The sequence below is a fragment of the Phacochoerus africanus genome, chromosome 14 (assembly GCF_016906955.1).
Source record: "Phacochoerus africanus isolate WHEZ1 chromosome 14, ROS_Pafr_v1, whole genome shotgun sequence".
NCBI classification, from domain to species: domain Eukaryota; kingdom Metazoa; phylum Chordata; class Mammalia; order Artiodactyla; family Suidae; genus Phacochoerus; species Phacochoerus africanus.
The window spans coordinates 19,382,243-19,443,190 of record NC_062557.1 but is presented as its reverse complement, the minus strand read 5'-3'; the positions used below and the strand labels follow the sequence as shown (position 1 = coordinate 19,443,190).

At 53.8% G+C, this 60,948-nt stretch overlaps 2 protein-coding genes across 10 annotated transcripts; one reads left to right on the top strand and one right to left on the bottom strand.

Moving 5' to 3' along the window:
• The first annotated feature begins 211 nt into the window (after positions 1-211).
• Positions 212-13,171, top strand: CD300LG (CD300 molecule like family member g). Of its 6 annotated transcripts, none has more exons than XM_047758743.1 (7): positions 220-575; positions 2,012-2,338; positions 2,657-3,020; positions 3,884-3,996; positions 6,051-6,103; positions 10,718-10,819; positions 11,325-12,071. In XM_047758743.1, exons 1-7 carry the CDS (start codon positions 266-268, stop codon positions 11,436-11,438), a joined length of 1,383 nt encoding a protein of 460 aa, XP_047614699.1. In that variant the 5' UTR covers positions 220-265; the 3' UTR covers positions 11,439-12,071. The 6 variants fall into 6 exon arrangements, with proteins under 6 accessions (XP_047614700.1, XP_047614705.1, XP_047614704.1 ...); XM_047758745.1 differs by having other exon boundaries at positions 224-575; positions 2,846-3,020; XM_047758747.1 differs by having other exon boundaries at positions 225-575; positions 2,936-3,020.
• Positions 13,172-15,244: 2,073 nt separating this feature from the next.
• MPP2 (MAGUK p55 scaffold protein 2) lies at positions 15,245-45,155 on the bottom strand. Of its 4 annotated transcripts, none has more exons than XM_047758098.1 (13): positions 45,056-45,155; positions 42,449-42,514; positions 36,457-36,575; positions 22,784-22,936; positions 22,522-22,671; positions 21,943-22,170; positions 21,047-21,178; positions 20,831-20,936; positions 20,682-20,750; positions 20,318-20,479; positions 19,443-19,645; positions 18,983-19,111; positions 15,245-17,726 (listed from the first exon to the last, which is right to left on the bottom strand). In XM_047758098.1, the coding sequence occupies exons 2-13, from the start codon at positions 42,477-42,479 to the stop codon at positions 17,550-17,552; spliced, it is 1,659 nt and encodes a 552-aa protein (XP_047614054.1). In that variant the 5' UTR covers positions 42,480-42,514; positions 45,056-45,155; the 3' UTR covers positions 15,245-17,549. The 4 variants fall into 4 exon arrangements, with proteins under 4 accessions (XP_047614054.1, XP_047614055.1, XP_047614056.1 ...); XM_047758099.1 differs by lacking the exon at positions 45,056-45,155 and adding an exon at positions 44,795-44,927; XM_047758100.1 differs by lacking the exon at positions 45,056-45,155 and adding an exon at positions 44,713-44,787.
• Between the last annotated feature and the right edge of the window lie 15,793 nt (positions 45,156-60,948).

The window sequence follows — 60,948 nt, the reverse complement described above, 5'->3', positions numbered from 1 at the left end:
CTGTGTTAATACTGTAATAATTATGTAATTTGTAACTGCGTAAAACCGTAGAGGCAAATCTAATAACACACAATTTTCCAAGTAGTGAGGTGCGTGCACAGCAGTATTTCAAGCGATTGGTGACAACTTAAAGTGCTAATGTGTGATGTTCATTGGTGACAAAGTCACAGCGCTGCGAACACGACACTCATAAGGAAAAGATAGATGTCACTTAAAGGTTAGTGGAAGTCAAGATGTTTCCCACCGAGATTCATGGACTCCCCGAATGGTGCGCACAGACCCTCCGGGGTGCGTGGCCGGGGGCATGGTTAAGACCCCCTGCAAGGGCACGGGTTTGGGAGAAGCGCACGGAGGGAACGGCAGAGGCGCCTTCCGGTCCGGCGCTGGGGCGCAGAAGGGTGACCCGCGCGGCCCCTCCCCTGCCTTCCTCTTCGGCATCCCCCCTCTGGAGGAAGTCGAAGCCCCGCGCAGCGCGGCGGTGGAGAGGAGCTCCCAGCTCCCAGTGTGCGCTCCCGCGCGGCCAGCGCTCACCATGCGGCCGCTCGTCCTGCTGTGGGCCTGCCTCGTGCTCCCAGGTGAGAGGGGGGCGAGGGTGGAGGGATGCGGGGACTCGTTCCCAAGCTGGCCCGTGCGTTGGGTCTGCAGGGACAAAACCTCCGGAACCTACACTTCCTTTCTTTCCCCCCTCCCCACCCCCAGCAGAGCCTTGAGGCTGTGACCCAACCCAACCACCTGATCCTTCCAGGCTTCACCCCACCCTACTTGCCCTCAGTCCTCAGAGGGAGCCTGCACTTGCTGTTTCTGGAACCCAGAGTCAGATCTTCCCCCAGACCTGTGGGGTCTAGACCCTTGGTGGCTGAGTGGCTGTGAAAGCAGCTTTATGTCGCTTTGGGTCTTCTTTTCTTGACTCTGTGCCAAGCCAGGGTGCCCAAAAGACACCCTTTATATGGTTGCCACGTAAAACTCAGCAAAAATTCTTTGAACTTCTGCTATGCCACGCTCAACTACCCCGAAAGGTAAAAAGTTCTTCTGTCGCATCGATTCACAAGTCTGCTTTTTAAAAACAAAAAAAAACAAAAAAACCCTTTATCTTCAACATAAAAACAGGATGCAAGGAGTTCCCTTTGTGGCTCAGTGGTTAATGAACTGACTAGGATCCATGAGGATGCAGGTTTGACCCCTTGGCCTGGCTCAGTGGGGTGGGGAATCCAGCGCGGCAGTGAGCTGTGGTTTAGGCTGGCAGCTTGAAGCTCCGATTCGCCCCCTAGCCTGGGAGTTTCCGTATGCCAATAGTGCAGCCCTAAAAAGAAAAAACAAATGAGGATGCAGTTGCTCAATTGACAGTGTTTGTTTCTTAATATTATATAAAATTATAGTGGATCTTGCCTATAATAGCATCTTAATTCCATGAAATCAGACATGACCAGCATTTACAGGTGAGAAAATTCAGCAGCCCAGAGAGGTCAAGCGATTTCCCCAGGGTCACACAGTTTACTAAGTGGCTGTGCTGGGATTCACACTCCAGGCTGGCTGAATCAAGAGCTTCCCCATCACCAGCCTTCAATACACCAGGTTTAGGGAAACCTGTCCTAAGCTCTCTCCGGGGTAGAGTGGAGTACCAGCTCTTCCCAGGGCTGCCCTCACAAGGGGGTGATTGAGGAAAGCCTTCTGGTTTTGTGTCTTTTTTTTGTCTTTTTGCCTTTTTCTAGGGCTGCTCCCATGGCATATGGAGGTTCCCAGGCTAGGGATCTAATCAGAACTGTAGCCACTGGCCTTCGATGCCACAGCCACAGCAACGCGGGATCCGAGCTGTGTCTTCGACCTATACCACAGCTCACGGCAACGCCGGATCCTTGACCCACTGAGCAAGGACAGGGACCGAACCCGCAACCTCATGGTTCTTTGTCGGATTTGTTAACCACTGCGCCATGATGGGAACTCCAGCCTTCTGGTCTTGACCCTGATACTTGAATCAGGGAATTCCACCCTTCACCCCCTGCCGTGGTTTCAGGTTACGGAACCCTGGTGGGCCCGAAGGAGATCAGTGGATTCGTAGGTGACACCGTGTCCCTGCAGTGCACCTACGGCGAGGCGCTGAAGACGCACAGGAAGTACTGGTGCAGGAAGATCGGGTACCTCATCGCCCGCTGCTCAGGGACTGTTTTCTCAGGAGGATATGGCCAGGACGGCAGGGTGTCCGTCCACGACAGCCCCCGGGAGCTCAGGTTCAAGGTGATCCTGAGGAACCTCACCCTGGAGGACGAGGGGCAATACTTCTGCGGGATCCAAAGGCTGGGCCTCGATGATAGTTTCTCGGTCTCTCTGCACATCTTCCCAGGTAACAAACGTCCCTCATTCCTTGGGGTGCGTTCAGGGTCATGGGGGTGGGGGGAGTACACCTCCCCACGATAGAGGGAGCAGGCTGCATTGCAAAAGGGGGAGCTGAGAGCCAGGCCCAGGTGGCCTGCTTGCTCAAAACGGCTTCTTTGTGGCCTCTGTTTGCTTCCTGGGGGGGGGGGGGGTGTCCTGTAGCAGGGGGTGTTCTGAGAAATTGGTCCTGGGGAGACTAGGGTTCAGGGGTCAAGGGTCAGAGGTCCGGGGATGCTGGGAATCCAGGAGCAGGGAAGGTGCTGAGGCTTTGCTTTTGGACTTGTAGCTTCTCCTGGTCTCCACCTGACCGTCAGCACCGCCAAGCTGGGGAAGACAGGGGCTGAGGCCTCTCCGTCCGCAGGGACCTTCCCGTCCGAGCACCTAGCAACCTCTCCACACGCAGGGACCTCTCCATACGCAGGGATCTCTCCATTTGCAAGGACCACTCCTCACCCAGCAACCTCTCCATACGCAGGGGCCTCTGCATTTGCAAGGAGCACTCCTCACCCAGCAACCTCTCCATACGCAGGGACCACTCCTCACCCAGCAACTTCTCCTCCTGCAGGGATCTCCCGCCCAACCACACAGCTGGACTCCACCTCAGCAAAGGACACCAGCTTGGTCCGCAGAAGCAGCACCGTCAAGTCTGGGTGAGCTCCCAGGGGACCAAGGTCCCCTTTCAGGCCATCCCTCCCTAAAGCATAAGGTGCCTCTGAGCAAACAGTTCCTCTGGGCAGACACAGCCTCTTGTCATGAGCGCAGCCCCTGCACAGAGGGCAGATTCAGCCCCCACCCTAGCCCCTGCCTATGGGGGCCCTTGAGCAGTGAACCGCCTGTGCTACACGGGCCAGTAGCCCTGTTGCCTTGGACATGCAGAGCCACCGAGGTGCAGGCCGTGGCCCCAGTGTCTCAGCTCACTTCCGGCCCGGCTTCAGGGGTAGCCACCCCAGTTCAGCAGCTTTTGCATGTCCACTTTGCCCTGGGCCTTATGCCAAGCATGAAAATGTGAAACCAGGAGTTCCCTGGTGGCTCAGTGGGTTAAGGACCCAGCATTATCACTGCCGTGCCTGAGAACTCCCATCTGAGGGTGAGGCCTCCCAAAAAAGGAAACCAGCCTTGTCACTGCTGTGACCTGGGTCAGTTTCAGTCCCTTGCCTGGGAGCTTCTGCCTGCTGCGGGTGTGGCCAAGAAAGTACAGAAAGTGTGGAACCAAACAATGTGACTTTTTCTTACCCAACTGGAGTGCCAGCCTGGGGGACCGGCTCTTGGTGGGGGAGGGGGTTATGTATAAACTACTGACGGCCAGGTAGCCGCTCGCAGGGTCAGACCCAGCTGAAAGTGTCTCCTGGGGCTAGAGATGGGACTAACGTCCCCTCCATTGAGACCAACCGGATGTTGTGGTCCCCAGTGCCCTCCGACCTCCCTGGGAGAGGCTGGGATTTAGAATAAGGATGCCCAGTGTGCCACCGACATCTGCTGACAGCCTCGGGGGCTCCTTCCATGTCACCCACAGGACATCCATCCCCATGACCCGCATCTTGGCCCCCGTCCTGGTGCTGCTGGCCCTTCTGCTGGCCACAGGCCTGGCCGCCCTCGGCAGCTGGGTGCTGCAGCGGAGGAAGGAAGGTGAGCGTGTGGACGGGAGGGGGTGAGAAGCTCTCAGCCAGGGGGCCTCCCTGGGACCCACAGTCCCCCACCAACCCGGAGAGACCTCATGGGCCTTGGTGTGTGCATCTGAGAAATGGGCGTCAAGAACCCCGCCCCTCCCTTATGAGGGACCCACAGGGCGGTCCACGTTAGGCACAGGCAGTTCAATGGGGGAGCAAGGGGATAGGGGCGCTCACTTGCTCTGGTTATTCTGTCCAAGCTCATCAGCCTCTTCTCTCTCTGTCCATCCCAGTGAAGCCATCTCTGCAGGTTCCTTGTATGAGGACAGACTCTGGGGGAGGCAGGAAGGGTCGTGCTAGGCCGAGCACTTGAACTTGAGCAGGATGTACATTGTGGCCCAGCACCTGCTGCTGGGTCTGTAGAGGTGCTCGGCCCCTTTCAAGGCTTGGCTTCAAATCCCAGCTTTGCCACTTTTTAACTGTGTGACCTTGGGCAAGTCACCTAACTTCCAGAGCCTCAGCTTCCTCAGATGTATGTCCAACAGAAATAGAATACAAGCCACATGTGTGATTGAAAATTCCCTAGGATACTGGAGTTCCCGCTGTGGCTCCGGGGTAACAAGCCCAACTAGTATCCGTGAGGAGGATGTGGGTTCGATCCCTGGCCTCACTCAGTGGGTTAAGGATCTGGTATAGATCCAGCTCAGATCCAGCATTGCTATGTCTGTGGCGATGGATCTGATTCGACCCCTAGCCTAGGAACCTCCATATGCTGCAGGTGCGGCCCTAAAAAGACAAAAGACCAAAAAAAAAAAAAAAAAAGGAATCTCAGTGTAACTGAGAGTAGTCACGTGTCCAGTGCTCAGTGGCCGCGTGTAGTGCCCATGGTGAATGGCACAGATTAAGAGGGTTTAACTGAGATGACGCTAATGGAGCTGCCTTGTGCCAGGCACTGTGGTGTGGCTTATGTTGCTTTTTTTATCTCCTTTAATTCTCTTAATACTGTGGAGTTAGGAACTACTTGCTACAAGTACCCCCATTTTACAGGGCAAGAAACTGAGGCACAGAGTGGTTAAGCGACTTGCCCTATGTTGTACGGCTGGGAAGCAGTAGAGCTGGGAAGTCAGCTTTACAAATTGGCGTCCCTGTGTTGTGGCCATGGGGGTGGATCCTGAGCCTGTCTCTTAGCTCCCCACTGTGTGGCCCCTAGGAAGAAATGTCAGCTTTGCCTGTGTCCCTAGGTCCCCTCAGAGGAATCGGGAGGAGCACACGGGATGGGAACATTCCTGGTCACAACCTCAGAGCCTCCTAGCATCTTGCCTCTCAAGTTGTCGTCCCCAGATATCAGCAGTGACATCCCTACTAGCCTGTGAGGAATGCAGACTCTCAGACTTCCCATTGTGGCTTAGCAGGTTATGAACCTGGCTAGTTTCCACAAGGATGCTGGTTCGATCCCTGGCCTCGCTCAGTGGGTTAAGGATCCGGCGTTGCCATGAGCTATGGTATAGGTTGCAGACGCGGATTGGATCCGGAGTTACTGTGGCTGTGGTGTAGGCCAGTGGATGTAGCTCCGATTCAGCTCCTAGCCTGGGAACTTCCATATGCCACAGGTGCAGCCAAGGAAGGAAGGAAGAAAGAAAGAAAGAAAGAAAGAAAGAAAGAAAGAAAGAAAGAAAGAAAGAAAGAAAGGAAGGAAGGAAGGAAGGAAGGAAGGAAGGAAGGAAGGAAGGAAGGAAGGAAGGAAGGAAGAAATGCATACTCTCAGGCCCTAACCTCAAGCTACTGAATTAGAATCTGCATTGTAATAGAATTTCCCAGGGTCCTGTGTGCAGGGTAAGATTTAAGATGCAACAACCCAGGCGCACACAATCCCTTCCATTGGCAGTTTCTGGCCCACTGAGGGGATTTCCATGTACTAAGCTCCAAAGTCCAGGTCATTGCCAGGTCTCTGCCCAATCCGCCTGCCAGCTTCCTCCAGGAAGGTCGATGCAAGGGGGCCCGTCCACCCCCGTGGCGGCAGCTGCATCTCCTGGCGACTCCTGGCTTCAAGATGCTCCCTCTGGTCTCTTTCAGCTCAACTGACGGCAGAGACAGAGAGGAAGGAGAAGCTCCAGCTCTCCCACTCGGTAAGGAAGGAGGCGGACCCAAGGTCAGACCTCCGTGGGGCTGGAAGTCAGGACTCCCCAGGCGCTGGCTCTTGGGCTCCCTGCCTGGGCTTCCGTGGGGGACCTCAAGGCAGGGCTTGCTTCGAACATCCGGGGAATCCGTGTGAGCCCGAGACCAGCCCTTCAGGCTGCCTTCCTCACCCTGACTTCCCACCGGTGCCAACAGGGCTCTGCTCCAAGCCCAGGGCCCTCTTCCCATCCCCCCATCAGTATCAGAGAACATCCGAGCTGGATCTCCAGGGGGCCTTTGAGGTCATCTCGTCCAGCCTTTCTCTAAGTTGGTGCAAACCCACTTCCAGGACACCTCGGGGTGGCGGCCTCTTAGAAATACACTTTCCTTGACAGGAGTGCCAAACCAAACCTCCACGGGTTGGGGCAGGAAATCGAAGTTTAAACACTGCCACCAGGGAGTTCCCGTGTTGGCGCAGTGGTTAACGAATCCGACTAGGAACCATGAGGTTGCGGGTTCGGTCCCTGCCCTTGCTCAGTGGGTTAAGGATCTGGCGTTGCCGTGAGCTGTTGTGTAGGTTGCAGACGCGGCTCGGATCGCGCGTTGCTGTGGCTCTGGCGTAGGCCAGTGGCTACAGCTACGATTGGACCCCTAGCCTGGGAACCTCCACATGCCGCAGGAGCAGCCCAAAGAAATAGCAAAAAGGCCAAAAAAAAAAAAAACACTGCCACCAGGAATTCCAACAGCACTTCGCAGTATGACAACCGCAGCTACTTGCAGAAGAGAGAATGAGGTCCAGAGAGGGGAAAAGTCTTGCCCAAGTTCACACAGCAGGCGGTGGCCCAAATAAGAGAGCAGGATTCAGGAGTTCCGATTGTGGCTCACCCGGTTAAAAATCTGAAAAAAGAAAAAGGGGAGTTCCCGTCGTGGCGCAGTGGTTAACGAATCCGACTAGGAACCATAAGGTGGCAGGTTCAATCCCTGGCCTTGCTGAGTGGGTTAAGGATCCAGCATTGCCATGAGCTGTAGTGTAGATCGCAGAAGCAGCTCGGATCCCGCATTGCTGTGGCTGTGGTGTAGGCTGGTGGCTACTGCTCTGATTAGACCTCTAGCCTGGGAACCTCTGTGTGCTGCAGGTGCAGCCCTAGAAAAGACAAAAAAAAAAATCTGACATAATGTCTATGAGGATGTGGGCGATCCCTGGCCTCGATCAGTGGGTTAAGAATCCAGCGTTGCCACAAGCTGTATCATAGGTCGCAGATGTGGCTTGGACCTGGTGTTGCTGTGGCTGTGGTATAGGCCGGCAGCTGTAGCTCCAATTTGCTCAGGAACTTCCATATGCCGCAGGTACGGCTGGAAAAAAAAAAAAAGAGAGAGAGAGAGAGAGAAAGGGAGAGAGAGCAGGGTTCAGAGCTCTCAGCTCCCAACTCTCCTGTTTCCAGAACACCCCTCTGTTCTCTCTGAGCTTTCCTTGGCTCTGAGACCAAGGTGGTGTGGCTGTCCTGACGCTCAGGCCGAGGTTGGCGCTCTGGGGACCAGGGGGCATAGAGAATGGGGGTCTCTGTACCCCCCTTCTTGGAGAGAGGAAGCTGCCTTGACGTTACCTGCTGCCGGGCCCTTCCCCACTCCTGGAGAGACCTCCCTTCCTACGCCGGCGCTCCTACGGAGGGGGTCACGGCTCAGGGAAGCAGAAGCCTCACCTGCCTCACCCAACCCCCCTCCCGGCCTCTCCTTCCTCAGCCGTTTACTGAAATGCCTCCATTCTGCTTCCCTTAAACCTTGGAGCAAGGAAGAGGGGCTGCCGTCTTTCCTGGCGCCAGTCAGGACAAAAGTCTCAGGCCCGATCCTCTAGGGAGGGGCCAGGGTGGGATGGGGAGCTGGGCCTCCTCGGCTTCAGCTTCGGAAGCAGCTATTGTTGCCTCAGGAAGCTCAGCCAGGTGGTCGTGACCAAAGAGAGCAAGGGAAAGGTCATGGCCATGGACAGAGGGATGGCCAGGGCCACCGCCAGAGCCCCCCTCCTGGCTTTGCATCCAGAGGCTCATGCCCTGCCCAGCTCCGGAAGCGAGCCTGGGCTCAGAGGGAGCACCTCCGTGCTGCCTGCTCCTGTTTTTTGAGCCACTAGAAGTATAGGCTCTCATATGGCTCTTGTATATTCAACCACCCAGAAAATGCCTGCATGCCTGCTGGAGCAGCCCAGCGTCCACGGCGTGGCCAGAAGGACCCCTGAAGGATGGAGACCCTCCCTGGACAGAGGGTGGTGGTCCTTGGCCCCACCATGTGTGGCTTAGTCTCTGCCCCGTGATGTTCGTTCCTCAAATTCCGCCACCCTTAAGCAGGTGACACTTCCGCAGCTGCTGATGGTCAGTGGTCAGCAGTGGCTGGGTTGGTTTTGTTTTGTTTTTAGGGTGGCATGAGGAAATTAAAATTTAACGGAGGTCCTGTATTTTATTTGCAGCCCCATTAATAGAAGTACCCAGCTTCTCTTCCTCTGTGAGCCTGGGAGTGGGTAGAAAAAGGAAGTATTGTGTATGGAGTGTTATGTATAAGCTGAGTGTATTACAAGAATGATCGCATTTACTTTATTTTACTCTATTTTATTTCCTTTGCTTTTTAGGGCCGCCCTTGCAGCATATGGAGGTTCCCAGGCTAGGGGTCCAATCAGAGCTGCAGCTTCCGGCCTGCACCACAGCCATAGCAATGCGGGATCCTAGCTGCATCTGTGATCTGTGCTGCAGCTTGAGGCAATGCCGGCTCCTTAACCCACTGATGGAGGCCAAGGATCAGGCCCACATCCTCATGGAACTATGTTGGGTTCTTAACCTGCTGAGCCACGACAGGACCGCCTATGGCTGGGTTTTGAGCGAATCACCAAGCTGTCAATAAGGGATTGGTGGGAAATGGACCCGACGACAAGAGTCCTCTGGCCCAGCCCCAGCTCTGCCACATCCTCACCCCAGGCAGGGCTGGGACAGACAGAGGCTGTGAGCGACAGCATTTGTGAAAGCTCCCTCCCCCCCCCTCCTTGACGCCCTCATCCCCCCACCCCCAGTCACATTGTGCTCCAGGAATTCTGTTCTGATTCCTTCCTTGTCCCCATAAGACTGAAGATGTCAGCAGAGATGGCTCAAACCTCCACGTGAGCCCCCATCCCCCACAGCTAAGGTATTGATGGAAGCAGGGGCCCAGTTGGGAGACAGGGAATACTGCAGAAAAGTGTCTGGGGAGTTCCCTTGGTGGCTCAACGGTTAACGAACCCAACTAGGATCCGTGAGGACATGGGTTCGATCCCTGGCCTCACTCAGTGGGTTAAGGAGCTGGTGTTGCCGTGAGCTGTGGTGTAGGTCGCAGATGTGGCTTGGATCCTGCATTGCTGTGGCTCTGGCTTTAGTCCAGCGACTACAGTTCTTATTAGACCTCTAGCCTGGGAACCTCCATATGCCTCGGGTACGGTCCTAAAATAGCAAAAAAAAGAAAAGCGTGTGGGTCGCCCTGCCACAGTGGCAGCCTCGTGCAGGGAAAGATCGTGGGTCTGAAGCTTACTAATCATGACTACAAGGCGCAGCTCAGGTTCTCACCAGCTGTGTGACGTCTGGCAAGTTAGGTCACCTCTCTGAGCCTCGATTTCCCCATCTCGAAGGACTGCAGTGAGGAACAAGTGAGATGAGACACTGCATAGTTATCTAGAAAATGTGAGCTTCTTTCCTAGGCTTCAGCGTCCCTCAGACCAGGTGACTTGCTGGCCAGCCCGCCTCGGGGCCGCTACGCCCTTAGGAGACAAGGCTGGGGGCCTCGGCCAGCTCCCGCCTCTGCCCTGGCCAGCTGCTGGGCAAGGAGAGGGAGGACCCATGGGAGCCGCTGAGCCGGGTCTGGGGAGGGGCTTCGCCACGCTCACTGGACTCCCCGCCCCTCTTCCCTGGGCTCTTGCATCTGACCAGGGAGGGGCTGCTCAGGCCAGTGATTCCTGAAGAATTTTTCCTGTGCTCTCACTATTCGGTGAGGTTCTGAGGTGTCCAACTTTGCCTCCTCCTCACCTCCTGCAAAGAGCCTGCCGCCTGCGCATTCCTCTTGCTTTAAGGAGAGAAATAATCAGGAAGACGAATGAATCATTCCAGGAGTTCCTAGCTATCGAGTGATAAAACATTATCACAAATATTTATTACAGGAGTTCCCATTGTGGCTCAGTGGGTTAAGAACCCAACTAGTATCCATGAGGATGTGGGTTTGATCCTTGGCCTCGCTCCGTGGCTTAAAGATCCAGCATTGCCACAAGCCGTGGTGTAGGTTGCAGATGCAGCTGGGATCTGGTGTTGCTGTGGCTGTGGCGTAGGCTGGCAGCTGCGGCTCTGATTGGACCCCTAACCTGGGCACTTCCATATGCCACGGGTGTGGCCCTAAAAAGAAAAAAAACATTGTAATGACCCTAAGAGGAAAATTCCCATGCCCATATTACAGGTGAGGAAACTCAATCTCAGAGATGTGAGATGCCTTGCCCAAGGTCACGGTGAGCCTTGTAAATTGGACCTACGACTCCATAGGCCCCGCCCCCCCATATCCTCCCTCCCACTCCACTTGCAGGCCATCCCTGCTGCCAGGAACAGGCTGCTCTGACTGGGTCTGTGTTTCAGCCGCTGAAGAGCAGCTGGGTCCCGGAGTACACCACGATCAACCCTGCAGGGCCCACTGGGCCTCCTGCCAGCCCCAACACGGAGATCCGGTGCCTGAGCCAGGTGTGGACAGGGGCCACTGGGAGTCTGGAGCCACCTAGCCCGGATCCCTTCTGACAATGCAGGGAAGTGGGGGAGGGCCCAGCCCTCGGCACCCACCCACCTATCCCATCATAACCATAGCCGAGGCCACTTCACCCAGGAGGCCAGGGCTTCTGATCTCGCATCCTCTTCCTCTCCCACCCCCACCCCCCAGCCCCCAGCCAGAAAATTCTTGAAGAGCATGTGGGAAGTGCCCGCTTCAAGAGCTCTGGGCTGGCGGGATTCCCACATCGGTGGCCAGAACCAGGCCTGAGGCCGTGGATGGGGGATGGGGCCAGGCCTGAGGCCAGGATGGGGGGTGGGGGGACGGGTCAGAGCCTGGGGGTTCTGGGGAGGAGAAATGGTTAGTCCTGTGCCCCTTAGATGGGCAGAGGCCCAGAACTTGGGGGGAAAGGCTGGGGCGGACCCGCAGCCACTGGAGACCCAGCTGGGCTCTGCTTTTCATCTCTCACTGTTGTCTTTACAGGCTTCAGAGGAAGACGGAGCCTGTTTGCGGGACCCTGAGGGAGACGTGACCCCAGGCCCTCCTCTCCCCGTGTCCGGGGAGGGGCCGGGCCTTTCAGAATTCATCTCAGGGTAGCCGAAGGTCGTCTGCCCACCGTGAATCTGAAGGGTTGAATTTGCACTAATTCCGATAAGCTTTCTGCTACAGCTTCACGGTTCACCTGCCAGCCTCCAGGCCTCTCCCCCACCTCCCCAAACTCTCCTCCTGCAGGTCCCCAGCCTGACCTGGGAGACCGTTAGCCCTGGAGCCTGGAGGGGTGGCCTCACAGTTCCGGCTGGAGGCTGGGACCGCCCAGAGATGGTCACAGCCCTGGGCAGGGCGCGCAGCCCCTGGACCCTCCCCGGGGCCAGGCAGGGCTCAGGGAATCTGGTCTGAGTTTGCATCTGCTATGGCAACTCCCCTGGGCCGGGGTGCTTGGGAACAGTCCCCACCACCCCACCTGGCCCCCAGACCCCATTTTCTCCCCCCTTCCTTCCATCCTCAGACTCAGGGCTAAGTTCTACATAAGCCAGTGGGGAGGTAGGAGTTTGCTGCATTAGACCTGATTCTGATCTCTCGAAGCTGGGCTCTGAGCTACCTGCATCCCAGTCCTTCAGGAAGCTGGGCTCCACGAGAACTACTAAAACCAGAGTCCCTCTTGTGGCTCAGTGGCTTAAGATCCCCACATAGTGTCCGTGAGGATCGATCCCTGGCCTCCCTTAAGGATCCAGCTTTGCCACAAGCTGTGGCTTAGGTCACAGATACAGCTTGGATCTGGGGTGGCTGTGGCTGTGGTGGAGGCCAGCAGCTGCAGTTTGCCTCCTAGCCAGGAAATTTCCATATGCCACAGGTGAGGCCCTAAAAAAGAAAAAAAGAAAAAAAAATACTTACCAAAATCATCTCTGAGGCTGGGCCCAAGACTCTGCATTTCTAACAAGTGCCCTGGCGATCCTGACCCTAACACTGGAATTCGAGCACCAGAGGGTCTGTCGAGCATCCAGGTCTCTCCAGCTTAGAGAGTTCGGTGTGTGGCGTCTCCCCGGGGCCCCCGGTAGGGCCTGCTCTGCCCATGACACAGGGACCCCCATCCTGGCCCAGGTCAAGTGCACTTTGGAAGGGGTGAGCCAGGACTGGCAGGGAACAGGTTGTCTTTCTTTTTTTTTTTTAATTAAGATTTTTATTTTTTTTTCTTTTGTGGTTGATTTACAATGTTCTGTCAATTTCTGCTGTACAGCAAAGTGACCCAGTCACATATATATATTCTCACATTATCCTCCATCATGTTCCATCTCAAGTGACCAGATACGGTTCCCTGTGCTCTACAGCAGGATGGGTTGCCTTTCTGATCTCCCTACCAGCCATGCATTCCAGGCTTTGTGTTTCCTTTTGTTTTCTCACTGCACCCACGGCCTGTGGAAGTTCCCAGGCCTGGGATCAAACCCATGCCACAGCAGTGACCTGAGCTGTAGTAGGGACAACGCCAAGACCCTTAATCCTCTGCACCACAAGAAAACTCCGCATTCCAGGCTTTGGAAGGAGGATGGGGAAAACCTTGGCTCCTTCCTTGTCAAGAAAGGGTTGATTGCAGTGGGGAGGGGGTGCAAAAACACAGGGTGCAGATAGAGGCGGGTGTCTAAAAGGGAGGCGGGAGGGGACAGGGCAGGACCCTCAGGGGAACCTGCAGGTGACCCAGAGTTTGGTCCCCTGGAGCAGGGGTGGGAGAGGTAGAATAACAATGGAACTTCTGTGGGGGAGTTCCCGTCGTAGCGCAGTGGTTAACGAATCCGACTAGGAAGCATGAGGTTGCGGGTTCGGTCCCTGCCCTTGCTCAGTGGGTTAAGGATCTGGCGTTGCCGTGAGCTGTGGTGTAGGTTGCAGACACGGCTCAGGTCCCACGTTGCTGTGGCTCTGGCGTAGGCCGGTGGCTACAGCTCCGATTGGACCCCTAGCCTGGGAACCTCCACATGCCGCAGGAGCGGCCCAAAGAAATAGCAAAAAGACAAAAAAAAAGAACTTCTGTGGGGTATTTTTTTTTCTTTTCCCATTGATTTTGAAAAATGCACTAGGGGCTGCTCAGTATACAAAACCTAGCAAGATGGGGGGATAAAAAGAGAAAACAGATACCCTCTAGTCTCACCACTACCCAGAGACAATGGTTACTGCATTTTGTTGTATTTCTCTCCAGTCTCTTTGTCTCCACATCACTTGCTGATGTTCTTTTCCGACTTTTTTGTACCTACAACTTATACATCTTCCTTTTCCTACTTAATTTCTCTGTCTTTAGCATTTATGCTTTTATGTAATGTTTTTATAAACCTCTTATAAATTAAATGTTTATCAGCTGCAAAATATTTCATGCTGGTGTGCTTCAAGTTATCTCACTTCTCTCACTAGAGATTTAATTTGTTCCTAAGAGTTGAAAGAGTTTTGCTGGGTATACAATTCTAGGTTGACAGCCATTCTCGGCATTCTGGGAGTACAGTTATTTTGTCTTCTGGCTGTAAGTGTTGCTATTGAGAAGTCTGCTGTCAGACTGAGTGATGTGACCTTTTTTCTCAGACTGCTCTTCTGCTTGTGTTGCTGTGCTGCCGTTTCACTCCTGGTCATGAACTTTTAATTTTTCTTGTTTGGGATAAATTTTTTTATTACTTAAAAAATTTTTTTTCATTGCATTTTATGGCTGCACCTGTGACATATGGAAGTTCCCAGGCTAGGGGTGGAATTGGAGCTTCTTCTGCCAGCCTATACCACAGCCACAGCAATGCTGAATCTGAGCCGCGTCTGTGACCTATATCACAGCTCATAGCAATGCTGGATCCCAAACCCAAAGAGCAGATCCAGGGATCAAACCAGCATCCTCATGGATACTAGTTGGGTTCATTGCCACTGAGCCACAACGGAAACTCCTGGGATAAATTCTTATATCTGTAGATTCATACCTATCATCAGCTCTAGAATATTCTCTTCAAATATTTATCTGTACTGTATTCTTCTTAATGTTTCCATTGACCAGGATTAAATTTTTTAGACCTCCTTTTTATATTGGCCATATATCTTATCCTCTTTTTCATATTTCCCTTGCCCTTACCTCTGTTCTTCATTCTGCACAATTTCTTCAGCTCTATCTTCTAGTTTCATACTTCTTAAACTTGCAAATGTCTATGAATTAAGAAGGAATCTTGCCAAACTGCATATTTGACTCAGTAGTTCTGGATGGATGAGATCTGAGAGTCTGCATTTCTTTTCTTTCTTTTTTTTTTTTGTCTTTTGTCATTTTAGGGCTGCATCCAGGGCATATGGAGGTTCCCAGGCTAGAGGTCTAATCGGAGCTACAGCTGCCAGCCTATGCCAGAACTACAGCAACACTAGATCCGAGCCATGTTTGTGACACACACCACAGCTCACGGCAACACCAGATCCTTAACTCACTGAGCAAGGCCAGGGATCGAACCTGCAACCTCATGGTTCCTAGTCAGATTCATTTCTGCTGTGCCACAACGGAACTCTGAGTCTGCATTTCTAACAGGCTTCCAGGCTGATGATGCTGCTAATCCAAGGACCACTCTTAGGAACCTACCTAAGGTCACACAGCCAGTTCCAGGTGAAGCTGAGTGGATTAGCCATGGAGTCTCTGAGTCCCCTGGTCCCCGTGGATGCTCACAGATGCCTAGATAGAAGCATTTAGAAAAAGGAAAGAGAAAGAGAAAGGGAGGGAGGGAGGGAGGGTATCCTTTTTGGGTGGGGAGTGCAGAATGGCGGGATGGGAAATTTCAGAAGACGTCACAGAACACAAGATATGTCACTCCAGCTTCCATTCTAGAATCATCTATACTGTGCTTCCCACCCTCAGCCTTTCCTGAAGCCATCCACCTGACCCCAATAAAAGACAAGCAGAACCCAGAAACTTTGCGTTCACATTTAATCAAAGGAAAAGAAAACCAGTCAGAGAGAAAGCTAAAGTGGACATATGTGGGGGGTGGGGGGCAGCAGGGCTGGGCCTGGGTGTGGATGGAGGGGCAGCATCCCCCTTATCCAGGTCCCTCACACAGGCGTCCACAGGGGGAGGAGGGACAAGGGAAGAGGAAGGGCTAATGCGCTGGGCACAGGCCGGTTCCAACCCAGCCCTGGTCCCTGGAGTGGGGCTGAGGCAGGGTAGGTCAGATGCTGTTCAGAGAGGGGGGGTGGGGTGACAGGAAAGGAAGGGCCCAACCCTGCCCCTCGGGCATCACCACAGGTGAAGGTGCCAGAATAGTGTCTGGAGATTCATCCTCAAGGGCCAGGTGCCAACTTGCCAGCCAGGTGCCCAGCCCCCACTCCTTCGGCTCAGGGTGCTTTGGAGGTTAACCCAGAGGGACAGCATGGCTGCCTCTGCTCCCAAGTCTCCCGGGTGAGGAGGGGGCGGACCAAGGACACTGTGGCCTTGGGCCAGCAGGCGAACCCCCCATTTCCCTCCGGCCCCCAGTCCCCTCAGGCTGAGGGTGAGGGCGAAGCAAGGGAGAGCTGAACTGAGGAGAAATTAAAAGAATATTGACGAGAAGGGAAAAGAGCATAAAGATGACTGCATGGTGGATGCAGGGCTATGCAAATGAGATGGGCGTGGCCTTGACTGCTGCATCTCATTTGCATGTCTTAGGCAAATGCAAATGAGATCCCTAATATCATAAATATATTTCTAACTTTGTAATAAATATTCTGTTTCTCCCCCCTCCCCTTCCCTAGGAAATGGGCACACAGTGGTTCAGGGGCCAGCTCGGGCTGACACTGCAGCAAAGACTGGTTAGACACTCAGAAGAACTGGGGAGCACACAGGCTGGGGTGGAGGGTTGGGGGTCCCCTACAAGGACAGGTTCACCCCAGGAGGGGTCACGGAGAAGGATGACGGATGAGATGCCGGGGGACAGCAAAGACAGCATTCTTTTCTTAAAAGGGATTCTTATATTTTACACAACTGCCCTCTCCAAGGACTGGAGGGTGGCATTTAGGATCAGGGGACAATAGGAGAGCTGGAAGGGGACACATCCAGGGGGCACCAAGTCTCTGGAATCTGGGGTAAGGTTCTTATAAGAACTGGGGGCTGATGGGGTGCCCCAAAAAGGGCCCCCAAAGAGTGACCTGGAAAGCAAAACAAGCCTTAACGTCCCCTCTCCAAACACTAAGCCCAACACACACACCAGTGGCAGAAACACAGACCAGGCATCACAGCATGTGCTGCAGAGACTACAGTGGGGATGGCGCCCCCTGGAGTTGTGCAAGGAGCCTGCTGGAGCAAAAATGTCCCCCAAGCCCTCACCCCGTGGCCGGATCCTCACCTTTCCTCAGCCCCCAGGCGGCCCTCCTTCGAGTGGGCCACCTGGACTCTGCCAGAGAGACCAAAATGGACAACGACCATGGACAGATGTGTCCCCAAGGAGCTCTCCTATCAGAAGGAGCAGGCTCCTGTCACAGGGCTCAGCCTACAACCGCCCCCCGCCCCCCTCTGCTGCCTGCGGGGAGCAGAGCGGGCCTGTCGGTGCATGCGAGGGAAGTCTGAGAGAGACTTCGGCAGTGAAAAGCTGGGGATGGAGGACGACCGACACCCAGCCCCGGTCCCAGGGGGCCGAGAGCTGCGCTGCTCCCCGGCTGTGGCAACCAGCTGGTGCTTCGGCTCCTCCAGCCTTCAGGACGGCACCAGGCGGGCACCGCCACCCGGGCTTGCTTGGTTGCCGTGGGGAGGGGGGGCGTGTACTCCCTTGGCCACAGGGGAGCAGCCTAAGGTCTGCTCCTCGGCTGCAGGGAGTGAGAAGAAGGAGGAGCCTAGGAGTGGGGTGGGCGTGGTCAGTCCAGAGAGAAAAAGTGACTGGAGCAGGCGGCGGGCAGCGCACCTACTGATCACATGGTCCCAAAGCAGCTTTTCTCTTCTCTGGACTGAGCCTTATGGAGGTGACACTGACACACTCCTGGGCACAGAGTGGCCCTCAGATGGGACCTCTGGTGGCCAATGGACGTCGGGAGTGGGCAGCACCTGGGCACAGAGGTACCCCACGAACACCCATCTCCCTGGCAGTGCACGCCTCTGCGCTGAAGCCAGACTTAAGGCCTTTACCCAGGGAGAGCCAGAGCGCCGGGGTGGGAGCTAAGGATCATGGCTGAGGGTCACACTTGGGAAGGGGATGGATTCCGGGTGCCGGGTCACAAGCCACAGGGCGGAGGTCCAGTGAACAAACAGGCTCAGTACACCCAGCTGACGGGCACCCACTGGGGCTCTGTGCGCAGCTTCTCCATGGCGGCCTGGAGCTCTCGGAAGGTCCTCTCCAGGTTGCTGTTGACCAGGCTGAGGTCAAAATAGTGCCCATAGCCCCTCTGGATGCGGCTGCTCTCCTCCACTGTCCGTCTCAGGTCTGCCTCCTGCCGGCGCAAGGGGACGTCGTGCCGGTTAGTGTCCCCCAGGCACCCCCAACGTCAGGGAGACCCACAGCCTGCCCCATCCAGCCCCCTCCCCAAAGCCCAAAGTACCAACCAGGGCAGGCACAAAGTACCAAGCCCTGACTAAGGAGGCCCCTCCCTGCGGGTCCCAAGGCAGCTCTCCTGTAACTGTGGACAGACAGATGGGGGAGAGGAAGGAAGGAAATAACCTTTGGAAAGTGGGGATGGGAAGGGGCCAGCCTGAGCTGAGGAAGAGAAGGAGGAGGTGCTGGGGAGGAAGAGGCGTCTCCCCAAGGTCCTGGTGAGGTAGGACTTGGCTGCCCACGTCACAGGTGTGGAGAGAGAGGTCTGAGGGAGGAAGTGTAGAGTCAGGGACACAGCTAGCTGTGGGCACAGGAGCTTTTGCCAGGCGCCCTGCTCTGCCCACTCTGTGGGGACAGATTGCTGACCCAAGGGAGCCCAGAGGGCCAGCGGGAGATCTTTGCGCAGAGGTGGGCTGTTTACAACTGGAGAAAAGCCTGAAGAGAGGGAGGAAGCCAGAGACCGGAAGGCTGCCTGGACGGACAAGTTAGAATCAAGGAGGAGCCAGTGCAGGGAGGAGGGGCTTCAAAAGTCTGGTGTTGCAGGACTCCCGGACCACCCGCCTCGCCCCCAGGGACCAGGTTTGCAGAGCGCTGAACTCAGGGGTCCCTCTGCTGGCCGTACCTGGTACTGCGGCTCTCAGACCCCAGTCAGAATACTGCTCAGGCCTAGGACAGGCGTCCCAGCCGGGCTTCTGCCGGCGGCAACACCCCTCCCTCTTCCCCCTGGCCACAAACAAGGCCTTCCGGAGCTGCTGGGACACAGCTGGGCCAGTCCTAGAGCGCCCACGTCAGCTTATTTAAGTCAGCATTCAAGTTCCCTTCCCATCCCTGCCCTTCCAGCTTGGGCTGGATCTGGGGTGGGGGGTTACCTTGGGCACTTGGGGGTGGCCCTAGGACCAGCCATGGGAAGTGCCCCCCAGGCCACCCAGGTAAGAGGGCCTAAGCAGACTGAAGGGAGCACTGGCTTTGTAGGCAGGCAGACCCTGCTCTCCGGCCAGCTGTGTGGCCTCTGTACCTCGGTTTTCTGTGTTGTCAGTAGGAATCATTAGTCCTGCTGGCAGAGCTGCAGTGAGGAGCACGAGGTTGCCAAGAGTTTGGTGGAGGCCCCTTCCCTGACCGCAGGCAGCCCTCCCGCCGCACTACAGAGGCCCTCACCGTGAGCTGCTTGGTAGACACCCCGCTCTCCAGTGCAGCCCGGTTCATGGCCCGCAGGGTCTCAAAGTCGGGGGCCTCGATGAACACCACGTAAGGGACAAACTCAGCTGTTCTCAGCACCTTCACTGCCTGCAGAAGAGGAGGGTCAGGAGTGTATTCCCGGGTACCTCTGGGGCGATAGGGGTGAGGACAGGTACCTGGGAACAGAGGAGAATGAGGGGCCTGGGGTTCTGGGACATGAGCCCCGGGAACGAATGGTAGAAGAGCTGGCAGGTGGCTGGAGACGGAGGAGTGGGGGTTCCAGGAGGCTGGAGAAAGAGGTTCGAGGTGGCCTGGGTCCCTAGCAGTAGCTGAGGGCTTATAGGGGAGTGCTTGGAAATATACGGAAAAATGCTGGGGGGGGGGCAAGCAGAATGAGACCCCCACTGAGGAGGCTGGGAAGGAGCAGGCCAGGCAGTACCTGGGGGTTGACATCCAGCACACACACCCGGCCGGCAGCGACCACGCCCCGGATGGAGTCGATACGTGTGCCATACAGGTTGCCCTCGTATTCGCCATGTTCCAGGTACCGCCCAGCGCGGATGTCGGCCTCCATTTCCGCGCGGGACACGAAGCTGTAACCCTGACCTTCCCGTTCTGAGTCCTTGGGCCTCCGGGATGTGTCTAGGGGGCAGGAGGCGCCAAATGGGCACAAGCAGGCCACACCCCCTCAGACACACTTGCGCATGCTCTCCATGTGCCACGTGGCCCTGCTGCTTCCCCACACAGCCTGCCTGCCCCCACCATCGCCACGGGCACCCACAGATTTGAGACGTCCACAGGGAGAGGACCTTCAGAGATCACTGCTTCAACCCCGTGCTCATAGATAAAGGGCTGAAGTCCAGAGAGGGCAGTGAGCAGCCCAAAGCCACACAGCAAGGCAAGCTGACCTGAGATCAGCACTCAGGATCCTGCCTCTAGGGACCAGGAGCTTTTGCATCTCAGTTGGTCCTGTCTCCAGCAAGCCCGTCTTCCACAAGGCTACACACAGCTCAGAGCCCTATTTCCCCCGCTGGGCTTTTAACAAGCGAAAAGTGAGAGAAGGCAAGGCAAGGCTGGTTTAACCCACCAGGCCAAAGGCTCACAGGGACGGTGTTCCCAGCTCTTCCCATCCTGCAGTTCCCACACCCACCCAGAGAGGGCGCACACTCCACGCCTCACACCCACAGTACCTTAACCCTGGAACCCTTTGACCGGGGGGCCTCCGCCAATGCGGCCTTCAGTAGACTCAGGCCTGGCCCCCAAGGCAGCCTATGCTCTCTGCCCCCCACACAGCAGGGCCCTGCTCCCACTCACAGGGCACTGTGGTGCCGTAGCGATCCGGATCCCACATGATGAGTTTGTTTTTCAGGCTGCGCCGGCCCACACCCTGAGCCCCAATCAGCACCAGGGTTTTCCGGCGGAAGGGGGGCATGCGGGCCACCTCCTCGTAAATGAGCAACTCGTGGCGGTCAAACTCTGCACACAGGGAGATGGCATTACACATTGGGGGAGGGGGTGGGGCTAGGTTCTCAGGGAGGCCAAGGATAAGAGGGCTGGGGCCAAGGGCAGTGGGGTCAGGGACGGGATTGGCAGCATCAGAACCAGGAGCCGCACAAGTCATTGGCTAGGGAGGGAGGGGACATTAGAGGAGGACAGGGGCAGGGGGCCCAACACCCACCTGCATTCTTGGTGGTCAAATACATCATTCGCTTCTTTTTCTTTCCTGAAAGGCTGCCGCAAAGGGTCCCTGGCCATAAGGAGGTGGGTGAGTGAGACCAGGCAGGGCTGGGCAGATCCCAGATTAGGGGTCTGGGGGGAGGACCGTACCTGAGGTGGGTGTCAGCTCCAGGTCCCGCTTAACAAAGGCTTTCCGCTTCTCCTCCAGCAGCTGGCTGGGGATGAGCCCCGCGCTGCCCCCTTCCACGTGGCACGCCTGAAATGCACGTGGGACCAAGGTCTGCCTGCCTGAGGGAACGCCTCCCTGAGCCCTCGCCTCCCCCACACGCCATCACAGCAGAGACTGCATGGGCATCCGGGGCTCACCTGCCACCAGTTGGCGTCATCCTGGTTTACAATCTGAAGCAAGTCCCCAGCACTGAAGCGCAGGCCGGCTTCCTTGCAGGGGATGAGGCTGTCCCGGGCCGGGTCATAGTCAAAGTGGCATTTCACAAATACCTGGGCGGGGGATTCAGTGAAAGATCAAAGGGAGAAGCAGGGGAAGGCTAGAGGGCACGCTGCCCTCTCCTGATGCCACCCCCACCCCCAAGGCAGGGGGTAGAAGTGTCACACAGCCTACTCTCCGGCCCCTCCCCTCACAAAGATGAAAGAGACCCTGGCACTGCTTATCTGAAGGCATGATGCCTGAAGGCCTCCCTTTCCATCAGAACAAAAGGACTCAGAAGGATGGCGGATCTGCTCAGGCCTGGATGGGATCAACCCATAAAAGGCATGGCCCTGGCACCTAATGCTAGATCCCTCTGTCCCTCCCATATGCTCCGGAGGAGAGGGCACGGGCAAAAGGCTAGAGAGTCAATAGGAGGGGTGGGCAGAGCAGCCAGACCTCCCCCATCCACCGACCAGGAGGCAGCTGCACGGGACCGGAATGTGACAACCGGACTTGGGGAGCCCACATGTACACCAGGCACGTGAAGGGCTGCACACGATGCAGGCATGCACTCATACACTCGGGTACCCCAGGCTTTAGAATCACGCATATCCTTTGCACAAGTGCACCGTGCGCAACACTAGGGCAAATGGGCGAGCGTGTTCACCGCGCAGAGAGGCCTGAGGCTCTGCCAGGTCCTGCCCCCATCTTGCTTTGCGCACACTGGTTGGAGAGGAGGGGCTCCCACCCCCAGGCCTGTGACCTTGGCCGCTGGGAGGTTCGGCCGCCCCTTGGGCCTCGTGCTAGGTGACGGGTTTAGGGGGAGGGGGCCCACCTGGCGGGGCAGATGGGGCTCCTGGTAGCTGGGCAGGATCTTGAGGATGACACTGCCGCTGGCGCTGCGCAGGAGCTCCTGCAGGGCACGGGGGTCGCTGCCCACTGGCTGCCCGTTCACCTCCTTGATGATGTCGCCCACGTGCAGGAGACCTTGCTGAGCCACCATGCCCCCGTGCAGAATGCGCGCAATCACCAACTCGCCACCCTCCACACGGAATGTCACGCCCTGGGGAACAGAGGGCAGATGGGATGAGGCCCCAGCCGCTCCAAGTCAGAATTTTCCAATGGGTCTCTTAAGAGCCCCTCCAGTTCCTACAGCCACACCCCCAGGGACCTTCTCTGCCATCCCCTGCCCAAATTCTTCCCTTACAGGGGCACTAAGGGAGGGGAAGTAGGCAGACGGGAGAGAGTCACAGGGTCTGCTGTCTCCTGGGTGTGCCTGCCCCCCAGCCTGGGCAAAGCTGATCCCTGCCTTCGTCTCTTTATCTTCAGTCCTTGCCTGATGGGACTTGATCCCCGCCGGTTACGCTCAGAGCTCCCTCTCGACTCCCCCTCTGGCGCAGCCCAGCACCCTCACCAGATGCTCTCCAGCCGTCTTGCGGATGCCCACCATGCGCACAGCATCAGGAGGCACAGGCTGGTTGCTGAACGTGGGGTCCAGGCCAGGGCTGGGGGGTGGCGTCTCATAGGTCTTTGAGGCCACAGAGTCGTGTGTCTCCAGGAGGGACTAGGGAGGTGGAGGGAAGAGGGGAACCATGGGGCAGGGCCCTGAGGTCCCTGCCCATCCCAGCCCTAACTTTCTGCCAAGCCCCCCATCCCTTTCTGGGGGAGAACCACACCTGGAAGTGGGGCTCCTGGAGGATGCGTGCCAGCTCAGCTGCGGTACTGCTCTGCTCAGCCAGCTGCGCCAGGTCCCGCAGGATCTCCTGCACCAGCTCCAGATTGTTGTCCCGCACGGCCTCCAGCTTCGTCTCCTCTAGCCTCTCGTGGGCCTGCAGGTGGCACCGAACAGGTGCAGCCTGATGCTTCCCCAAGAGCCCGGGGGTACCAAACTGTGTCCCCTCTCCAGGTCCCAGGCATCTTCCCACCCCCATATCCTGACTTTAGGCCCCACTCACAGCGCTGCTCCTGGTACCAGCCTCAGAGCCTCACTCGCACTCACACACATGCATATACATGCAGCTTGTTTTCTCCTTTCTCCCCCCAGATGTGATTGGGGCCCAGCTTAGGGAAGAAGGAATCCAAAGAATCAAAGTTCACTTCCATCTCTTGCCATAGAGGGCCATTAGAATGATCAAACTCGGAGTTCCCGTCTTGGCGCAGTGGAAACGAATCCAACTAGGAACCATGAGGTCATGGGTTTGATCCCTGGCCTCGCTCAGCGGCTTAAGGATCCAGCATTGCTGTGAGCTGCAGGGTAGGCCACAGATGTGGCTCGGATCTGGCATTGCTGTGGTTCTGGTGCAGGCCGGCAGCAACAGCTCCAATTCAACCCCTAGCCTGGGAGCCTCCATATGCTGCGCGTATGACCCTAAAAAAAAAAAAGACCCCCCCAAAAAAGATCAAACTGGGCATTCCCGCTGTGGCACAGTGGGTTAAGCATCTAACTGCAGCAGCTTAGGTTGCTGCAGAGGTGCGGGTTCAATCCCTGGTCTGGCACAGTGGGTTAAAGAATGTGGCATTGCTCAACGTGAGGACACAATCAGATAAATCCAGGCTGTGGGGCATCCTACAGACCACTGGCTCGGACACTTTGATAAAAAGTCCTGAAAGGCTAAAAGTTACTGGGGTATGTTTCAGAATAAAGGAGGATAAAAAGATGTGGCGACTAACTATAACACGTGATCTCGATGAGATTGTGGGTCCAAAAAAATTACGTTTTTTTTTTTTTGTCTTTTTGCCATTTTCTTGGGCCGCTCTCACGGCATATGGAGGTTCCCAGGTTAGGGGTTGAATCGGAGCTGTAGCCACCAGCCTACGCCGAGCCACAGCAACGCTGGATCCGAGCCGCGTCTGCAACCTACACCACAGCTCACGGCAATGCCGGATCATTAACCCACTGAGCAAGGGCAAGGATCGAACCCGCAACCTCATGGTTCCTAGTCGGGTTCGTTAACCACTGGTATAGGCCAGCAGCTATAGCGCTGATTTGACCCCTAGCCTAGGAACTTCCATATGCCACGGGTGTGGCCCTGAAAAGACTATACACACCCACACACATATATATACTCCCTGGAAATCACTCTATGCTGCTCTGTGGAGATCTTCCTTTATTTTTTTATTTTTTTTATGTTTTTACTTTTGGCATTGCCCACAGCATGCAGAAGATCCCAACCAAGGACTGAACCTGCACTACAGCAGTGACCCAAGCCACAGCAGTGACAATGTCAGGTGCTTAACCCACTGAGCCACCAGGGAACTCCTATTATTGTTATTTTTAATCACTGCATTTGAGTGATTGTGTGACTGGAGTATCACAATTTATTCAACCAGTCTCCATGGGTATTTAGGTTGTTTCTTTCTTTCTTTTTTTTTTTTTGCTATTTCTTGGGCCGCTCCCGCGGCATATGGAAGTTCCCAGGCTAGGGGTCGAATCGGAGCTGTAGCCGCCGGCCTACGCCAGAGCCACAGCAATGCAGGATCCAAGCCACGTCTGCAACCTGCACCACAGCTCATGGCAACGCCGGATCGTTAACCCACTGAGCAAGGGCAGGGACCGAACCCGCAACCTCATGGTTCCTAGTAGGATTCGTTAACCACTGCGCCACGACGGGAACTCCCTAGGTTGTTTCTAATATCTTACTATTGCAAATAAAGCTGCAGTGAATTACCTTGGCACAGCTGTTCTCTATCTGTGGAGATCTTTCTCATAACTTGCTAGAAGTCCTGCTGGATCAAGTGGTAAATACATATGTGGTTTTATTAGGTTCTGACCAACTCCCCTCCATGGGGCTTGTGCCATTTTGCCCCCCCACCAGCCCTGGATGAGAAACTTGCCTGAAGCCTTGCCACCACAGTATATGATCAAACCTTTGAAAGTCTACCAATCACATGGATGAGAAATGATCTCTCAATTGGGCGTAATTTGCATTTTGTTTCTAGGAATGAAGCTGAGCATCTCTTCATATGTTTAAAAGCCATCTGTATATCTTTTTCTGTGAACTGTCTGTTCATGTCTTCTGCCAATTTTTCTATCAGATCTTGTTATTTTCTTTTTCTCACTTTTTTAAACATTCTGTATGTTAGGAAGATAAGCCCTTTATCTGTGATACCTCTTGTAAATATTTTCCCCCAGTTTGTCATTTGTCTTTTGCCTCTGCTTATGCTTTTTATGTCAATGCAAAAATATATGTAATGTAGTTAAATTTATTAGTATTTTATGCATCTGAATTTTGAGGCACATTTTTAAAAAGATTTTCCTTACACACAGATTCGTGTTTTCTTCTAGGATGTGTGTGGTTTATTTTTACACATTTAGATATCTGACCTGCTTGGAAATTTATTCTGATATATGGCGTGAGGTATAGATCTGCTTTGATATCTTTACAAATGACTCTCCAGGTGTCCCAGTACCATTTATTAAAAATCCATAAGAAGGGAGTCCCCGTCGTGGCGCAGTGGTTAACGAATCCAACTAGGAACCATGAGGTTGCGGGTTCGATCCCTGGCCTTGCTCAGTGGGTAAACGACCCGGCGTTGCTGTGAGCTGTGGTGTAGGTTGCAGATGCGGCTCGGATCCCGCGTTGCTGTGGCTCTGGTGTAGGCCGGCGGCTACAGCTCCGATTCGACCCCTAGCCTGGGAACTTCCATATGCCGCAGGAGCGGCCCAAGAAATAGCAAAAAGATTAAAAAAAAAAATCCATAAGAAATTTATTGCTTAATTTTCTATGGCGGTGATGGTAATGTGATTTTTTTAAAAAAAATATTTATCTTTTAGTCATAACATACTGAAATACTTACAGATAAAATTATGCTTGAGATTTGCTTCAAAGTAATTCAGGAGAGGGCAGGAGGTAAAGGTATGGATAAAACAAGTTATTCATGAGCTGTTAAATGCTGAAATGAGGCATTGGATGATGGGAGTTCAGGAGACATTTTGGAAATTTTCCATAATAGAAAGTTGTTCAAGCCCATGAGATGGGGAGATCTTAATAACATCTCATACGATTTGGTGAGATGGACACAGTGCCTGCACACAGCAAGTGCTCAAAAAAGGCTGGCTCCTTTTCTGTCTTCTTTCCACCAGAAGCTTCCACCAAACCCCATGTGATCTTCAGTCATTAAGCTCTGCACAGCCCACAAAGCATCTCCAGCTCTGTGTTGCCAGTGTCTAGATAATTCTGAGAAAGCAGGGCCCCAGACACTGTATTTCATGAATGAACGAAGGGGAGTTCCTGTCGTGGTTCAGCAGTCATGAACCATGAGGACTCGGCTTCGATCCCTGGCCTCTCTCAGTGGGTTAAAGGATCCGGCGTTGCGGTGTAGGTTTGCACGCTCGGATCTGGCGGTGCTATGGCTGTGGCAAAGGCCAGCAGCTGTAGCTCCGATTCAATCCCTAGCCTGGGAACTTTCTTTCATATGCCGCAGGAGCAGCCAACCAAAAAAAAAAAAAAAAAGGAAGAGTCTCTTGGGCTGCAACTATCTCACCATGGCAACCCTGGCCAGGCTCTTTTAGGTTAATTGGAGCTAGCTCTGGCCCAGGGGCCACGAGCAGCATAGAGGTTGGCCATTGTAGCTTTAGCCTCTGTGGGTGAGGAGGACAAGTTTCCCTAGGAGCTCTCGCCTAACCAAGCAGGAAGCCAGTCTATCTACCAAGTCATTTACCTCCCAGCTTTGACTTCATGGCCCCTCCCACCAGGCCTCCTCCTGCGGCTGCCCCTGGGCATCTTACCCACAGATGAAACAGCAAGCTCTCCAAGCTCAATCTTCATGGCCCAGAGGACACCTCAAACATTTAACCATTCGAACACAAAAGAAACACAACCTCAACAGCCCATTGACCAGGGCTGAGAATACCCGCTCTGTATCTCAATTTGCAACACACTTTTCTGTGACCTTGGAAACTCAGAATTGGGTTAAATCTTATCCTTGGCTCATGACATGTTCTCATCATTTGGTTTGTTCACGGCTTCTTTTTAGTGAGTTGATATTAAATTAGATGTCCTTATATAACAATATAACAAGGATCTAAGAAGCCACTGCTTAGACCATAAATGAGGAATTTTTTCTTTTCTTTTCTCTTTTCTTTTTTGGTCTTTTTCTCTTTTAGGGCCGCTCCCACGGCATATGGAGGTTCCCAGGTCAGGGGTCCAATAGGAGCTAAGGCTGCCAGCCTACACCACAGCCACAGCAACTCAGGATGCGAGCTGCGTCCATAACCTACACCACAGCTCACAGCAATGCCAGATCCTTAACCCACTGAGCAAGGCCAGGGATCGGTCCTGTGTCCTCATGGATTCTAGTCGGATTCGCCAGCCACTGAGCCACGACAGGGACTCATAAATGAGGATCTTGACAATACGCTACATCTAATCACATGGCCTACCCACCCATCCCCCCACCTCTCCCACTTAGGAATCACAAACTTAATTCCCCGTACTCTTTATGCCCCTGACTTCTCATTTTACATAATCTTATTGTATCTATATGCACTCAACATATTCATAAAATAAATTGCTTTTAGTTATGTTTACCTTAAAAAGGGGGGTTGGGGGGTGGCCATACATATAATCCCTGGAGACCTTGTGGGTTTTTCCTACTTAAAATTAAGTGAAAATTGTTTCACCTACTTTTTTTATTTACTATTTTTTGTGAAGATCTAGCCTCATTTTTCGTATTATTAAGTGAAAATGTATTTCACTTAATGTTATTTTGCTATGATTCATTCTTTTTTCCCCACATCATCAGCTCGTTCGTTTTAATTGCTGTATTATATTCCATCGTGTGACTATGCCTTTTTTTTTTTTTTTGTCTTTTTGCTATTGCTTTGGGCCGCTCCCACGGCATACGGAGGTTCCCAGGCTAGGGGTCGAATTGGAGCTGTAGCCCCTGGCCTATGCCGGAGCCACAGCAACACTGGGATCCGAGCCGCATCTGCGACCTACACCACAGCTCACGGCAACGCTGGATCATTGACCCACTGAGCAAGGGCACAGACCGAACCTGCAACCTCATGGTTCCTAGTCGGATTCGTTAACCACTGCGCCACAACGGGAACTCCACTACGCCATCTTTGATTCACCTCCTCTCTCCCTTCGAAGCATCTGGGTCGGTTCAGGTTTTTGTCATTGTGAACAGTGCTGCCCTGAACATTCCAGTCTGTGTCTCCCAGTGCACATGTGGGTTTCTCCTCGGAGCGGAATTGCTGGGCTGTGGGGTATATACATGTTTGATGGTAAAATAATACACTTGAAAGACATCATTCTATCTAAACATCACGATGACCCTGTGAGATTGAAACCAAGTAGGGGAGTCCCCATCGTGGCGCAGTGGTTAACGAATCCAACTAGGAACCGTGAGGTTGTGGGTTCCATCCCTGCCCTTGCTCAGTGGGTTAACAATCCGGCGTTGCCATGAGCTGTAGTGTAGTTTGCAGATGCGGCTCAGATCCTGCGTTGCTGTGGCTCTGGCGTAGGCCCGCGGCTACAGCTCCGATTCGACCCCTAGCCTGGGAACCTCCATATGCCGCAGGAGCGGCCAAAAAAATGGCAAAAAGACAAAAAAAAAAAAAAAGAGACCAAGTAGGCTCCTGGGCACATGAACCTTTCTGCGTCCCCCATTTCTTGTTTATGAGGATGTTTATACTTCAGCCTCCATGACTTTCCCTGAGTTCCAAAGGTCAGGTTCAAAACGGTTGCTAATCAGGGGAGAAAGGGGATGCCAAGACCAGGAGGAGCAGTAGGGAGAGAGGGAGAGAGCACTGCAGCCTCGGGGCAGAGTCCTGGCCCCTTCTCAAGGAATACAGATGACAATATCTTTGAGTTCTTCAGCAGCACTAACCCCCCCCCCAACGGAAGATGCTAATGAAGCATTCTTTACTCCGGAAAGAAGACCCAGACCACTGAACACCAGCTTTGAAAACAATGCAAGCTTGCCTCTACCCTGATCCTTATCTGTGGCCCTATTTTTCACTCCCAAAACTATAAAACCACCTACGGATCTCTCCTAAGGGGGCCATAGTCTTTGAGGCATTAGCCTGCTGTGACCCTCCTTTGCCTGGCAAAGTAATAAAGCTATTTTTTTCTCCTCCACCCAAAACTCTGTCTCTGAGTTTCTATTTGGCACCGGTGAGCAGAGGCCAAGTTCCAGCAACAAGATCCATGGTATTAAGGCCATTTCCCTGATAAAGTATCGGAGGCTCGAATGGGTAAAATGAATGCCTTAACAGCAAATAGCTCTTGGGTGTACAGCAGGGCTCCCATCAAAGTTTCCTGAGCACCCCCATAGCTGTGGTGCTGTAAGGGCCCTCCCAGAACAAAGGGATGGCAACGTGGCATAACCAGCATCTGGGTGCGCATGCGTAACGTTGCAGCAGCAAGATGTAATCGGTATCCACGTGCCAATTTGTATCATAGACCATCCAACCAGAATCTACAGAATGTATGTTATCTTATAAGGAGGACAAAGAGACCAAAATGTAAAAGACAAATAACGGAGGGTATATAAGACAGCGCCCTGCTGCATTCGGGGCTCAGCCTCTGGATATGAATCTGCTGAGCCAGTGCGGGCACTGCTTCCTGGAAATAAGCCTCAGTGTCCCTTCTCTCTGCAGGAGAATCCAGCAACAGCGTCACTCTCTGGGCGCCCATTTTTAGAAAGCACGTGCTCTTGTGCAGCACACACCGCAGTATGAGAGGCAGGAGCCCCCACAACCAGGAGAGCGGTTTTGAATTTCTGTGGTAACGAGTTGTTTAATTCTGCTCTGAAAAATCATCCTCAGCACAGCAGGGGCACAAGCTCCTCACAGACCTGTGAAACTTCGGCCAGGTTCACAGCTGGCTAATGGGAGCGCCAGCACACACACCCAGGTCGGCCGGCTCCCAATCCAGCGCCCAACATCCACTGCAAAAGCAGCAACACTACACAGCCCTTGCCCCGAACAGCTTTTCCCTCCGCCTTCCTACTCCAAACTCTCCGATCTTGGCAGGAAAGAGGGGATTCTCACTTGAAGCCTAGGCTCCTAATTAAATAGCTCAAAATCTGAAAGAAGCCCAGAGAGGGGTGAGCCAGAAGGTTACAGGACTCTTCAATCTGGATCTGGCCCTGTGATTTGCTTTGGCCAATAGGACAATAGCAAATATGATACAAGCAGAGGCTTGGAAAATTTCTGGGACCGGGGGCTCGTCTGCTGCTAAGATCACCATGTGAAGCAATCAGAGCCGCCCTCCTAGAGGATGAGAGACCACCCCACCCTAGACATTGCAGCCTTCCCAGTTGAGACACCGGACACGTGACTCAGGCCATCCTAGACCACCCAGCCCCGACTGAGCAAGCTCGGACCAAAAAAGCCACCCAATCAAGCCACAGAATCATGAGACAGAAATCACAGTTGTTTTAACCACAATTCTGTGGGGTGGTCTGTTACACAGCACAAGCTAACTGATGCACTGGGGCTCCCCACCACTGTAGCCTCAGCTTGTCATGGCCCCTGGACAGAGTCTCTATCTTAGGGAGCCGCCTGGCCCCTCATTCTTGTAAGGCCCTGTCTTGCTTTGCCAGAAACTTCGGAGTCTTCCCTATGAACTGATGGCCAGGACTACATTATAACAACGTTGTATGAGTTAAAAAGCACTTCTCCATCCCAACCATGACTCTGAGACGTAAATCATTATCCCCACTTCTCAGAAGAAATGACTGATGCTCAGAGAGGCTGCTGGAAATACAAAAGTCACACAGCCAGCCAGTGAATCTTCTGACTCCAAACCTTGTGTCGTTGCTCCTTCATCTCATGTGGATTAGTTCACAAGCCTCCCAACTGGCAGATATCCCCGATGGCAATAGTTTACCTAAATTAATTAATTTCCTTCCTTCCTTCTTTCTTCGTGGTTTTTTGTTTGTTTGTTTGTTTTTTTCCTTCACATCTGTGGCATATGGAAGTTCCAGGCTAGGGGTTGAACTGGAGCTATAGCTGGGGCAACACCAGATCTGAGCCACATCTGCGAACTATGCCACAGCTCTCGGCAATGCTGGATCCTTAACCCTCTGAGCAAGGCCAGAGATCCAACCCAAATCCTCACAGATATTATGTTGGGTTCTTCACCTGCTGAGCTACGAGGGGAACTGCACAGTTTACCTAAACTTCTGAACATCTTCTGCCTTTGATTCCTCACCATGGCCTTGGCCTTGGCCATTGCTGGAACATCTATGGCTGGATCCGTCTCCCAGATGTCACCCACCTGCCAGGGCTGCCACCTGCTGTCCTCAGTCAACCCAGATTTGACTTCCTTCAGAGCCTATAACTCTCTGGATTTGTCTCCTCGGGCCCTGCTCCTCTGTTCCAGATCTACCCAGCCTGGCCCCTGCCCCATCATCTGCCCCATCCCCGAGAGGAGAGTCAAGCCCACGCCATCAGGGTAAGAGAAGCAGGTGAACTAGACTCTGGCCCTGTGGGTTTCTAGGCCACCGAGCTTTTATAGCTGGACTTTTTCTTTTTTTCTTTTTTTTTTTTTTTGGCCGTGCCTGAGGCATGTATAAGTTCCTACACCAGGGATCAAACCCATGCCACAGCAGTGACCCAAGCCACTGCAGTGACAATGGCAAATCCTTAACCTGCTGCACCACAAGAGAACACCTTGGATCTTTGATTAAAGTACTTTGTCTAGGAGTTCCCGTCGTGGCTCAGTGGTTAACGAATCTGACTAGGAACCATGAGGTTGTGGGTTCCATCCCTGGCCTTGCTCAGTGGGTTAAGGATCTGGCGTTGCCATGAGCTGTGGTGTAGGTCACAGACTGGCTCAGATCCCGCATTGCTGTGGCTCTGGTGTAGGCCAGCGGCTACAACTCCGATTCGACCCCTAGCCTGGGAACCTCCATATGCTGCGGGAGCGGCTCTAGAAAAGGCAAAAAGACAAAAAAAAGTACTTTTTCTATTAGGTTAGAAATTTATCTGCATATACATAATCACTAAAATGGATGAGAGGGGGTAAGAAGTAGGTCCTGCTGTCCAAAGCAAGTCACGTGGTCAAGCCCAGACTGAAGAATAGAGAGAGAAACTCTGCCTTTTGATGAGAGGAGTGGCAAAGCTGCATGGTAAAAGGTCACACATGTAGGAACTGAGGGATTTTTCCTGCGCTCAGACAGGCCTTTATGGAGGAGATTCACTTCCTGTTTATTTCACAACTAGATGGAGAAAAATCACTGGGTTCCCTGAGCCCACGAGCTTCTTATGGGGTCTCAGAGTTAAAGAAATCTTCACACTCCCTTCTACTGGGCTTTGTGCATCTGGAACCATACGAGGAATTTCTTAAGGGGAAAGTCTAACCAAGACCATTTCTTTTATTTTTTCTTTTTGCAGCCACACCTGCGGCATATGGAGGTTCCCAGGCTAGGGGGTCGAATCAGAGCGATAGCTGCAAGCCTACACCACCGCCACAGCAACACCAGATCCGAGCCGCATCTGTGACCTATGCTGCAGCTTGTGCCAATCCTTAACCCACTGAGCGAGGCCAGGGATCGAACCTGAATCCTCACAGGCACTGTGTTGGGTTCTTAACCCACTGCACCACAACGGGAACTCCCCCCAAGAACATTTCAGAAGAAGAGAGTTTACTTACAGTCAGACCCAGCACCTTGGTGACTTCTCAATTAGGCTGATGTCCCAGGACTAGGACACTGCAGGGCTCCGTGAGAAAATGACAGACTCGGGCTCCCAAGGGAGAAGGATAAACCATCCTGAGAGTTCACTACCATAGCCCCAGCGCCGGGCCTGGTACTCGGCGAGCACGCAATAGGGATGTGTAGAATAGGGGACAGATGACCGAACGAGTGAATGACAGAGCCAGCCAGCCAGCAAGCCCACCTTCGGAGAGTTGTCACATGGGCTCGCAAGGCCACCAGAGAGGAATGCCATCAGGGGAGGGAGAGGGGCTCACGCTTTGGAAAGGGGCTGGCTAGAGGACCTTCTAACCCCGAGGCTCTACATCCTGAGAGCCCTTCCTACGTCACTGGTGGGCCTGCTGGAGACGGAATAGCTCGAGTGACTCAGAGATGATGTGGTTTAACAAATCCAACTCTGAAATCAGCTCTGGAAAGGTAGAGATGTTGAGGTTCAAAGTGCATATACACAGCAATTCCACCAAAGTGTTCACCCTAAAAAGAGTCTCACCCCCGTGCAGAAGCAGATGGGTACAAGGATATTCACAGCAGCACTGTCCTTACTAGAGGCAAGTCAGCAACCATGTACCTGTCGCTCAGCAGGGGAACCAGTAAATGAACGCACCGGCCTCATACCTGTACGGGACTAGCAACGCAACAGTTCCAATGGATCCGTATCTATAAGTACGTCCATAACTACAGTATTTATATGAACTAGGAATCTCAAAGACCTAAGCTGGTTACACTATTATTCCATTACATAAAATTTAAAAACACGTATAGGAGTTCCTGGGTGGCTCATCGGGTTAAGGATCTGGCATTGTCACTGCTGTGGCTCAGGTGGCTGCTGTGGCACAGGTTCAATCTCTGACCCCAGAACTCCAGCAGGCCACAGGCCAAAAAAAGTTAAAAACTAAAACAGGAAAAATAAAAACACATATACCAGGGGCAGCTAGTTTACCTCTGAATACATATGTCAGCAAGATAACGCAAACATTCAGGGGAATGGCAGCATCAGCTCAAGCCAGGGGGCAGGCCGGCAGTGGAAAGGAGGAAAGGGGAGAGGCGTTCCCTGCACCATGCTTTTTATTCCTTAAAAATAAAGAGCAAAAACTAAAGCACAGGTGGTTGGCATGCCCATCCTGGAGGTGAATACTCAGGGGTCTGTTAGGTTCTTTTTCTACACCCTCTCATCTTCATTCATTCAACAGATATTCAGTGAGCACCTACTACGTGCCAGGCAGTGTTCCAGGCTCCGGGGACACAGCAGTGCACCAGGCAGACATCTCTGTCCTCAAGGAGCTCATATTCTCTATGTTTGAAGCATACATAACTCCCTTTTTTATTTTTTATTTTTTTGTCTCTTTAGGGCCACACACGTGCCATCCGGAAGTTCCCAGGCTAGGGGTCGCATCTGAGCTGCAGGCCTATGCTGCAGCCACAGCAACACGGGATCCTTAACCCACTGAGCAAGGCCAGGGATAGAACCTGGGTCCTCGTGGATACTTGTCCTATTCGTTACCGCTGAGCCGCAACGGGAACTCCCCTTGTTTTTATTTTTAATACATGAATCCAATCCTTGACCACCGAAGGAGACGCAATCTGCCTTTCTCCAATCTCCTCCAACCTGCCCAGTTTTCTCTTCTCCAGAACCTCCCTAGGTCTTCAGCCATTCCACAGGTGATCACATGAGCAGGCTGTGTCCCCTTTCCCACAGCAGTGGGACCTGGTCGCCTTCCATACCCCATGGCAGGTCCGATTACGGCTGTCCCATGACCCCACTCGCCCCCTGTAGAAGACCCACCACCTGGCTGCACCCCCCACCCACCCACTGCTGTCCCTGCCGACCCGGCGAGGGGCCTGGTCACCCCAAGCACCCTTCCCTGAAGACCCCGGACTGCCTGTGGTCTTCCCTGTACCCCGACATCCGTGTACACACCCCACCCCATCCCACACCTGAGCTTCCCATTCCTGGAGTTCTTAATATGGATGATCTCCCCGTCCACGACAGCCACACCCTAGATTGTCATGTCACCCCTGGAACTGTCCTCCTGGGAAATCTTTCACCTCCTGACTCCCTGTCTGATCTTGGCCTTCTCTTCCACTGTACACTCTCTCCCCAAACGCTGTGTCCCCAGAGAGCCCCCAGGCCTTCGCTTCCATTTTCTCCCTGCCTCTCTCTCCTCCTGGCCACTCTCCCCTCCCCTCCCAGCCTAGACCCCAGAGGTGATGCTCTGAGCCACTCTCACCTGTCCCTACATCTCAGTCTCCCATGGTCCCCATCCAGCACAAGCCCTGGACCAAAGCCACCCTCCGAGTCTCTGGAATGAGTCACCCCCACCCACAGGAAATAAAGCACCTGCCATGGATGGTGTGGGGCCCTGTCGACCCTGCTCCCTGGCTTCTGCGGGCTTCCTCGCTCCTCTTCAGCCATTATTTGAACCTTCACATCCAAATCCCACCCCACCCCCGCTCCACTCAACCCCTGATCCCGCATGCCCAGCAGAAGGCTGTCCATCTCCCCTGAGAAATCCGAGCCATTAGCATGATGCCCTGCGACTCCCAGTCTTGCCTCCAACACAGCTACTGGCACCATTCTCACCTCCTCTCCTCCTCCGCAATGGGGAGGGGGGTCACGCTCCCCCCCTCCCCCGCCTCCCCCCACACCCCGGTCCCTCCTTGCTTCTCATCTCGGTCGAAGGTGGAGCCAGATTCCCCTGTGCAGAATCTCAGGAGCCTGGCTACCCGTACCCCTCACCTTCCAAACACCAAGGATTTACCTCCTAACCATTTCCTCCGTCCTCCCTTCCCTCGCGCCGTTACCGCGGGTCTCGTGCCGGTCCCTCCGGCACTCCAGTCTCTCCAGCACCAGCTGTGACCCTCCAGACACCCTCCATGCGGCTGCCAGAGGGTGCCTAAAACACCCGTGTGTGTCATCACAGCCCTGCGTAAAGCCCGCAGGAGGCTCCAGGTTGTCTATTGGATGATGCGCAAGCCCAGGCACAGCCTCCAGGGCCCTCTGCCCCCTGCCAGCTTCTCAGCAGCTCATACTCCCTCTTTTGCACCTGCAGCTCCAGCCTCACACTGCATGTATGGCTCCTGTACCCTTTGGGCTCTTTCTCACCTCTGTTTCTGCTTAAGCTCTTCCTGTGGCCTAGAATGCCCTCCCCCTCCTCATTCTTCAAGACTCAGCTCAAGTGGTCCTTCCTCCAGGAAGTCTTCCCTGCCGCCCCCTGGGCTGGTCAGCCATCTGCCCTTTCTGCTCCCGAAACACCTAGTGCCTCTGCCCATATTACCGCCGTCATCAGATTGTTTTATAACTTTCTCCTCTAGTGAGTCTCTCCTCCACCTGACATGTGGCAGGTGACCTTAGAAAGAGGTCTGCACAAAATGCCCAAAGGCAGAAAGATGAGCAGGACGAAGTCCGGAGATTCCAAAGCACAGGCATGTTCACCCCTAACCAGTCATGCCCTCTACAAGCTGGCAGTCACCCACACGGGCCCATCCACACACTCATCTGTCAGGCGTGGGGGCAGCCTGCCTCCCTACAGTGGCTCAGATTCATCATCTGGGCGTGGAGAGTCCATGCATACCCTCTCTGGGGGTCTCTGGTGCCACATGTCCCAGCCCCAGGGCCCCCTGTCCCCCATGCCTCCCCAGGCACCGTGCCCTTGTGCCTGAATCCCTCACAGCACTGTACCTTGGCCAAGGATCTCACTATGGGACTTTCCATAATGCCTCGAAGGAAGATCAGATCCAGTTCAGCAGCCCCCGTGGCATTGGGGAGGGATCCCAGGTTGTCCAGGACTTGCTGCATGGCTGGGGGGAAAGAGCAGCCTGTGAGACACACAGGTGCCAGCTGAGCACAGAGACCCAAACACACCCTATAGCGACCCCGCATCCTACTGCACATCCCACAGAAGACACCCCTCCTGGCAGCAAACCCTTCCTGGCCCAGCACATCGGGACCTTGAATGCCTGGGGCAGGGGCCCTAAGAGGGGAGGGGCAATTTCCTTGGCCTGTTCTCTAGGCCCTAGATCATGCCAGCCTGGGCAGGAGGGAGGCCCTAGGCAGCGGGAAGTGGACACCGAGGTGGGGGGAGGGGAGAAAGGGAAGCAGGGTCAGCTTCCAGGTTCTGCCCTAAACCAGAGAACCAGACTCTGCATCCAACCTCTGGATGGGCTGAAGCCCCAGGACTCAGCCACCCACACGGGCAGGTTCAGGGATGAGAGACGATGGCTTAGAGCATGTCCCTGAGTCCCCGCCTGGAGTCAAGCAGACAGCCATGCAGGAGGTCGGAGCCTACACAGCATCCCGTACCAGCTGTGCCACTAATTCAGTGTGATTTTGCACAAGTCACTGCCTCTCACAGGTCTCAGTCTTCCCTTCCTGTAAAATGGGTGTATTGGACTGGATACATCTACAGACCCTTCAGCTCTGACAGACAACTGTCAAGAAATTAGTACAGGAGCTCCTGCTATGGTGCAACAAGATTGGTGGTGTCGTGGGAGATGGTGGGATGTGATCCCCGGCCCGGCACAGAGGGTTAAGGATCGGGTGTTGCCTCAGCTGTAGCTCAGGTCATGACTGCCACTCAGATCTGATCTCAGGCCCAGGAACTCCTTATGCCACTGGGCAGCCAAAAATGAAAAAGAAATAAATAAATAAGAGAGACTAGGAAGTAAGGAAGGAAGGAAGAAGTAAGAAGGAGGAAGGAAGGATGGATGAAGAACGAAAGAAGAAAGAAAAAGAAAGAAAGAAAGAAAGAAGAAAGACAAGAAGAAAGAAAGAAAGAAAGAAAGACGGAAGGAAGGAATTGAATGAAGGACGGAATAATGACGGAAGTAAGGAAGGAAGGAAAGAAGGGAAAGAAGAAGAAAGAAGAAAGAAAAGAAAGAAAGAAAGAAATAAAGAAAGAAAGAAAGAAAGGAAAGAAATTAGTCTTAGGGAGCCAAAGCTGAGGCCCAGAACACTGGTAGAAGCTGGGGAAATGGGCACCCTGGGGCCTAGGATGGCTGAGGGCACCCAGGGGCAGAAGCGTGAACCAAGTCATCCCACGGATCGGTGAAGCCTCAGCCTGGGATCAGACAAGGGCGTGAGAACACCTGAAGCGCGGCCACTGCTGAGACCTGAGGTGGGGGGTGTCTTCCTTCCACCACCAGCGGGGATGGGGGGTGTCTTCCTTCCCCCACCTGGCTGTGGCAGGTTCTGGGGGAAGGAAGGGAGAAGCAGTGTGCCCAGCTGGGGGCAGAGATGGGCAGGGGGTATCATTACTCTGCCACCCTGCCACCCACGCCTACATCTGTATAAAAGCACCCAAGCCGGGGAGGAGGAGGGGTGGGTACGGTCCCTGGCACCTCTCACTGCTCTCAGCAGTACCCTCTCCTCCAGGAAGGAACCGTGGATGGGGGGAGGCACTGAAACCAGAGCTGGCAGCCAGGGTTCAAGGGCTCCTGCTCTCCCACCCTCTTCCCCCTCATCCTCCCCACCTTCTCCAGAAACAGCATCCACGCCTGCCCTCCAGACCCCTGCTGCTCAGACCTGGGCTTGGCCTTGGTCAGAGACCTTCAAGGCCCATAAGAGACTCAGAAAAAGGCCAGAGCAGGGACCCTTCCCTCTCTGCCCAGATATCCTGGGACGGTCCCCAGACAACCTCATAACCGGATTTCCCAGCCTGCCAGCCACAGGGAGGACTGAGCCAGGGGAGTTGGCGCCCTCAGCCCAGGCCAGCACGCCTCGGCGCCCCCAAAACCTTAGGATCCCGGGAGCCCGCTCCTAGGGCACCCTAGATGCCCCAGCCTCACCGCCCCGCCTTTCCGCCCTACCTTCCCTCCGGAGCTCAGCTTCCTCAGAGGAGCCCAGGGATATACCCTCCAGGGAGACCCCGCTGCCTGGGCTGCCCGCCATGGCTGCCCCTCGCCCGGTCCCAGAGTGGCCCGCACGCCGCCGCCGCCTTCCCAGTCCGAGGGCAGCGCTGGAGGAGGCGGGACTCGGGAAGCGCCCCCTGCAGGGCTAGCCAATAGCAAGGCTCAGCCGCCCTGACCGCCTTTCTGATTGGCCAATGCCCCAAGTGAAGCAGACCCCGGAGGGGGCAGTAAAAGCTCTCGGAGGGGGCGGTGGGAGAGTCCTCAGCCCACAGGTGACCCGATCCCCCTGTTTTAGTACCTTCTAGTGGGGGTGGGGAGGAGGCGGCTGAGGAAAGATTCGAAAGCGGAGAGGGTTAAGCGTGCAGCCCCTTCAAGACTAGGGCGGTGCTCAGGGACCCTCCCCAACCAGCCCAGCTGCGGGGAACCCAAGGTGGGTGGGGATTTGGCCCCATCTTGTTCCTGCCCCCCGCTTCTGGAAATCCCTCCTGTATTACACCCCTTGCCGCCGCCTCCTCTTCGTGCCCTCCGACCTCTCTGTCCCCTCTCCAGGCCCAGTTTCCTCTACTATGACTCCCTCAGGATTAAAGGAAGACCCCAAGAATGATTCTCGGTCCTGCGCCAGGAGGCAGTGGCACCACTTTGGCGTGGGGCAAATACCTCAAAGCCTAAATGCCTCTCCCAGCTGCCATTTGTGAGGGAGTGGGGGAGGGAAAGGGGTGGCATCACTATGGGCGGAGAAGGGCACCCCAAGATTTCTAACCCCACATCTCAGCAGCGGTTTCACCCTCCCCCATCTCCCGTTAGCGCTCCCCCTTGGATATGAGGGCGATGCCTGTGGGCAAGGCAGCCATCTCAGAATTAGGGAAGGGAAAAGGTGAGTGAGAGACCATTGAGGAAGCAGGGACTAGGGTAGGCACTGGGGGGCTCTTGACAGTTACCCCAACCCAGAGCCACCATTCATTCCTCTGAGACTCTGTACCCAGGAGGGCACCACTAGGCACTGCTGCCTCCACCAGACAACTATTCCCTGAGGAGTGGCACCAGGGCACAGCACACCCCCTGGTTGCCATGGCAGCAGGCAGGATTACACACTAGGACATTAACCCAGAGATTTAAAGGGACAGCTCCACCTGAAAACCCCACGACCTAGCCTTGATTCAAAGAAAGAAGGGAAGTAGGTACAGGGGGAAGAGAGGGCAGGGCTGCAGGCCTGGAGTCCAGGGACAAGCTGTCTAAACGCTCAGCCCATGCCATCACCTGTGTATCTCCAACCCTCAGGAAAAGGGTCCCTCCACATTACTAGTAACAGAGTTGGGGTCTCCCTGCAAGAGGAATACGCCCCCACCCTCTCCCTTCCTCCACAATGACCGTGGCCATACTGACCCGTGGGTAAAGGTGGAAAGACCCTGCTAGCTTCGCTCTCTGCAGAGCCCAAGGCAGAGGTCTCTGGGGGAAGAGAGAGGGAGGGGGAAAGTGAACCCAACCTCAGAGGCAGGGGCCCAGCTATCTCTCTGTCAGGCCCGTGGGATGTGTCATGACCACCACATGAAAAGGGGCAGAACCATCATTAGATTTTTGAGGCCAGGAGCCCATCCAGCCTGGGGCAGGCACAGAGAGCCACCTGGGAGAAAGATGAAGACTCCTAGCCTGGAGTCTCCCATTTCCTCTTTACAGAGGAGGAATCACAGACTCTAAGAGGTTAAGCAGCTTGCTCCTGCCCTTCTTCCTTTGGATATGGTAAGCATAGCAGCCCAGGGCAAAATACGCAGGGGATCAGGTGCCCCAGGAGTCCTCAGAGGAAGCAGACCTCCCCATATCCCTGGGTCCACTCCCTGCCCTATCTTCCATGCCACCCCGACCAGGGGCTGCAGCAGGGAAGCCAAATTACTGGGCCTTCTCCTCCCCCTGCCCCCCTGCCAGACACAATTAATGGGTTTACTTGACATGCCCAGATCGAAAGACTTTTAATCACAGCCTCAGGGATGGGCTTAATTAACCCCTAAGCAGCTTACTGAGGGGCCCAGGCAGGCTGGAGCTGGGGGTGGAGGGACCTCTGAGGCCTCCAAGGCCACAGAAACTGAGGGACATTGGTACCGTTCCATCACTGCATGTAGAGGCCTTTCCTGGGGGACAGGGGTGTCACAATTTAGGCTCTGACCCACTCATAGCAGCCTTCACGTTCCTGGTTTAGCTTCTCAGAGGGGAGGAACAGAGGAGTCAATTTAATCAAACTGGGGGGGGGGGCCTTGAAACATCTTGCAGAGGCAGTAGCAGGGCCTAGAGGGGGAAGGGGCTGCATGGACAGGAGATAGCCAAGCAGGGAAACAGGCAGAGAAATCAGAGCAAAACTAGAGCAGTTTACAGTTGTTAGGGCTCTTAGAGAGCTGCTAGCACAGGGCATTTCGCTCCAGTACCCCTGGAGTGGGATGCGGATTCTGTGCATAGAAGCCTTTGTCTACGATGAGGACCCTTGGCTTTTATCAGATTCTCCAAGGGACCCAAGACCCATACAAGTTAAAAACACTGATCTTGGAGTTCCCGTCGTGGCTCAGTGGTTAACGAATCTGACTAGGAATCATGAGGTTGCAGGTTTGATCCCTGGCCTTGCTCAGTGGGTTAAGGATCCAGCGTTGCCATGAGCTGTGGTGTAGGTTGCAGAAGTGGCTTGGATCCTGCATTGCTGTGGCTCTGGCGTAGGCTGGCGGCTACAGCTCCGATTCGACCCCTAGCCTGGGAACCTCCATATGCCACGGGAAGCGGCCCTAAAAAAGGCAAAAAAAAAACAAAACAAACAAAAAACCCACTGATCTTGTCCCATCATCTCATCTAAGAGACCAGGAAACCTGGGTCCTAAAAAGGAGGTGATGGACTCAAGGTCACAGGTTAATGAGGTAACAACAACTCAGCAGCACAGAATAATGATTGTGAATATTCCGCATGTGTGTGTGTGTGTGTGTGTGTGTGTGTGTGTGTCTTTTTAGGGCCACACCCACGGCATATGGAAGTTCCCAGGCTACACCACAGCGTAGCCACCCTACACTACAGCTGCAGCAACGCTGGTTCCTTAACCCACTGAGCGAGGCCAGGGATCGAACCCTCAACCTCATGGATATAAGTCAGGTTCGTAACCTACTGAGCCACAAGGGGAACTCCTGATTGTGAGTATTCCCAACAGTAACATGCTTTCCCCGTCTTGGCTTTTACATTTCACATCAACCTCTTGACAGAATTTACAGTCTCCCAAGAGTTTTAACAGTTTGTTCAGGAGGCTTCCTAGCTTGTCTGGCTGACCCTCTCTCTTGCCCTAAAACCTCCTACAGAACCAAGTAGAGGCTTCCTGCCCTGGCATTCTCCACGCAGAGCTTCCTGTACCCCCAGGGCACACATGCCCCATCTTAGTACATGCTGGGCCACTCAACCCATCTGGTGGGTACTGCCCCATGGACTTCTCTGCCCCAGGCTGTGCTGCTGCAGTCCCTCTGCCCCCAAACCATCCTCCACGACCCCGCTCCTAGAAGCCACTTCTCTAATCAGCCTGGCCCCGTGCCATTTGTCCTCCAGCAATAGCAGGCCATTTCCAGTGCATGCATTGCCCCCTGCTTCCTTGGAGGTGATTTATGCAGTGTCTCTAGCCCCACCCTGGGGCAGGTGCAGCTGGGCAATAGAAGCTGCCTGAAGGAAAGGCTGAGCCTCTGGGTGGAGCAGCTAGGAGGTGCGGTTTGTTCTTATAGAGAGCTGTGGGAGTATCTGATTCTGCTCCCCGCCTTCGAGTCTCTGCCCGGCATCCCCTGAACCACTGATACAAATTGGCATCCCCTTCTTACCAGTCTCAGAGTTGGTGGCGGCGACCGGCATGGTGAAATCAGCAAGGGCTCTGCAAAATGCCTCTCCTGGAGGAGGGGAGAGAGGAGGTTGAGAAGGCACAAGGGCAAAGCAACGGGGAAGGAATTAGGAAGGGCTTCTGCCTCAGCATCAGCCAACGAGGTAGGGGCGAATGCATCGCCCTGGCATTGAATGATCCTACGGTCCTAAGAGGCAGAAAGCACAGATACTACACCCATTTCTCCAAAGAGGAGGAAACAGAGAGAGGGTCAGAGAGGGTAGTTTATTTACCCAAGATCACAAGGCTAATAAAGAGAGCGACAATGAAAATGAATTTATCTCTGCCTACCATCTGTCTTTTTTTTTTGAACGAGAAAGAGAGTGGGAAAAAGTCCAGAATTTGAGTCAAAAGCAGGAAAGGTAGGCATTTCCAGACTTTAAACTCCATGGGCTATGAGGTCAACACCTGTCTTCTGTTGCCTCTGGATCCTAGACCTGGTACGTGCAGATGCTCCCACAAATCTTTGACCATCTGAGGACAGAAATGATGTCATACCTTCCCAAGGCCTCCCTTGTTTCCTTGTTCTCTGCCTGCCCCTTCTCAGCTCAGAGCAGGGGGCTCTGGGCAGAAACGGCCTAGGAGTTTAAAGCCTCAGTTCCCACCCAGGGCCACCCCAAGCTGGGGGTGGCTCCCTCATTCTCCAGAGGAGGATGCAGGGGAGTGACCCATCATCCTTCCTGGGCCTGTGCTGTTGGAGAAAACCCTAATTCCCGGTTGCCATGGCAACAGGAGGCAGTGGCTCATAGCAGGGGTGGGGGAGTGGTGGGAAGCAGCTGGCAGTGCCCACTTTTGGACTGAATGCTCCTGGGCCCTGGGGGTGGGGGAGCCGCAACTTCACTTCCTCCTTGTCAAAAGGTCCCTGGTGGGACCACTACCTGATTTTAATAAAATCCTCTTTACTCTCATCTGCCACCCAGGCCTGAGCTGGTCATCTGAGCTTAGAAAGTAGATATTACAAAGGTGGAAGGATGGCTCCCCTTCCTGCTGGGTCTGCCTCCTCAGGACAAGGAGGAAAGAAGCTTCGGAGAGGAAGGGCACCCCCTGTCAGGCTGGCACCCAGGCTGGAGCAGTGCCCAGGATCCACTGTGCCAGGTAGTGCCCGGATGCCAACTCCTGTTGTCCCTATTCCTAGAGAGCGTCGCGGAGGGATCCCTTCCTCCCCCTCTCAGGTTCTGAGGGCCCGGAACGTAGAGCCTTCTCCTGGCTGGCGCTACTCTCTCTGACAGTTACTGGCAAAGAGAATTCCAGATGTCCTCCTTCCCCAGAGGTTGGAGAATGGGAAGGGGCAGGGAGGATCCTGTCCCCAGAAGTCTTGCCCAGCCAGCCTGGGTTTTCTCCCTGGGGAGTCGGTTCCCACGACATCGGCTAGCTCTGCCCCACCCCCACCCAAGCCTTGAAGAAGGCGGGGTCCGGCTGTGCCCACAGGAGAACAGCGGTGCCAGGCAAGCCAGCCTGGCTCCGAGCCAAGGTCAGGAGCCCAGGCATCTGGGAACCCGCAACTCGGCTTCCTAAAGCCTGAGCCCTGTGCCCCCTCACCCCTACCTCCAGGCTCTCCACTTCGCTCAGGTTTGCTAGATGATGCGGGCCCACCGGGAAAGGGGGAGGTTTCCTCCAAGCTCCATCAACACACGTACAAAGAGATGTAGAGGAGAAAGGTCTGACAAAGACGCTTTGAAGACCGACAGGTCGTGGGGAGGGGTAGACAGACTGAGGGATGGGGGCCTAAGTGGTCGCGGGGGCCAGCATGCACTGAGAATCAGAGCGCCCCGGCCCAGGGTCCAGCACTAACACGTTGGGCGCTAGGACCTAGAGGGAGGGGGGTGTGTTGCGAGCCATCAAAGAAGGCTCTTTGCTTGAGCGCCCGCTGGAGACCAGGGATGAGGTCACTGCATGGCTGCCCCCACCCCGCCCCGTCCTCACTCTCCCCCCGGCCCCCGCCCCAGTTGACCTAACTTTCCTGGCCCTGGCTCCTCGGTCCTGGCACCGATCCCTTCCCAGGTCCCCAGATCTTAGCCTTGGCCCCCGCCCCAGACCCGCCCCCTCTACAACCTGAGAGGCGGAAGCAGCAGCACACCCCCTTCCCAGGACCCCCTCCCAGGAAGGATTGAGGTGTTGGTCTCCTAAAGTGGCCGGGGAGCCACGGGGACCCACACAATCTCTGTCTTGCGCCCCCACCCCTGGAAGAGCTAACAGCGCGATTCTTACGTAATGCCTGGCTCTGAAGTCCCCAGAATCCGCAACAGCCCCTGGAGAGGCCGCACGGACACCAGCGCCCCGAACAGCTCACCCGCTCTGTGCCTGACGTCACTTTGGAGCCCTCACCGCGGGGGCGGGGATGGGCAGCGTCAGTGGGCAGCGGGGTTTGGTCTCTCTCTAGACGGACCCTAGAAAAGGGGGTGGGGGCGGTTGGTGGAGATGCAGGCGATGGCCCTGAGCATAGAGACCAAGGGAGGTGAGATGCGGAGAAAGGGCCCTAGGTGCTGCGCCAGGACGAAGAGGAGACAGGGCCCTGGGATGAGTGCTGTCCCGGGGCCGAGGGGGCGCCTACCTGAGCCCCTGGAGGCCCCTAGCTCGGGGTGGCTCCAGCACAGCCCGGCGCTCCGCGTTTATTGCTTGTCAATCGCTACCCCGGCTCTTAAAGCGGCGAGGCCTCCAGTGAGCGAGGGGGCGGAGACCGAGACTGGAGAGAAGGGGAGGCGGATATAGACGCCGTGGGACGACCTGGAGGAAAGCAGGCTTTTCAAGCAGCTAGTGGGTGGGCGGGGAAGTGGTGGTTTGGGAGACACTGCACAGATCACGACCACCCACCCCCAACACACGCTCGCTTCCCACTCAAGAAAGCAAAGACTGGGACCTGTAGCCACTAGCATCCCTCGACTCACAGCAATCCCTTAAAAGGGCGATGCTGAAAGATTACCCGCCCCTTCTCTCAGCTTAGATCCGAGGACCAGTCCCCGGGGTGCCTCGGCTTTCCTCATTATCCAGCTTCCCAATGAGAAAAGGGAAAAGGAGGAGTTTAGGGAGACCCCCAAGTAGCAAAAGACCCACTCCCATAGGGCCTCGGTCCCACGGGCAGCTTTTAAGGACTCAGTGGTGAATGCCTGGATCCCAGACTCTCTAGGCGAATTTGTAAAAAAAGAAAAGAAAGAAAAAAAGGGGGGGTGTCCTCACGAAAAGGTTGAAGACTCTATTTGAAGCCTGGAAGGGAGAGCTTGTCTATACTCCTGTCTATGGAACGCAGAACGAAGGCACTCGCTATCCCACAGAGTACCATTTCAAGAAGTGAAAAAAAAATTTAAACCTTGTTACACGTGCAGCCGAAGATCTGATCATAGAAGAGATACTGCTACGGCTTCGGAATACTGACGACTCACGCAGGAGACCACCCTTCACTAAGTGTGCACTGTGATATTACTCCGGCTGCGGTGCCCCACCCCAGCCCCTCCAGCTGCGCTCTAGAATATACAGGGCTCCTAAGATCAGGAAAGGACAGCATCCTGCAAACTTGCTTGGAAATCTCAGAAATGGGTTTGACTGGGAAATTCATCCTGGAAGCAGGGGATTGGTCCCCGGGTCTCAGGACACTCAGCGAGCCCCAGAGCTCCAGAGAGCATAGGTTTGGGTAGAGGTAAGGGGAAAAGCCACAGAACAAAGCCAAACTACTGAAAGCCCTGATATTTTGCAATGCTCGCCCACCCCTTACTGAAGAAAGTTAGTTAGCGACCCCAGATGGCAGAGGATGGAATTGCAGGCTTCCATAACCTACCAAAGAGGCTTGTTCCAGCACAGTGCTTCCAGCCCTCTTCTCTGCCTTCAAGCCAGAAGATCTTCCTAATTCAACTTCAGATTTCCCCTTCCCACTACGAGCATTACCCTCCACTCTCACCTTTCCACCTCTGGGCCATTTGCATTTGGTTGGGAAGTGGAAAGATCTTGAATCATTGCAAAGTATTAATTACTTTTCTCAATCAGGCAAATATTATCCCATAGCAACACACAACAGACTTTCAGTTTCAATCAAGATCCCCAAGACAAGATGGGAGCCCAGATTTTGGCCCACTAGAAACGTGGAGCCCAATTCATTACTCTTACAAGTTGGCTTTCTCTTTAGTCGGTCAACAGGCATCTCTCCAAAAGGACCTTATAGAATGCCCGTCCCTCACATGTGCTCAGGACCTTACAGCTGACAAATTGCTTGATCCTCACAATAAGCCCATGAGGTTACAGAGAAGAGAGAAACATTTCCCGATGCAGAGTAGGATGCTCTTATTCTGTTCCAGATAGGGTGCCTGCTTCAGTGATACTGAGTCAGATACCAGCTTTGGTGCCAGCTTCAGTGATTCCTAAAAGTTGAGGTCCAGGAGTGGAGGTATCAGACACAAAAAGTACTTTCTGGTAGTATAACTGAATGTCATAACTGAAGTGCAGCAAATGTGCTAAGCAGGACCCCAAAGGAATGAGGGTGCTACAGGTGGGAAACAGAGTAACTGGGACAGGAAGCAGATTTGAGGGATCCACAATGCAGCCCATGGAAGTTAGGGACAGCCCCTTCTGCAGGTAAGATGGGGCAGTGCGGGGAGAAAGGGGGAGTGAGAGAGAGTGAGGGGGAGAGTTCTTTCCCTTTGGGGTCTGTAATTAACCCTGTCTTCCTCCCTGCCTTTGCCCCAGAGGTTACAATGGTGCAGGCAGTGTCTCTACTTCCTCTAAAAATCAAGATTTTCCAGGAGTTCCGGTCTGGTGCAGTGGAAACAAATCCGACTAGGAACCATGAGGTTTCGGGTTCAATCCCTGGCCTCGCTTGGTGGGTTAAGGATCTGGCGCTACAATGAGCTGGTTGCAGTCCGGCATAGCTGTCGTGTAGGCCAACAGCTGTAGCTCCGATTAGATTAGACCCCTAGCATGGGAATCTCCATATCATACGGGTGCTGCCCTAAAAAGCAGGAAAAAAAAAATCCAAGGCTTTGGGATTCAGAGCACAGAAAGAAATAAAACGGGTGTGAATTTTCAGCAGAACCGGCGCTGTATGGAGTGATATTGAACTTCCGGTGCTGACCAGAAGGGGCCGCCAACAGCTACTGAGTCTATGGCTACACCTCGGATTCCTCGAGCCCCCCCAGCACACCCCAGCCCCGGGGGCAAATTTCCCTGTCTGATTATGAAGCATATACCTCTCAGTTAAAACGAAAAAAAAGTCTGAACCATCACTGTGTATGCCTGTGTGTGTGTTTTTGCTTTTTAGGGTTGCACCCACAGCACATGGAGGTTCCCAGGCTAGGAGTTGAATCAGAGCTACCAGCGGCCAGCCGATGCCACAGCCACAGCAATGTGGGATCCAGAACCACGTCTGCATCAGGACAACTCCAGATCCTTAACGCACTGAGCAAGGCCAGGGATCAAACCCACGTGCTCATGTATACTCCTCGGGTTCGTTAACCACTGAGCCACCTCGGAAACTCCCCATATTTATATTTATATGTTATTACATTTATGCTCTTGAACTAATATATATTTTAAAAATTATTCACACACCTAATATACATAGAAATTCCAACATTTTCTTACCACACCCTAAAGGATCCTCTGATGCACCCCTGGGTGCCTTCTCCACTGGGGAAACCACATTTCTAAAGAAAAAGCTGTGCCCCCACCCTCTCCAATCCCAGCCTCAACAGGACATCCGGACAGGTAGCTTTGCCTCCTCTCCAGGATCAAACCAAACCCTCCCTAGAGAACAAGGTGTCCTGCCGCTTGCTCCTGTCACAACCTCAGGACAGCTGGAAACCCCTTCTACCACCACCTCCACCAGCCAGCCACACACCAACCTGCCCTGCACCCACATCCGACTGCCTGGCTGAAGGTCTAAACCTTCTCCCCGAAACAGCCTCCTGCCCTCCTCACCCCGCCTCACCCCTGCCCTGCCTCCATGCTTTACTCTGTCACAACCCCATGGGGTGAGATATTCTGGAGCTAGACGGCTCTGTGCTAAAATCCTGGCTAGGCCACAGGGTGTGTGTGTCCTAGGCTAGTGACACAACCTCTTCAAGCCTCAATCCTGTCCTCATCAGTACAGTAGGGGTAACAGCCTCCACCTTAGGAGAGGAGACATGTAGCATGGCCGTCACAGTGCCAGGCACCCAGGAAGCATCCCATACATGTAAGTCCTTCCCAGGAATAGGTCCGAGCAGGCTCTGGTGAGGTGCCAGGGGACAGTGGGTGGCTGGTCGCTGTCTCTGGCTATCTGATGTGCCCGTACCTGGCTACTCCCGGGGAAGGCAGGGGTCCCCCCAGGGCTTCTGGAACCCCTTGTGTCTGGTACGGAGAACATGTGCTGCCTGCTGCCCACACACCTGTTAGTGGCATCTCGCCCAGCCCTGTCTGTGCCACCCACCTCCTTATCCTCTCTCTCCAGTGCCCAACCAAGGTGCCAAGGGCTCTTCTGTGGGTGCTGCATAAGGGGGTCAGCAATGTGTAGCCCCTCGATAGAGTGAAGGTGAGCTCGCAAAAGGCAGGGCAGACCCTAGGAATGAGCGGAAGTTCTGCTAGCCGCCCCCGTCACCACATGTCTGTTGCTGAAAATTCCACAAGCTGACGGTGCCTGGGAGTGTCCCTGTAGGCCCTGGACAGGGCAGGAACCGGCGGGGGAGGGGGTCAAAGGTGAGGGAGTGGGGGGGTCAAAGGTGAGGGAGTGGGAGGGGCTCCGGACCGTGATGCACTTGAGACTCTATTTAGAGACAGAAAGGACAGAGGAAGATCTGCATTTGAGCTGACCTCGAGGAGAGCTGCGCGCACACACACACACACACACACACACACACACACGGGCTGCTCCCCCGAACCTTTGCCCCGGGCCACAAGCGAACCTACAGGGTAGTTTGGGGCCAAGACCGAAAGGACAGGGACGGAGGCTGTGGAGGGCACGGGGTGACTGGCTAAGTGACTTCAGGCCATCACTTGGCCTTAGCTGGCTACTTGCCACCTCAGAGGCTCCATGTCGACTGGAAAAGATAAGCCCCGTAAAAGTGCTTTGTGAACCATGACAGGGGAAACCAGGTCACCAGGGCCGGCCCTGGCCCCGTCCCCTTCCTGGGAAAGCGAGGAGGCCCCAGTCCCAGAGCCATTCTCTTCCCCCCACCACCCACCCACAGCTCTTTCCCCCAGCTCTGCTTGGCGACAACGGCTCAGCTCCAGGTCCCCATAGGATCTCCTCCCAGTCGCCCTGGCCCCCTCTCCTCTCTGAGATGCCTGGGGGCAGAGTGGGGACCTCTTGCCCATCCCACAGGAGCGCTAAGCCCTCCGGCGTTTTCAGCTCAGCTGCCCACTCTGAGGTGCTGGTGTGGGGAGAAGGCGGTGCCACCAGGGCCATTGCCCTTGGCCAGCCCGGAGCCATTGCGGGAGGGGCTGCCCTTGCAGCCCCACCAGTGCAGAGGGGGGAGCACTCGCCACCACCCAAAGCAGAATGGGAGTCTGAGGGTCCTGGATGACAGGCCTTGGGGTCTGTGTTGGAGGTCGGGCAAGATGGGGGGCGTGCTCAGTGCTTATGGCAGGAACTCCCTGGGCATCCGCCCTCTGGCCATGGCCCTCCCCCCACCCAAGAAGCAGCACTGGGGCTGGTGGAAGGAAGCGCCCGGGCAGTGGTGCTCCCTAAGTGGCTCTGGGCCTTCCTGAGTCAGGCAGGCAGACACCTGCAGGGCGTGCACGGGCACAGGCAGATGATAAGCCTGGTTCTCAGTGTGCCTGAGGTGTGAGCAGGAACGTCGGTGGGTATATGTTTATATATACATACGTGATTGTGACACATCCGTGTGTCTGTGTGGATGTGCGTACAGGTGTGCACACAGGGGTAGCAGTGTGTAGCATCTGTGCACATACATATCTGCACGTATGGCCTGTGTGTGTACCTGTGTGTGTGATGCTGGCTCTGCCGCTGTGGGACTCTGCATGTCACGCCCCCCCCAGCAAGAATATGCCTCAGCTTCCCACTCCCTTGGCCAGACAGGCCCTAGTCCCCTCTGCTCCCCTAGGCTGCCAAAGGAAAATGAGGAAGATCTCTCCCTGCCACTGGGTCTGGAGCATCTGCCGAGTCACAGTTCACGCCACGGGTTAGATTCGCCTTCTTCGATTTTCAAAAGGCTTATTCATAATTCAATGTTCTTTTCTTTTTACAACCGCACCTGCAGCATATGAAAGTTCCCAGGCTAGCGGTCGAATCAGAGCTGCAACTGCCGGCCGACACCACAGCTCACGGCAACTCGGGATCCTTAACTCACTGAGCAAGGCCAGGGATCCAACTCACATCTTCACGGAGACTAGTTAAGTTCTTAACCCACTGAGCCACAGTGGGAACTCCCATAATGCAACATTTCATCCTGCAGCTGCGGGTCCGCGTTTTGACCCCTAAACCTCATCCCCACCGGAGCCCCCAGTTGTAAGCACGCTGCCAGGCACAGTGCCAGTCTCTTCACGTGTATTCATTTCCTTGACCCTCATAATAACTAAAGTGGGGAATGCTATTGCCCCACGTTACAAATGATGAACCTGAGCACAGGGAGGTTACAGAGTTTGCCCAAAAGCGTTACACGGTCAGCTCGAGAGCTGGGATTTGACCCCGCAGCATCTGGCCTCAGGCTTTACTGTACTTGCCCCAGCTCACTTCACAGCGAATATTATTAGCTTCATTTTACAAATGAAGAAACTGAAGGCCCGAGAAGTTCAATGACTTGCCCAGGATCACCCAGCAAGCAAGGGGCAGAGCCAGGCTTAGGAGTTTTCATTAATAAAGAGATTTGGGAGTTCCCGTCGTGGTGCAGTGGTTAACGAATCCAACTAGGAACCATGAGGTTGCAGGTTTGATCCCTGGCCTTGCTCAGTGGGTTAAGGATCTGGCGTTGCCATGAGCTGTGGTGTAGGTTGCAGACTCGGCTCGGATCCTGCGTTGTTCTGGCTCTGGCATAGGCTGGCAGCTGTAGCTCTGATTAGACCCCTAGCCTGGGAACCTCCATGTGCTGTGGGAGCGGCCCAAGAAATGGCAAAAAGACAAGAAATAAATAATAAATAAATAAAATAAAGAGATTTGCTTCATTTCCCATCCATTCATTTACAAAACGAATGGATGGGAAACTAAGTCTTCAGTTTAACTCACCAAACAGCTGAACGTAAATAACATTTCCATTTGACTGAGTTTAACACAGTGCATAGAATCATCAGCCTTAAAAGATATAAATACCTAGAAAAAAATTTGTAATCTTCCTTGCTAATCCTCAGCTGTTATCCATCACAGCTTAACCTAATCTTGAATTTATCTAGACTGGATTAAAATACTTTCACTAATGCGCCCTAAATCTTTTATTAACTTGGCATCAGATCCTGGACTTGAGAACAGCTTAGCAGCTCTCAAGAATACCTGGCAGGAAGAGCCTTCTGGTTTTCAGACACCACCTTCCTCCTCCCACACAGGATACTCAGATGTTTGGCCTTGGTTTTCTCATCTGTAAAATGGGGAGTTGAGGCACAGGGACTAGTTAACCAAATTCCCTTCCAACTTCATCAAACTGTGTATCTAAGGAGATGACTTTTTTTGGATTTTTTTCTTTTTCTTTTTCTTTTTTTTTTTTTTTAGGGCCGCACCAGTGGCATAAGAAGGTTCCCAGGCTAGGGGCTGAATTGGAACTGAAGCTGCCTGTCTACGCCAGAGCCACAGCAACACTGGCTCCAAGCCATGTCTGCAACCTACACCACAGCTCATGGCAACACTGGATCACCAACTGGCTGAACGAGGCCAGGGATCGAACCAGCATCTTCATGGATACTAGTTGGATTCGTTTCCACTGCACCACAACAGGAACGCCTAAGGAGACCACTTTCCACTCATGTCATAAAGGAAATAAAAAACTTCTTTCCCACAGGGAGTTTCAAGAGGTAGTCTCTTAGTAAATATTTCTTGAAATAGTAATTATTCCACTAAACGAATGCCTATTCCCATTACCACAAAGTTCTTTGAAGATGGTGGGTGTATCTTATTGACTTAGAATGTCAGCCCCTAGCGTAGCACCTGTGCGAACTCAGTTACCCCACGGGCCAGGCTCTGGGGTCGGGGCCACACGACTGGAGTTTGAGAAGTTCCACAGGCGATTCCTGTGTACAGCTGTGAAGGGGACTTGTGTTTGGTGTCAAAGGACATGGAAGCCCAGAAAGACTGATGACTGGCCCCTGGTCATACCCAGCGAGGGGCCTCAGTGTCTCTGGTCCTCACTGTCCCTGGCACAGCATCTGAGAGCCGGGACAGAGGGATGCCATCAAGAGGAGTCAGCTCCGTCCCCTCACTCAGGGGAGACCCTCCTCTCCTTACAAAGGGACCTGTAAAAGCAGCCGATCAACATCTGCATGGGAGTTCCCTGGTGGCTCAGCGGGTTGAGCATCCCAAGTAGTCACTGCTGTGGCTCAGGTTCAGTCCCTGGCCCGGGAACTTCTGCATGCTGAGGGCACAGTCCAAAAAAAAAAAAAATCTGCATAATGAAATATGTTCCTTTGCATGAAATTTGTGTATATATACATATATAAATTTTCATCAGACTTTTTTCTTTTCTTATTATAGTTGATTTACAATGTTACGTTTCACTGTAAATCAGCTATAATGGAAAAAATAAAAATCATTATAAAAAAATTTAAGGAGTTCCCATTGCGTCACGGCAGAAAGGAATCCAACTAGGAACCACGAGGTTGTAGGTTCCATCCCTGGCCTTTCTCAGTGGATTAAGGATCTGGCATTGCCATGAGCTGTGATACAGGTCGCAGACGTGGCTCAGATCCTGTGTGGCTGTGGTGTAGGCCGGCAGCTGTAGCTCTGACTGGACCCCTAGCCTGGGAACCTCCACATGCCACAGGTGCGGCCCTAAAAAGCAAAAAATAAAATAAAATAAAATAGGTCGTTGTTATTTATCTAATCATCAGACATTTTTTTTCTTTCTTTCTTTCTTTCTTTTTTGGATGCACCCGCAACATGGAAATTCCCAGGCCGGGGATTGAATCCAAGTGGCAGCTGCAGCAATGCTGGATCCTTAACCCACTGTGCCATGGGGGGAGCTCCAGACATCTTATTACGTCAGTGCCAAATTCCTCTCTCTTCTCCTGGGAATGAGGTGAAGCCAACATCCCTCTCAGAAGCGCCCCCAGTTGGAGGGAGAAGGAGGTGCTGAGAAAAGGGCACATTAGGTATTTGTTCGGTTGTGACACCATGGAGCGAAACGATAAACGGAGCTGTCCTCCTTCTCCTGGATCTGGGGGTCACAGGACAGGAGGGAGCCCCCTGTCAGCAAAACTTCGATGAGAGCAGCTCCTCCTCTTCCCCCTCCCTCCCCCTCCCTACACAGGCCTCAGGAGCCACATATCCCAGGGGCACTCAAACCATGGCTCACCCTGGCAACGAAGCCAGAACTGGGCATCCCACAGGCTGAGTATGTGGCCCAGGATGGAATGGTCTGGGGGAAACCATTGTCTGTGTAGTTTCATGAGAAAATGTAGTTATCATGCTAAGGAATTCAGTCGGTTATATATTGAGCCTCCATTAGTAGGCTAAATATTAAAATGAAAAGACTGCCAATAATATCATCTTACATTGAAGCTGAGGAAAGAAATTCTGGTCTGGAAATTACTGGTATCGTGTCTTTCAGGGGAAATAACAGTCAGCTAACTGGTTCGCACCCTGCTCTGGCCCGGCGGAGGCCTCCCTCAGTAGGCGTGCCTGGCAGAGATGGTACAGCCCCCAGGAAACAGTCTGGCAGTTTCTCAAAAGGTTAAGCATGGAACTACCGTATGATCCAGCGACTCTGCACCTAGGTGTGGACTCAAAAGGAATGAAAGCCTATGTCTACCCCAAAACTTGTGCACTAATGATCACAGCGGTATTGTCCATAATAGCCAAAAAGTGGAAACACCGCATATAGCTATCAGCTGATGGATGGATAAACAAAATATGGTGCATCCATGCGTCATCCAGGCATTCGTGATGTGAAGGCTTCGGAGGTGGAGAGGACTTTTCAGGCATCAACTATGAAGAAGAAACCAACCGTGACTAAAGGCAGGTCTTCTAGAAAAGGGACCGAAAATAGTGTAAATGGAACAGCAACTTCAAAGGAAGCGGACTCCCTGTCATAGAAAAGAGAACGCTTCATAATGAATTATAATCTAATTGACTAATGGCCCCAAAGAAATCTGCTTTCTACTATGTCTTTCAGCACTAAAATACAGCTTGTGCTCTTTTATTCTTGCTCTTAAAAAAAAAAAAAAAAAAGAGGCGTTCCCTTTGTGGCTCAGCGGGTTAAGAATCTGATATAGTGTCTGTGAGGATGCGGGTTTGATCCCTGGCCTTACTCAGAGAGTGAACGATCCCAGATGTGGCTTGAATCTGGTGTTGCCATGGTGTAGGCTGGTAGCTGCTCCGGTGTGACCCCTAGCCTGGGAACGTCCATGTGCCGCAGGTATGGCTACAAAAGGGGAGAAAAAGAAATATGTATAGTGAAGAACTTACTTTGCCTAGAGAAAGTCTGGCCTTTGCCCTTGGCTTTTGAGACTCTCTAGCCCTCAGAATACCACGTCTGATGGGAATGTTTTTGTTTCCCCAGGTGCCTCGGGTCAATGTGATTCGGACAGTCGGTCCAGGGGTGGTGGTGGGGGGACGTAGTCTCACGCTGACGTAGCTCCGGCGCCCCTTCCCAATAAGGTCTTTTGCTTTGTCAGCACGTGTGTCTCCTCGGACAATTCATTTCCGAATGTTAGACAAGCACCCACTCTCAGGCCCTGGAAGGGGTCCCCCTTCCTGCAATATAGGAACATTAAGAAGATTGGGAGTTCCCTTCGTGGCACAGTGGTTAACGAATCCGACTAGGAACCATGAGGTTGCGGGTTCGATCCCTGCCCTTGCTCAGTGGGTTAAGGATCTGGTGTTGCCATGAACTATGGTGTGGGTCACAGACACAGCTTGGATCCCGCGTTGCTGTGACTGTGGTGTAGGCTGGCAGCTGCAGCTCAGATTCGACCCCTAGCCTGGGAACCTCCATATGCTGTGGGAGCGGCCCAAGAAATGGCAAAAAGACAAAAAAAAAGAAGAAGAAGAAGATTGACACTGGGTCCCAGGCATAGGAGCAGCCCCCCAGCTTCCCATGGGTTTGCCCAAACACCCACATCATCAAAGAGATTCCTTAGGACAAAAGGCTTGAATCTGAGGCTCTCAGATCCATGGGCCCTGAGGGGAGACCCAGGCCGGTCCCCATCAGAAGGCCTCTCAGGCCTGGGGGAAAGGGTGCCAGGCGCTCCAGCCAAGATCAGCAGGAAATCACAGGCTTGAAAGCTGCCTCCCCCCTTTCTCTCTGAGGCTCTCTGATCTGCCCCCGGATGGCTTTGCGGCCAAGGCGGAGGTGCCCTGCCCTGCTCTCCCTCATCCTCTTCAGAAAGTGCAAGGAAGTGAAATCCACATCCTCATATTTCATATTCTGTTGCTCAGACAAGATAGTGAACCAACCAACCCCAGGCATCTGTTCTCATCAGGCACTGGGCAGTGTCCCTGGGCCAGGGAGTGAGTAAGGGACTATTCCCTCCGCTGGAGTTCAGTCTGGCACAGGAGCCAGACGTGGGCATCCCCTGCCAGAAGACCCAAAACACACCGTTACAGCCACCTGATCGGAACAAGAGCCCCAGGAGCCCAGGACCGGGTGGGGAGGGGACATTGGGGGGTGGGGGGGCGTTGCTCTCACAGAAGAGGAATCACCAGGATTGGCTCCCAGGGCAAAGAGAGGGATGAGGGGAACCCAAAGGTGCAAAGCGAACAGGTGGAGGGTTGGACAGGTATCTTGACACACGAACAGCAGATATGGCTGGCCCAGAACAGGGGAAAGACAAAGAAACTGTGACCCATCTCAGCAAAGAAGCGTAGTACTCAGCAAGAAAACAGAACGGCAGCCTCCTGTGGCACAGCGCGTTAAAGATCCCGTGTTGTGGAGTTCCCGTCGTGGCGCAGTGGTTAACGAATCCGACTAGGAACCATGAGGTTGCGGGTTCGGTCCCTGCCCTTGCTCAGTGGGTTAACGATCCGGCGTTGCCGTGAGCTGTGGTGTAGGTCGCAGACGCGGCTCGGATCCCGCGTTGCTGTGGCTCTGGCGCAGGCCAGTGGCTACAGCTCCGATTCAACCCCTGGCCTGGGAACCTCCATATGCCGCGGCCCAAGAAATAGCAACAACAACAACAACAACAACAACAAATTTGAAGGGAACTGAAAGAGCTGAGATTAAAAAAAAAAAAAAAAGATCCCGTGTTGTCACTGCAGCAGCATGAGTCACTGCTATGGCTCTGGTTCAGTCGCAGGAACTTCTGTACCTGGTGGGTGTGGCTGGGAAAAAAAAGAAAGAAAGAGGGAGAGAGAGAGAGAGAGAGAGAGAAAGAAAGACGAAAGAAAGAAGGAAAGAAAGAAAGAAGGAAGGAAAGAAAGAAAGAAAGAAAGAAAGAAAGAAAGAAAGAAAGAAAGAAAGAAAGAAAGAAAGAAAGAAAGAAAGAAAGAAAGAAAGAAAGAAAGAAAAAACAAATGGCTGATAGGCCTAACAATACGGGAGAAAAGTCAAAAATGCAATGGTGAGTGAAAGAAGCCAGACACAAAAAGAACATGCTGTTTGCCAGCATTTAGATGAAGTTCTAAAATAGGCCAGAGATGGATCAGTGGTCGCCCGGGGCCGGAGGGAACTTGCTGGGCTGATGCAAATGCTCTGTATCTCGACTCTGGGGGTGGCTACATATTTGTCAAAACTCATCCAACTGTGAACCTAAAATGGGCAGATTTTTGTGTTTAAATTCTTCTACCACCTTTTAAAAAAAAATTTTTTTTAATGTACGCTGAGGTCAAACTGTGAAGGACTTCAGATGTCAAGCTAAGAAGATCGGACTTTAGCCAGGAAGTAATGGGAGGCTTATTGTCATTTGTTTATGTATTTATTTATTTTGTCTTTTCAGGGCTGCACCTGCAGCATATGGAAGTCTCTGGGCTAAGGGTCAAATCAGAGCTGCAGCTGCCAGCCTTCACCACAGCCACAGCAACGTCGGATCAGAGCCGTGTCTGTGACCTACACCACAGTTGAGGCAATGCCAAATCTTTTAACCCACTCAGTGAGGCCAGGGATCGAACTCCCATCCTCCTGGATACTAGCCTGGTTCGTTTCCACTGAGCCATAATGGGGACTCCTCGGAGACTTATTCATCAAAGGTTTTTCAGCTTGGTTTGGTAGAAAGTTAAAATTCCAATTCGAGTCAGCTTAAGCAAAAGAGAGAATTTCTCTGAAGGGTCCTGGGGCGATTCACAGAATTTAAGAAAGATTTGGGGCTGAAAGCCAGAGGAGCCTTCTCTCAGTTTTGCCTCCCAATAACTCTGTGACTTAGCTCCAACGATCCCCAACCACCATAGCTGAGGACACTGTGCTCAGAGAAGCAAAGTGGCTTATCCAGGGACACAGAGCCAGCAAGCGGCATGGCAAGGTTGGAGCACAGATCAGCCCGACACTGTATCTTGATGACCGGGCTTGGAGAAGCAGGGAAGAGTTCGCTTGAAAAGGCCTCTGAGAAGTTCCTATAGTGGCTCAGAGGAAACTAATCTGACTGGCAACCATGAGGTTTCGGGTTTGATCCCCGGCCTTGCTCAGTGGGTTAAGGATCCGGCATTGCCATGAGCTGTGGTGTAGGTCACAGACATGGCTCGGGTCTGGTGTTGCTGTGACTGTGGTGTAGGCTGACAGCTACAGCTCCAATTGGATCCCTAGCCTGGGAACCTCATATGCCATGGGTACGACCCTAAAAACCAAAGAAAAAAAAAAAAAGAAAAGGCCTTGTCATGGCCCAGCAGGTTATGAACCTGACTAGGATCCATGAGGATGCAAGTTTGATCCCTGGCCTTGCTCAGTGGGTTAAGGATCCGGTGTTGCCATGAGCTGTGGCACAGGCCACAGAAGCAGCTCAAATCTAGCAGATGTGGCGTTGTTGTGGCTGTGGTGTAGCATTGTTGTGGCTGTGGTGTAGGCAGGCAGCTGCAACTCCTATTCTACCCTTAGCCCCTGGGAGCTTCCACATGCCACAAGCACAGCCTAAAAACACGAAAAAAAGAAAAAAGACAGGAGTTCCTGTCGTGGTGCAGGGGTTAACGAATCTGACTAGGAACCATGGGGTTGCAGGTTCGACCCCTGGCCTTGCTCAGTGGGTTAAAGATCTGGCGTTGCCGTGAGCTCTGGTGTAGGTCACAGACATGGCTCGGATCCTGCGTTGCTGTGGCTGTGGCGTAGGCTGGTGGCTACAGCTCCGATTAGACCCCTAGCCTGGGAACCTCCATATGCCGAGGGAGCAGCCCTAGAAAAGGCAAAAAGACAAAAAAAAAGACAAAAGAAAAGGCCTTCCGAGGGAGACTGGGCAGGGAGGGGGGCACAAAGCATGGCCAGCAACCCTGCTTGAATTAGGAGCAGTTCATAGGCCAAGGGACTGGGAGGCAATGGAGGGGGACTCGGAACTGGAGATGGTCAGAGGGAGGCCTGAGGGGCACAAAGGATGTCATTGGAGGGGGCGGTGGGGGGGCAGCCGTGGGGAGGGGGGAGCTTTCCAAGAAGATAGACGTGCTTTTCCAGATCTGATTGGGTAGTCTCAGAACGTCTCTGAGCCTGGTTCCTCAAATGCAAAAGGAGTTAGTTGACAATGCCTGCACGGGTCATCAGAGATGCGGCAACAGGATGCTCCTCCCGGTACCGGCACCGGGCGACTGCAGTGACGATCGGTCAGCAGTATCCGAGGGCGCCCTCACAGATCTGTTGTTATTGAGAACGCTATTGAGTCCTTTGTGCCTCCTTCCCCAACCCACCAACCCTATCAAGCATTTTCTCTTACTCCAGGCCAGGAAAGAGGGGTGCCAAGCGTCATCCCTCAGAACTTGACAGTTCCTGGACGGAACTGAGCCCGGAAAGTGAGCGATTGAGGGGCCCTGGTGTCCAAGGAGGAGCCCCGGAGGTTCCGTAAGGCCCGCCGCCTAGGTTCTCGCAGCCAAAGCTGCCAGGGACGCATCTTTGAGCTCTTTTGGAGCTGGGGGTGTCAGTACCAGGCTTGTCCCTAGGTAGCACAAATCATAGCCTGTTGGTTGGGATTTGAGGTACATTGGCCCCTAGAGCGCTCCTTTTGCCTGGTACTATGAATTTTTTTCTCTTTTTCGGCCGCCCCACAGTATATCGAGTTCCAGGGGCCAGGAATCACATCTGAGCTGCAACTGAGACCTCCACTGCAGCTGCGGCAATACCACGGTGCCTGGCCAGGGATCGAACCCGCGTCCCAGCACTGCAGAGATACCACCGATCCCATTGCCCCCCAGCAGGAACTCCGTACTATGAAATTTTATCATAAGGTTCTCATTTCCTTTTCTGGAGCTTCTTGGCTCCATGGAAATGTAGTCTTGCTCTCACTTGGCCACAGGGGCATCAAATTATCTACGGTGACACTGACACTGAGTTTCTCAGCCCCTCCCCTGAGGGAAAAATGTAGACGGAGGAAAGCAGGCATCCAGGAGCGGAGGGGCTCCTGCACGTGAAGCACTTCTTTGTGCCAGGAGCTGTCCGAAGGCTTCAGCTACATCATCTTACTCAATCCTCACCACAGCTCTACGCTACAGGTATAACCAGCTCCATCTCACAGACAGGATGTGGAGGCTCAGAGGTCTTCATCAGAGGCCTTAATCTTTTTTTTTTTTTTGTCTTTTTCACCTTTTTTTTCTAGGGCTGCTCCCGCAGCATATGGAGGTTCCCAGGCTAGAGGTCTAATCGGAGCTGTAGCCACCGGTCTACACCAGAGTCACAGCAATATGGGATCCGAGCCACATCTGTGACCTCCACCACAGCTCACGGCAACGCCAGATCGTTAACCCACTGAGTGAGGCCAGGGATCAAACCGGAAACCTCATGGTTCCTAGTCGGATTCGTTAACCACTGCACCACCACGGGAACTCCAGAGGCCTTAATCTTGACCTTAATCAGCCAGGAGGTAGTGAAGTCAGGACTCCTACCCAGAAACCCCTGCTCTCCCTACGGTGCCCCTTCTGGGCGTGGGGTGGGCATAAAAAAGCATCAGCCCACATGTCACAATCTCACCCCAGAAAAGTACCACTGTTGAGCCGTGAGAAGGGCCCTGACAGGCCACACAGCCAAAACTCTGTGACCTGAGGCAGCCCAAGGCCTGAGTTCATCCTTCAGGCGGGCAGCCAAGACCCACCAGCCTTCAGAATGCTCTGCAGGGCAGCCATCGGGGGGCTCCAAACGGGCTGCGCAGGCAGAGAACATCTCTAGGACGAGCAGTCAGGCCTGCAGTTCTAAAATCGCAGCTTCCCCCACCCACCCCTACGCCAGAAGCCTAGAGGCCAGGAGTTAGGGGTGCCAAGGTCCCACA

Coding starts and splice junctions, on each gene's coding strand:
- CD300LG (XM_047758743.1), top strand. CDS start 266: ATGGTGCGCACAGACCCTCCGGGGTGCGTGGCCGGGGGCATGGTTAAG. Junction 2,339..2,656: donor CTCTCTGCACATCTTCCCAG/GTAACAAACGTC, acceptor TTGGACTTGTAG/CTTCTCCTGGTCTCCACCTG. Junction 6,104..10,717: donor AGCTCCAGCTCTCCCACTCG/GTAAGGAAGGAG, acceptor TCTGTGTTTCAG/CCGCTGAAGAGCAGCTGGGT.
- MPP2 (XM_047758097.1), bottom strand. CDS start 38,664: ATGGCGGGCAGCCCAGGCAGCGGGGTCTCCCTGGAGGGTATATCCCTG. Junction 20,480..20,681: donor TTTGACCACCAAGAATGCAG/GTGGGTGTTGGG, acceptor CCCTGTGTGCAG/AGTTTGACCGCCACGAGTTG. Junction 17,727..18,982: donor TGTCTACCAAGCAGCTCACG/GTGAGGGCCTCT, acceptor TTGCGCCGGCAG/GAGGCAGACCTGAGACGGAC.